The sequence below is a fragment of the Gadus macrocephalus genome, chromosome 16, assembly GCF_031168955.1.
Source record: "Gadus macrocephalus chromosome 16, ASM3116895v1".
Lineage (NCBI taxonomy): Eukaryota > Metazoa > Chordata > Actinopteri > Gadiformes > Gadidae > Gadus > Gadus macrocephalus.
The window spans coordinates 26580664-26652752 of NC_082397.1; the positions used below are offsets into that span (position 1 = coordinate 26580664).

Consider the following 72089-nt stretch of genomic DNA (forward strand, 5'->3'; position numbering starts at 1 on the left):
GATAGTTATGACGAAGAGTGAACGCTCCGTTCACTTGCATGGACAGAGTCTCTGGTTGCTAAGCAACCTCAACGTCTTGGCGGACTATTTCTCTGCCGATCAACACTACGAATGCTGGAAACACACCAGACACACCATGTGAAGTTATTTAACCCGATTATTGTTATTTATATCTGAGATTTATTTAATCTAACCCGATCCAAGCTCTATCATGCATCCACACGGCGGCGTTTGGGTTTCCTTCCTCGGACTCCTAAATCCAGCGCAGCCACAGGCGCGTAGCTGCGTACGTAGGACCATTTTTGACACAAAATGGTCAAGCAACATTTTAGCTGCGTATCGCGCGTACATGGTACGCGAGGTACGCGCTTGGTGTGTTCGCACCTTAACATGTATGCCGACAGACACATCTTTGGGCGGGGCCTACAGGCACAGCTGGATGAAAAACATCTGGAGCTATTTCTCTCTCTTTCTCTTTCTCTCTCTCTCTCTCCAACCTAGTCTCGAGCTGACTCCTGTTGTTGGGTGTGTATCTGTATAATATCGAGCCGTTCAATCCTCCAGTGATCGTATGGATCAGATGATAAGTGAACAGTAAGATGAGAAGAGGATCCGTGCTGCGCTTTCTGCTGACGCTCAGTAAGTACAAGTTGAGTACTAGTATAATTAGTACGAGTATGTGTATAACGATTCATCCTGGCTCTGGAGTGTATTAATCGTCTCCCATATCATGATGCATTGTTGTTGTTTCATTCCTCTCTCGTTGAAGCATCAAACAGGAGAGACTTTACGAAACCAACTCGATCTGAACGACGATCGAAAGGTTTGATGTGAAGTGAAGATACACACTGATATATGATACTGATCAGAATAACCAGACGCTGGGGTCCTATTGTCTTGCTTCAGTATACTCTGTATATGATCTGATCCTTCTTATAATAACTGTATTGTAGCCTTTACTTTACGACCTGCGATAATACTTGTGGTTGTACTTGGAAGCCACCAGTGTTCACCAGAAGAAGACCACTTTTGTACTGGGCAGCACCAAATATAACTGGTAGAACACTTTAGTTTTACTGGGCAGCTCCCCGTATAACCAGTAGAGGTCTGTTTGTAGCACAGAGTTTCATTACAACCAGAAGATTATAGAAGAGAGGGTGGAGGGAAGCGGGTAAGAGATGGAAAGATTGTGTGTGTGTGTGTGTGTGTGTGTGTGTGTGTGTGTGTGTGTGTGTGTGTGTGTGTGTGTGTGTGTGTGTGTGTGTGTGTGTGTGTGTGTGTGTGTGTATGTGTGTGCGCGTGTTTGTGTCTGTGAGCGAGAGAGAGAGAGTTTTTATTTAACTTTTGTGCGATGCTACTGTAAATGTACATCTTTTCATTTCAAGGCAACCCTTTGAATTTGAACGTGAATGAGAGAGAGAGGGAATGAGAGAGGAGGGAGGGAGGATAGATGCTAACTGATAAGTTACTCAACAGGAGTACAGTCAGGACAACAACTTAATTGAGAGCAGATATAGGCAGTATAACACACACACACACACACACACACACACACACACACACACACACACACACACACACACACACACACACACACACACACACACACACACACACACACACCCACACCCCCCCCCCCACACACACACACGCACACGCACACACACACACACACACACACACACACACACACACACACACACACACACACACACACACACACACACACACGACACAGTCAATCCTTTCTCAGTGCTTTGCGCCAATCTCTCTCCTCCCCATCTCCTTGGCAATGGTGAGACCAGTGGGGTTTCATGCTAATGCTGTCATACCTAATAAAGGCAGCATTTGTGCATAGCAATACCATGATATTAAAATGATATTTCAGGGCTCTGAAGTCTCACGCATTCGGCGTGAGACACACGCAATTCAACCCATGCACACGCTCACACGCCACACTTCTTATTTCTCACGCATAGAAATGACCAGGATAGCGCCCACCAACTTGCGCCGCTATTTAACAGTGGAACAGGTAGGAATCAAATTGGTTCCCCGTACGTAGGGTGACCAGACGTCCTCTTTTGCCCAGATATGCCCTCTTTTTGAATTTCAAAACCGATTTTATTAAAGCCTCACACATGTTCACATTCAATTTGCGTTGCGTTCCTCTGGGTCGGTCACGAACTAGTTAGGCTACGCCCTCCCCTACTCAATTCTGTTCGCTTTGCATTGATGGAAATGAGTAGGGGGAGTGGCTAAGTAGAGCCTTCAGATTGGACGGTTTGACTTTAGAGTTACCGTCATGTTTTGCATTTATTTTTTTACCATTATTGTTTTATGGGGACAAACATTAACACATTTCTCCTACAGGGGATTGATTAACTTCTATCTATTGAACAGAAAGAAACACTTGGTCATACTTTACACACTTTACCACAGCATTGGCCTACTGAATGCCACAGATATATTTTAAGCATTTCACTGAACGCCACATAAATATATAATTATGTTTTTGCACGTTTGCAACGTTTAAAAGTTCAGGGAAAAGTATGTGCCTCTACTGGTGTTGCTTAAGCCAATAGCCTTTTGAGGCAGTGTTGTTTCTGAATATTAGTGTTAAGGGCCAATAATGCTTACTATCATACATTAGTCACCATGTCTGTGGACACATTTGTGTGCAGTCACATATTAATATAATAGACAAAATCTCACTCTGAACTCAGTTCAAACTAATACAATTATATTATGCTAATGCTATAATGCCATGCTAGGGCTAACATAGTACTGACCTGCTAATGCCATAATTCTAATAAAATGCTAGGGCTATCATGCTAAAGGCAAGCTATTGCTATCCTGCTAATGCTATAATACAAATACTAGTGTTATGATTTAATGCCATGTTAATGCTACTATACTAATGCTAGTGCAACCATGCTAATACAACCTTATTTAACCTAAAGCGATGTATTGACTTTCAATGAAACACTGACAGAATCTTCTAGATTCTATTGGCAACAAATATTCCCTCACATAAGAGCTTCGTCTGCTGACGTTTACTTAGTTGTGTAAGGTGTCTTGTAAGGTGTCGTTGGGTTCTCAAAGAAAGTGCTATGTTAATCCGAAGCATGACTATTCCTTTTATAATTACTATTTTACTTTATTCACAGATACATTAAATCATACAAGCGTTCTAAGGTCATTTTCTTTTTCTAAAGCTAATTAGTGCTACTCTAGCTTAGAGCTGCCATTCTATTCTATTTGACTCGCATTAACACACATCAATAGACAGACACACACACATACGCACACACAACCACACACACACACACACACACACACACACACACACACACACACACACACACACACACACACACACACACACACACACACACACATAAACACATGTGTGTATGTGGTTTTGGAGGCAACTCATTACCAACTGTTTTCTGCTGTCAAACATCTGGAAAAACTTTACTGTTTGAGCTTGTGGCTGTTTTTGCACACACACACACACACACACACACACACACACACACACACACACACACACCCCACCACACCACACCACACACACACAGACAGACGCACACACGCACACACACACACACACACACACACACACACACACACACACACACACACACACACACACACACACACACACACACGCACACACAAATAAACACACATTCTTTCTCTCACCCACACACATACACCAAAACAAAAACAATAAATATTGTTATTGTTAAGAGCAGTTTAATTATTTTTGTACCATTAACTGACATATTAGAATTGAACTGAGATACTACTGTACTACTACTATATTTGACTGTGTACTCCAATACTACTGCTTTATACAGTAATAACACAATGCTTGTCCTCTGTATGTCAGGTGTGTGTGTTTGTGTAGGTGCGTTGAGTCACCTGAGGACCAACCTGTGTAAGTGGTGTGAGTCCTCCGTCCCGCTGTGTGAGGACAGCGTCTGCCTCTCCAACTGCAGCCTCACCTCCTTCTGCACTTCCGTACATGAGATCTGTGTTGCCATCTGGTGAGGAACCCCTATCGTACCCTAGTATAACATAGCCTAATCAATCATACCTAGTATATCATAGCCTAGCATAGTATAGTTTAACATAGCATTGTCTAGTATGCAATAAAATAGCCTTGCTGGCATAGCCTAGCCTGCACAGTGTACAATATATATATATATCGTGGCGAAAAGGTCCAAACCCCTAGGACAGTTGAACCCCCAAAATCCCTTGCGGCACAACCCGGTACCGGCGTCCACACCCGTGGTTGCTACACAGCCCCCACCTTAGGGGCCAGACGTCCTGACGACCCTCACACTCATCACACAGTCCAAAATGTTCTGTTCTGAGATACCCTCCTCTGCCGAACCCAAGAGTCGGCAGGAGCCCTCGGGATGTAGTCGGGGACCACTTCCATCAGGGCCCCCACCAGGTTCCGCCGTAGGGGGGCACTAGAGCGCTGTACGGGGACCCCATCCTCCGTCTTCCCCGTCGACTTGCCGGCAGCTGGGACAAGGATGGATTGGACGCTGCCCCGTTCACCCGCAGTCCTTGACCTCACCTGCCGACACTGCTGCAGCTGGTGGTTCGGTGGCCTGGGCTTCCGGACCCGGTCCTTGTCCTGCCCGGACTGGAATGCCACTGTCGTTGTGCCACGTGAGATGGCTGCCCGAGCCGCGTTCACCCGGGCAGAACAGCGACGGCATCGGTGCTTGGCCGGACCACACTGGTCCTGGCAATCCTCGTGACTTTACTTGGACTTGAGCACTGAATGACTCGAACTTAGACTGGGACCCATGCATTCCGACTTGCGAATTAAGACAAAGACTTTTCTTTTATATGTCATTAGTCTATAATTGTAATATGTCATTAGGCTATAATTTTGTATTTGATGTTAATATCTAGTGCAAGGGAATGTTACTGCTTCATGTCATACATCGCATGTAACGTCACGTCATGTTCACATGCAAACCAACATTAACTTTACGGCGCCAAAATGCCTGGAGACAATGCGCCGAAGATTGTCCGTTTTGCTTTTTAGGATTTCACCTGCAATGGGAAAAAATGGAAAGCAAAATGCTCCATGTGTCAAAATACAATTAAGGAGACAGCCGGGACTAACTCAAATTTCAACCTTTTTGTCAAGACTGCACCCAGAAAAGTAAGTGACATACTACGTTAACTGCTATGATGGTTGGCTAGTGCAGAGATCCCCAACCGCCGCGGAGCTCAGGCGGCGGAGCTAAGATCTGAATCTTAGCCCTGGCTTGATGATTCAGATCTTAGATTATGGGAGGTGATCCGCAAAAGCCTATAGGGTCGGAACAATGGGATATCGGAGCAGAGGGTTTATTTTTTAAATCTATCTCCAGAACGATTTGAGCTCAAACATTTTTCTTGCTAGCTTAGATGGAGCGGGGGACTCCTCTTCGCTGGCGTGGTGGAGTATAAGTAGACGAATATACTTAAGTCTTACGGCATATTTATTCAACGTTCAGAAGAGCATACAGAATACACGACTGGCTGCCGCTCAGTCATTCAACAACAACGTAGTAGCTTGACTAGTCTGGTAGAGCATAGTGACATAATCACGTTACCATAACATGTAACACATTGTCCACAGGATAATACTGGTAGCTTACTACCACAGAACATGGAGTAAGGGCGCAATCACTAGTAACGCCACCACAAATGTAGCACAAACGATTCCTCCTATTTTTCGAATAATTTGGGGGATAAGGGGGGGCCACTACTTTGCTACTTTTTTTTAACCCTTACTTTAGTGCTTCACTCTGACTCGACTTGATCAATAGGGACTCGACTCGGACTCGACGTGGATCCAGTGGCGGTTTTAGGCACGGGCGAACCAGGCAGCCGCCCGGGGCGGCATATTTGTGGGGGGCGCCAAATCACATGGGGGGCACCACGAGCAGTACAAAAAAAAAACGCGCTGCGTAGCGGTTATCAATGAAGTACGACATAACTGGCTGCAGGTACACCTGCTCGTTGAGTAGGTGCCGTGCACAGACGGAATGAAACCCCCACTGAAGTCCGTAGGTTCACGATACAACACCACCCCCCCCCCCCCCCCGCTTGTAGGAAGTCTTGCCCGGGGCGTAACTGGACGTAGAACTGCCACTGCGTGGATCAATAGGGTCTCGACTCGGACATGACTCGTATGAGTAGTGGACTCTACTTGGACTTGACTCTGACTTGAACACTGGAGACTCTAACCTGGACTTGGACTCGAGGCATAGTGACTTGACTACAACACTGGACTCCAGCAGCGTTGGCCTGGAAAACTTTGGCAGCTCCACATAGAACCAGCCTTGTTATAACTGGTCGGGCTTACGAGGAATTTACGTAGTTACCGCCCAGATGCGATTTCCTGATACGATTTGAAAAATCTATTGCAAAGCGTTTTGTGGATTGAAATGTCATTTAAATTTTGCAACACAGTGTGGAGAAGGGCATTGCAATCACGGGGGCGCTATAGCTTTTAAAGGCACTCAAATTTTTTTGACAAAATGTTAATTATATTTATATTGTTATAACTTTTTCAAATTTCATTGAGGATTTCATTGTCACTTTGCATATTCAAATACACTTTGAATAACGTATTTTCAAATTACATTATTAAATTGCAATATATAATAAGTCATATTGCAATGACTTATGGAATTTCAAATTACATTGCCTTTTGAATTTTGCTAGATATATGCTTCCATAACGTAACATAGTAAAGCCTTGTGTAGTATTATATTGTATAGCATAGCATAAAGCATATTAAAACATATATATAACATATATAATATATATAGTAAAACTCTCAACCAGGTATCAGAATCGCTCTTTCATTAATTTTCCTAAACATTTATTTTTTACACCGTGTATTCTTAAAATTCAGAAATTATATCAGAAAACAAGGTTACACACAATTTCAATATTCTATACCCTGTAAATATGATCTCGGTTGTAGCTGGTAGGCCTCAGTTTAGCTTTTCTCCGGCAAGCGTCGCCAAGGTGCACCTTACTCAAATCTATAGAAGACTAAACTAGTACTCAAATAATGCAATTGGGCCATCATAACACATTTAATTATGAAGTACAGTTTATAGAATAGGTTTATTTAAATGTAGGTACTTATTCCCAGTGATATGCATTCATCTCACAGACTTCCCCCAATATCCCTTTCCAGAATATAGGTCCCAATCTGGTATGCTGCATGGAAACCTGTAAACCTAAATTTGTATTACTATTTATAAATACAATAATACATTATAAATTATTAACCTGAAAACATTAACATGTGTATTAATGTCTTTAATATTAGGATATAAGACATCAGCAGAGCTGATACTGTTATTATAACTCAGCTAGAGTTATAATAACATAATTATCATTGAACTAGAGTTATAATAACATTACTATTAAAGAACTAGAGTAATAATAACATAACTATCGTTCTCGGGGCAGACTATCCCACACAATGAACAGTTCAAGTGGATTTCCAGTTGGTTACTGAGCCGCTCACACTATACTCAGAACCACTGTCTTTACGGGCCACTTGATGGACATCATAGCTGCAAGCCCATAGTTGAAAAGACTCAAAGTATGGCGACACATTAGTGCCATAAAGCACTCGTGTGATAAAACATGCATTCGGGCGTATTACATTATATCACACGCAGAGCATGTGAGCGGAGCGGAGCGTGGAGCGGGTGGTGGAGCGGAGCGGAAGAAATAGGTTGGAGCGGGTTGGAGCGCAGAGCGGTTTTAAATTCAAAGGCCGGAGCGGGGATTTCACTCCGCTCCAGTCCGCTCCGATTTTAACTGCTTCTAGCGGCTTACATGTAGGTGGTTCACGTAGAATAGAATGGGTTTCAATGGGAGCATCCAAGCAACCTGATTGGATAAAATGCGTCACGTGAGACCCTTCCACCCCCCCCCCGCAACACTGGCTCGTGTGCCCGCGAGAGTAGCAAGATGGAGTTTGGGAAGTACAAAAGTAACAATTTGAGCGGAGCGTGGAGCGATTTCGCCGGAGCGGCAGGAAATTTAAGATGAGCGCGGAGCGGTTTTGAGCGGAGCGCCCTGGCACAACGTTGAGCGGCAGAGCGAATGAGCGGACATCCTCCTGAGCGGGGAGCGGGAATTGCGCGGCGCTCCGCTCCGCTCACATGCTCTGATCACACACGATGATATTAATTGCGAGCGCTCCCCGAGCGAGGAAAACAGCTCCTCAAGAGCATTACCTTGTTGCAAGCGAGAGCGGGAAATAACTTCGGTCGCACAAAACAGCCTCAGCCTCTCGCGAATGATTTTCTGCTCTCGCGTGCGAATTTAGTTTTGGCACTATGGGGAGGGAACCAAGGCAGGGCGGGCTTTCCTATGATTGGCCGTTTCTGAAGCGTGATATTTGATTGACAGCCCTCCTCTCATTCAATTCTGAATTGTACAGTAAATGGCTGAAACGATAGTTACGTATTGTAACTCTAGATTCTATGAGTATAGGCGCAGCCTTTTAAGTGTCGGCCTCATTGTCCTTTAAATAGCTGAAGAAAAGCTGTTTATTGGGAGCAGAACGTCCGCCGGCGCCCGACTATGGGTGTGTTCGAAATTACTTACTAATTACTACTTACTACCTACTAAATACTTGGCTTACTACTCGAATCCTTAAATAATGATTGGGTAATCCATTTTGAGTAATCGACGTTCGGAAGACCGTTCTTACTTAACCACCTCAGATGACGTGAATCAAATGACGTGTCAATAACCTACCGGCCGGGCGCCGTTAATAAATATTATAAATAAATATATAAACGTCACATTTAACGTCACAGTACATCTTCAACCTAAGGATTTGCGGTGATATGTTAAAAACAATTATTAAACAATTACATCGGTATGGCTGTGGGCTCTGCTGCTGCGGCTCCCCGTTTAGCGCCATTGCTTCCATTGTTCTTTTGAATAGACGCAGTGCATTCTGGGGCAGTTGAGTTCGTCTAGTAAGCTAGCGATGCTTACACAAAATCTTTCCGGAAGTAGAAGACATTCGGATACTACTCGCTTACCTAAAACTCGCTTACTACGTTCTGCTTACTCAATTTGACGTCATAGTTAGGAAGAGTAGGAAGCAAGTAGGTGGTTTCGAACACACCCTATATCTGCGAAATGCGGACGTCGTTGAGGCACGCCGCACGCGAACGTAATTGAGCGCTGTTGGTGGGTGGGGATTACAAATTTTTCAGTGCTACGGCTCACGCCTAGGAATAACCCAATAGCGATAGCCTTAAAAGGCTGCGCCTATACTCATAGAATCTAGAGTTACAATACGTAACTATCGTTTCAGCCATTTACTGTACAATTCAGAATTGAATGAGAGGAGGGCTGTCAATCAAATATCGCGCTTCAGAAACGGCCAATCATAGGAAAGCCCTATTAGTTAGTAATGGGGTGTGGATAGCTGTATTCAATGAACATATCATGGTTTCTAGTCTCACTTGAAGCTAACAAAACAAACAAACAATAACAGGAATGGTAATTACAAGCTAGCTTAATGAACTTCAACTAAACTACACTAGAGGTTATTGTGGTTATGGTTAACATTAGCCGATAAGAACTTCGGAGTCTCACAAAAATTAAGCAGAATCCCTGACATTCCACCAGGGGATTATACCATCCTGGCCCCTATTGTTTGCGTCTTCCGGGTGTGAGAAGGAATAAATCTGTCCAACACATTCTAGGTTTACTTTACTCCTAATCCTTTACTCCTAAACCTTCCAACATCCCCGTCAATCCCCTCTCCTTTTTCTCTTCTCATGAAGCCACTGCGTGAACAGCGCACACTAGCTGAAGAACATCAGCTCAGCATGCTGATCACTAAACACATGGTGTAAACTAAGTGAAATTAAGAGTGTGTTAGTAAGTATGGGTTACTAAGTGTGGGTTAGTAAGTTTTAGTAAGTGTGGGTTAGTCATTGTTGTAATTTGTTGTTCTAGGAGGAAGAACAACGAGAGCCTCACGGTTCAAACTCTTTGTCATGACCCAGCACTTCCACTGGAGGGCGTGGCTGCCGGCCTGCGACTCAACTCCTCGTCCAGGGACTGTGTGATGAGATCATCAGGCCACGACGCCATACTCGTCTGCAGCTGCCAGGGAGAACAAGAGTGTAACGACAGACTCCTCTTCAATACAGGACCCCATGGTGAGTAGGGGGAAGGGAGAGACGGATGGATAATGGATGGACGAAGGGTTGTGGGGAGTTGGTTGGACTGGAACATGATCGGCAGATGGAAAGTGTTTCTATCCGAGGTCTATGGTGTGTTGATGGTGGTGTATCTGAGGTCTATGGTGGTGTATCTGAGGTCTATGGTTTGTTTATGGTGTATATCTGAGGTCTGTGGTGTGTTGATGGGGTGTAACTGAGGTCTATAGTGTGTTGATGGTGTGTATCTGAGGTCTATGGTGTGTTGATGATGGTGTATCTGAGGTCTATGTGTGTTGATGGTGTTGTATCTGAGGTCTATGGTGTTGATGGTGTGTATCTGAGGTCTATGGTGTGTTGATGCTTTGTATCTGAGGTCTATGGTGTGTTGATGGTGTGTATCTTAGGTCTCTGTGTATCTGAGGTCTATGGTGTGTTTTTGGTGTCTCCCCAGGCTTCTCTAAGCTCCAGAGTAAAGATGTAATCCCTGTGGTAGCCATAAGCTTGGTTCCTCCAGTCTTTGTTGCTCTGGTCGCCACAGCAACCTTCTACCTCTACCGCATGCGCCGGCCAGGGAAACCCAGTCCACCCACGCGCCCTGACTGGCCTACCAAACACCCCCAGAGTCAGTACCAGAGTCAGTACCAGGGTCACTACCAGGGTCAATACCAGGCGCTAGCACTCCCTACAGCCAGGCCTGAGGTGTCTCACACCAGGCTGCTCTCCCTGCCCGGGGACGTCCTCAGCAACCTGCTGGAGGGGTGGGGCCCGAGGCCACAGCAGCTGCCCATCACGCTCGAGGCCCTGGTGGGGAAGGGCCGCTTCGCCGAGCTGTGGCAGGGGAGGCTGCTGTTGCTGACTGGGGGGGGGGGCTCGTGTGGGGCCGCAGGGGTCGGGGAGGCGGTGGCGGTGAAGGTGTTCACGGGGGAGGAGTCAGCGTCGTGGAGCAGCGAGTGCTCCATCCTCTCCGACCCCCACCTCCGACACGACAACGTGGTGCGGTTCCTGGCGGCGGAGGCACGCGTGCCCCAAGGCAACGCACGCACCCAGTATTGGCTGGTCCTGGCCTACCACCACATGGGGAACCTGCAGGACTTCCTGTCTGACAACATCTTGTCCTGGGAGGAGCTGGTTGCCATGGCAGGCAGCATTGCTAGGGGGCTTGCGCATCTCCATAGCGACACCACTCCTACCGGGGTGCCCAAGGTTAGTGTCCTATAGTATGCTCTAGTTTCCTATATATCGCCCCTAAGCCCCTTTCAGACAGAAATGAAATGGACACATAAGGTTTTCCAGTGAAAGCAGACTCTGTTGTTCCAAGAGTACCAATTGTTGCTACTTGGGCTGACGTTGCAATTGAGTTCGGACAAAATGATGACTTGAAACAATTAAAGGACAATTCTGGTATTTTGAACATTGAGCCTCCTTTCTGGTTTGTCTAGGATTAAATAGAGTGGTCAACACAGCAATTTTGAATATTGGTCCTGTCTCGAGTATTTGGCTAATTTCCAATCGTCCCTGCCTGCTTCACAAATGGCTGGCTATGGGCATTCAAAAACACCCCTAAATGTTCGTTTTCAGAAATGGGAAACTCATCGAGTGGTAAGTGGTTTTCGTTGATGTTCTAAATCAAGTATCGTTTTATTTGGCATTTTGTAAACTGCATTTTGTAAATTAAACGGAAACTCGACCGGAACTGGAAACGGGAGTGTAGGTTGGTTGTAGTCTTTTCGCTCGGTTCTCCGTATCAACAGTAGGGCTAGAACGGAGCGAAAAGACTACAAGCATTCCGTTTCTGGTTTCGGTCTGGTTTCCGTTTCATTTACAAATTGCCAAATAAAACACGACAGAAACTGTATTTCGCTACAATACCTGTTTAGGAACATCAACAAACACCATTAACCGCTCGATGCATTTCACATTTCTGAAAACGAATGTTTAGGTTTTTTTTGAAGGCTCATAGCTAGCTATTGTGAAGCAGACAGGGGCGATTCAAAATTAGCCAAATACTCGAGACAGGACCATTAATCAAAATGTTGGTGCTAACCACTCCATTTCATCCTAGACAAACCAGAAAGGGGGCTCAATGCACAAAATAGCGGAATTGTCCTTTAATGAATAGTACATGAACAATATATAATTAAAATGAGTCATGCAATAAATAGAAAGTTGTGTATGAGAGAGAGATGGGAAGGGGAAGAGAGTATGAGAGAGATGGTAGAGAGCTTGTATCTTTATATTGTTGAGTGTTTGTAGGTGTTGGGCTTCTCCTCCAGTCCTAACAGAACTATGATGTCTGTGATTTGTAGGAGGGTATGATGACGATATGATATGATTCGATAATACTTTATTGCCAGAGCAAGTCTGAAATTTGTCTTGCATCCCAAGCAGCTCTATTTACAAGCATCATAAAAAAGACATCAGTGGGGTATACTACGAACCTCGCTGAACATACCCAGGCTTTCTTCTGAAAGCCTGGATCGACAGAGACGCAGCTCGCGATCAGAGTTAAATGGTACTTCGACGCCCACTGAAAATTAAATTAGTCGAGCCAGGTTTTACGCTTTAGGTTCATTGCGCGTTCACGTGAAGGGGGCGTTTATCGCGTCATTTTACTCACCTTTACAAACTGGATAGATCAAGAGCAGTCTATTTCACTCAAGAGGAACAGATAGGAGTTCAAAAATCAGATAACAGCTAGGGGAAACACAGTTGCACCTAATAAGGCTAGGGAGTAGGGATGGGCAAAATGATTATTTTCCGGGAACTAGTTCTTTCAATTCAGTTCTCTATAACGATTCGTTCGTTCGAATCGTTCGTTTTGATTCGTTCGTTACGTCAGATTACGTCATTTTTCAGGGAATCTCACAGGTGTCTGCCCCCTCCCCGCGAGACGTCCCTGAGCATAATTTAAGCGACTTCTAGGCTCTACCCCCCTGTGACAATCGACAAGATATACTACATAATACAACCAAACGTCCCACCAATATTTATACCACTTGCTTACTCTCTATATTTCATTCATGGTTTTATATTTATAATTTTATTTTACTTTACATTTAATTCTTCATTATTCAGGCATTACAGAACTTTCATGGTCATAAATAAAAAATACAAACTGCAGTTTAATTTCTTTGTTTGTTCTTGAATTGACGTAGAATGGGCTCCTGGGATTGGGAAATGCGTTTATCCAATAAACAGATGGAGGTCAAGTCTATTTTCGGAAATGTATATATGAGGGATATATGAGCCGGGGATATATGAGTATGCCCCTCGTCGAATGGTATGACCCAAGATACGTCAGACAGAGAAAGCGCGCAGATTCGACGGTACCACCTTGTCATTTGTTTACTCAGGTGCCATGGCAACACCATTGCTACCTCTCATTGCCTGAATCTTTGAGAACGTTGTAGACTCAATCGATATAAGGTCGCGGGGGGACGAAGCTCTGTTCGTTTGTATATTTTATTTACGTGACCATATTTTTGTTTTATGTTAAAAAAAAAGAATCAAAGAACCAGTTCTTCTTGTTTTGGGGAACTAGTTCTTGTCGTTCACGTTTGGATTCGGTCGCGACCGACTCATCCCTACTAGGGAGGCGTGCTGGCAAAAAAACAGCCGATAGTGTAATTTTGTATAAGTGAAAAGATTCAGGACATTGTCTTGTCTTTTTTAAAAAAATTTAAGTGCACCGCAGTCGTGCTATAGGGGGATTATTTGTTTATCAACACGGCGGATGTGCGAGCAGAATGATCGCAATAAGAAAATTTGTTTGACCGGTTGCCATGGTTATCTCCATGGTTTCATTTGCAGTTGCGGTGTTAATTAGGATGTTGTCAGCTTACTGTTTCATTAAACTGTAATCAGACAACGCGGTTATATGCTATATATGCTACATATGCTATATATGCCAACGCTTCCACGAATGGCGATTTGACTGCCGAGGCGCCGTGCAGACCCAAATTTCCCAACGCCTCCTGGACCGGGTGCTGATAGACAACACTGTCCGTCAACTCCCGGCCGACGCCCGGAGAACCCTCGCCACCAACCACTCCGACACGGTAGATGAGCTGGTCCGGCAGCTGGAAAACTGGCAGGTGGCTCAACAACTGAGTCTTAGCGTAAGGAACCCCCCGCGGACCACCGAGATCCACCGGGACCGCCGAGGACCGAACCCCGCACCCCGAACAACCCCACCGGGACCGCCGACCCTCTCCCAGGAATCCTGAGAGGACCGACGGTGTTTCAGCTTCGGGCGGACCGGACGCCTAGCCAGACAGTGTCCCGGGAGCCGGGATGTATCCATGCCGTCGGCATTCGCTGATCAGGGACGGGCAGGAGCGGGTCTCCTGACCACATGTTGGGCGCACCAGAAGCCCGGGGTCCCAACCCTCCCAGTGTGGGTGGGGAATCAGGACACACAGGCCCTCCTGGACACCGGCAGTGTCGTGACCCTCCTACGCCCGGACCTAGCTGGGGGACGGCGAGGGGAACACATAAAGGTCACCTGTGTGCACGGGGACACACGCACGTACGAAACCTGTCACGTGGTAGTGCGGACCCCCCGTGGAAAGTACACGGCACGGGCGGGGATTGTACCCAACCTCCCCGTACCCCTATTAATTGGGAGAGACTGCCCCGTATTCTCCAGACTATGGTACCCCGAACTGGGTCACCGACCACTGCGGGGCCCGCCACGACGACACGGTCGAACCAGCAGACCCGCCTACGGGGCTAGGGTGGCCCACTCAGCCCCGGCAGAATCGTCCACAGAGGACGTCGGCCCCGAGGAGGATGGCCCCACCCCTCCGGGCACCCCAGGCCACTCGAAGGGAGGAACCCCCCGAGTGGGAACCACGGAGCCCCCAACTGACAACCCACCGCCGACCAGACCGACCCACCAGGAGAGGCCGATAGCTCGCCTCTCGATGAATTTTCGGATTTTCTTCAGACGGGGGGGGACGGGGGGGACGGGGGGGGGGACGGACAGTTTGCCAGTTCCCAGCTGCAGGATGATGCCTTGAAGCACGCCTGGAGTCACGTCCTCGCCCACGACGGTCAAGCGAGGGAATCGGTGAGTTGCCTGCCACACCCTCACTTCAGCACAAGGGGAGGACTGCTGTATCGGGTAGGTGAGCGGGGGGGAGTGGTGGCTGAACAACTAGTGATACCTCGACCCTATGTTAGCAAAGTGCTGTTTATGGCCCACTCCCATCTATTAGGAGCCCACCTAGGAATGGACAAGACCAGAGATCGGATTTTAGACCGGTTCTATTGGCCCGGAGTGAAAAAAATACGTATTCCAATACTGTCAGGCCTGCCCCGACTGCCAGCGTACGGCCCCGAGACCCTCGGTCCGGAACCCGTTAATCCCCATGCCTATAATCGAGGTACCATTCGACCGGTTAGCCCTAGACATTGTCGGGCCTCTCCCGAAGACCAGGCGGGGACATAGGTATATCTTAGTGCTAGTAGACAATGCTACCCGGTATCCGGAAGCCCTACCACTCCGCGCCGCCACTGCCAAGGCGGTCGCTAAGGAGCGGATACTCCTGTTCAGTCGGGTAGGGATAGCCAGGGAGGTGCTCACAGACCAGGGGACTTGCTTTATGTCACGGGTAATGAAAGAACTGCTCAGCCTCCTCCAGGTCAAACAGCTCCGGACATCGGTGTGCCACCCCCAGACTGACGGGCTTGTGGAGCGCTTTAATAAAACCCTGAAGCAGATGCTTAAGAAAGCCATGGACACCGACGGGAAAAACTGGGACCAGCTCCTGCCCCATGTCCTGTTCGCAGTCCGTGAAGTGCCCCAAGCCTCCACGGGTTTCTCCCCCTTCGAGCTGTTATACGGGAGAAGACCAAGGGGACTCCTCGACCTCGCCAAGGAGGCGTGGGAGAGTCGGCCATCCCCCCATCACACCCTGCTGGACCACGTGGAGCAGGTGAGGGACCGCATTGCGCAGGTCTGGCCCATCGTCAGGAACCATCGACGACAGGCCCAGTTATCCCAAGCCCGGGTCTACAACCCAAGACAATATGCGTCATACCGAAGGCAGAGTGCAAGTTCTTAGCCAAGTGGCAGGGGCTCTACGAGATGGTCGACCGGGTCGGAGAGGTGAACTACAGGGTACGGCAACCCGGGAGGCGTAAACCCACCCAGCTCTACCACGTCAGAACTCCTGAAGCAGTGGCGAACTGGAGCTGACCCACCGGCACCGCTGCCCCTGGTCCTGGCCGCCCAACGCGACACAGTAGTGCGTTGCGTCCCCTTGGTCCTGCAACACCAGGACGTCTTCTCAGAGATTCCATGGAGGACCACGGTGGCCCAGCATGACATAAAGACGGCGCCAGGCGTCATGGTGCGCGTACCCCCCTACCGGGCACCGGAGGCCCGTAGGAAAGCGATCCGGGAGGAAGTCGCCAGGATGCTCCAGCTCCGGGTCATCGAGGAGTCAAGCAGCGCCTGGTCCAGCCCCATCGTCCTAGTCCCCAAACCCGACGGAACGTTTAGATTCTGTAATGATTTCCGGAGACTCAATGAGGTCTCGGACTTTGACGCCTATCCCATGCCCAGGGTCGACGACCTGATAGAGCGACTCGGTCCCGCCCGTTACCTCAACACCCTCGACCTCACCAAGGGGTACTGGCAGGTGCCGCTCAACCGAACCGCCCGGGAGAAAACGGCGTTTGCCACCCCGGGGACCGGGGGTCCAGGTGGACCACAGACCGGGCAGAGAACACGCCAAGTGCTTGGCAAGTGTGGCAACCCGGCCCAAAACCCTGAGGCCAATGAGGGAGAGGAGGTGGAGGGCGTATACCGCCGATATCCACCAGCCGGAGCCAAAGAGCATCCATTGCGTAACTCCAATCAGCGAAATGGAGTACACCTGCGACGGAGGGTGAGGTACCCTTTAAAAGGCAGTTTGTTTTCCCAGAGAGGGGAACCAGGAGACCAAGCGGAGGAGAGTAACTCCAGGACCCGATACGGCCAAGCAGACTCCTGGATATAACAGACTTCCCCAGCGGCCACGAGAGGACACGCACGCCAGGACGACGTGCGCCGACAACCAAAATCACATTCATGTTGACTTTATCATGGCCCGCTCCAGAGTGTCACCGACGAGACAGTTGTCAATGCCCCGACTCGAATTGAGTGCTGCCTTATTAGGGGCGCAGTTAGCCACCAGCTTGAGGTCTGAACTTACCTTCATTGGCCCGAACTATCCTTTGGAGTGACTCCACAACAGTGTTGACCTGGTTGTGACTTCCATGGGGCAGGGGAGTCCACAACAGATCTAAGCACTGGAATACTGCAGGGCAGATTCCCCGGGGGAGTGGCCATACTTTGGCATAAGAAATACGACCCACTGATCAGTGTGATTAGGCTTGAGGTTGACTTTGGTATTGCCATCAAAGTTGTACATAATGGCAAAGCTTTTGTTATTTTAAATGTTTATACTCCATATGAATGTTATTAAGGAAAATGCATATACATTTATATTTATTGTAGGCGACATGAATGCTGATATCTCCGACAAGAAATCCTTGTTTGGCCAACACTTTTGTGTTCAGTTTTGTGAAGACAGCAAGCTGGTTCTCTCCAGCAAAGTACTTTTGCCTGTAGATAGCTACACATATATAAGTGAACCATGCCATACAACAGGGATGGGCAACTGGCGGCCCGCGGTCTTACAGAAAACTCAGTCAAGAAAGATGAGAAGAATTCATAGAATTCAAAGGCAAACCCATGCGTCTAGTTTGCTTAGAAACAATATCAGTCATTAAAGATATCCACTTAAGTCGCCACTACAACTACTACAACTGCAATGAATATCATCCTTGTTGGGTTTGAGTTCATTGAGTTGTTGCACTTAATGTTTGGCCAAAGTTTTTCAGTTTTGTGACATCATTGAATGATGATGTATGTGAGCCCTTTGCACTGATAAAAATACTGACCATTCATGTGGCTGTTTGAGCATGGAAAACATGAAATGAATGTATGTTGGTCCAATTAACATACCGTACATAGGTTATGATTCTGGAATATTTTTTAGGTAGTGGCCATCCCCAAAATGCACCAGAATACAGGAAATCATATCTACCAAATTCAAAATTGTGTAGCTTCTCTCAGCTAACTATGGAATGCATCAATTAAATTCAGTCTAGAAGTGAGGAAATTATTCTAGTCACTAATGGTAGTTAGTTATTTGGAAAGAAACATGGGGATTCCAGGAGCATCTCAAAATAAAGTAGCCTAATCCTTCTGGCAAGAGAATAACCAGTTTAAAACGATAACCAGACTGTTAACCACCTCAAGTGAATTAAACGATCTTATCCCCAGTCAGTCCCCTTAGGGATAGGGTGAGAAGCTCAGCCATCCGTGAGGAACTCGGATTAGAGCCGCTGCTCCTTTACTTAGAAAGGAGTCAGCTGAGGTGGTTCGGGCATCTGGTAAGGATGCCCACTGGGCGCCTTCCTTGGGAGGTGTTTCAGGCACGTCCAGTGGGGAGGAGACCTCGGGGAAGACCCAGGACTAGGTGGGGAGATTATATCTCAACACTGGCCTGGGAACGCCTCGGGTCAATGTGGCCCGGGAAAGGGAAGTCTGGGGCCCCCTGCTTGAGCTGCTTCCCCCGCGACCTGACCCCGGATAAGCGTACGAAGATGAGAGATGATGAGAGATCCCCAGTCAGATCCGTATATATATATATATATTAAACAATAATTTCGAGTTAATAAAATAAAAAAAATTGTGCTGTCAGTTTAACGCGTTATTAACGGCGTTAACGCAAACCAATTTTAACGGCGTTAATTATTTTATTGCGCGATAAACGCTCTTTTGGCTTGGCAAACGTTGTAGTTTTTTCACCTGCTGTCTAGCAACAACTAGTCACGTTAGAAAAACTACAACACCATACCGGATCTAGCTACAGCGGAAACAAAACAACGAGCACGCCACACAAACTTGTTGGGGCCAGCAAGGATACGGAGCGGGTGAAAAACTCCTTAAAGGTTGGGTATGGGATTTGCGAAACGCCAGCAGATTTTGAAAATACACAACTCGATTGGTCCTACCCCCTCTCCTACAACGTTGATTCTGACTCCACCCATTCCAAGTACATGGACACGCAATCATGCACGAGCGCGAACACAGATGCGCGAGAGCGAGCCAGGCTAACTAGGTTGGAGTTTAGGGTTGTCTTCTAGTGCTAGTCCAAATGTGGATTAGCTAGTTAGCTAGCTCCAGTAGCTACCGCAGGATAACAACAAACAGATGCTTGCTCTGGGTCACGAGCTTTGAGTACGTGCACGAAGGGGTCACGCGCGGGGGGAGGGGGAGGGCAGTACGACGTTTGATTGACGTACTTACTGTCCAATGCCACCCGGTGGTTCTGGAAATCATTGGTTGGAGTTTTTCGAGCCTTGCCCGTTCCACAGATGATTGACTTGTTTAATTTCCATGTCAGTACTTCTAACTCAGTGGCTCTAGGTGGGTTATGATAAGGATTTCAAGTAATTTTGCAAAATTGCCAAAAAGGAGAATTTCATACCCAACCTTTAAAAGTGTGTGTATGTTTGTGTGTCACTCTGTTCGAGCCTGCGTCATTCTGACCAATCGCAGATCAAGGCCCACCTGGGCTGTATCATTTTGGGAGGGGCCGCTCAGTTACTCCCCTCTAGACAAAATCGTGTGTGTAGGCGTTATTCGATGCCTGGTAATGTGTATAGGCCTACGCACGGTAGGAATACTCAAACTGGTTTAAATAATAAATGTTGTAGTATTTCCCATCTTTGTTGAGCAAGAGTTTTGTTCGAAAGTTCAAGGGATAATTAGAATAGAAAAAAATGTGCGATTAATCGCGAGTTAAATATGACATTAAATATTTTAATCGCTTGACAGCACTAAAAAATATAAATATTATGATTATTATTTTGGGCCACATGCGGGCCGTGGGTGGCCGACCCCGGGGTTAGGTGAACATGTATGTTCAATGTTAGGTTAGGTTAGGTGAACATTATTTGTTCTACGTTATGTTAGGTGATGTTCAGGTGGGGTGAACATGTACGTTCTATGTTCAGGTGAGGTGAACATCCTATGTTCTCTGTTCAGGTTCCTGTGGCCCACCGTGACCTGAAGAGCAGTAACATCGTGCTGAAGAGCCGGGAGGAGTGTGTGATCTGTGACTTTGGTCTGGCCCTGAGACTAGACCTGTCTCGCACCGCAGATGACTTTGCATACAGTGGACAGGTAAGCACTGCTAGGATATTTTTAATTACATTTTTAAATTCTCAAACATTTTTAAATTCTCGAATTTGGACCCCACCTCCACCGACCTTTAAGGGAATTTAAAGGAGACATATTATACCACCAGGTGTGAGTTTGATTAGCCTTACAAGCCGTTTCGAAAATCTGCCCCATATGACATCAATAGTGGGCGTGTCCACCTAGATCTGTGCTGGATAGATCAGTCTACCAGCCTACCCAGTGGACTGAAGTAAACGTTGCTCATCTATCCAGCACAGATCTAGGTGGACACACCCACTAGTTATGTCATATGGGGCAGATTTTCGAAATGATTTCTCCTTTAAAATACATGTGCATGTTCAATTATTCACTTTTGGATCATTTGGGCTTCCCATTCCTGTTTCTCGTTGACTCATGTCGTTGTGTGTCCGACTCGTCGTGCTTTCGAATATTTCTTTACAACACCCGCCCAACTCTACCTCTGCCAATCGTTATAATTAATGCGATTGTCTGCGATTGAACCAAGGAAAAACAGTAAAGAGAGAGATCTAGATGGTCTAATGAAAAAAACTATTTCAATTATAGTAACACGCCACATTTTTTGGAAATAAAAGTAACAGTCTTATAATGATGGGAAGGGAAATCAATTAGATTACTCGTTACTACTTTTGACGACATCCAATTGCCTCCTGAGCTCAATTCCAGACCTAAATTCACACTTGCTCATCATGGGAGGAGATCTTAACCTGTGTTTGAACCCTATGTTGGATTGGTCATTGGCAAGCCTGGGTAACGTTGTGTCCAAATCAGCTTCTTTCATACAATAATTTATCTCGGAATTTGGCATTTCTGATATATGGCGTTTCTTACATCCAAATAGCAGGGTATATTCATTCACACTTAAAGCAGAATTTTTTACTGACAATAAATTGACTCCCTACATTCAATCATGTGAATATCAAACTATAGTTATATCTGACCACGCCCCACAAAACTGCAAGTTTGTCAGAGCAAATCCCCTTGTTCCTGGAGATGAATAGGACCCCCGATTTTTCTCTTTCACATGTTTGGGAGATACTTAAGGCATATTTAAGAGGTCAATATCCTATTCAGCTAAAAATAAAAATAACTCACAAGCAAAACAATTTAAACTAAGCAAACAAATAGCTGAACTAGATAAGAACTATGCACAATATCCTTCTCCTGACTTATATAAGAAGCCACTGAGAATTAAAGCAGACTATGATCTTGTTGCCTCATATTACATAGAAAACGTACTGATAAGAAACAGAAGTTATTGTTATGAACATGAAACATTTTGGCCAGTCAACCTAAAGGCGCTAGAGCTAGACAAACATTATTGGCAAAGAAGAATAAAGATTCAACCGTTGGTCCTACCAGCCAATCTCTTTGATAATAATAAACATCTGTCGGTTGTTAAAGGTCCCACGGCATGAAAATGTCACTTCATGAGGTTTTCTAACAACAATATGAGTACCCCTAGCCTGCCTATGGTCCCCCATTGGCTAGAAATCGCGTCAGGTGTAAAACGAGCACTAGGTATCCTGCTCTGCCTTTGAAAAAACAAAGCTCAGACGGGCTGATTTGGAATTTGGCCTCATATGTCGTCATAAGGGTCCAGACTGCCACCCCTTTCTCTGCTTTGTCCGTCCAGAGAATTTGGCCCGCCAATGAGAAAATGAGCTACGACCGTGCGAGCGACACATTTGTGTGTGTGTGAAAGCACACACTCTGTAACAAGTGTTGTACACTTCTTTGATATTTGGATAACCGTTTTGCTGTTGGTGTTATGGTGCAAAACACGCAACACAATAACGCAAGCTTATGTAAAGCTCCCATTTGGTGAAAAGAGTAGACTGCGTTGGGTTCTCTGACGTCTCTTTGTAGCCTACTTCCACAACGAGACTCGTAGTGGGGGTTATCTCAGCAATGGTTGAGAAGGAATTGGGGGAGAGGAACTTTGGCTTTGACTCCCTAATTGAAGTCCAGATTGAACTGCGACATGGAGGAGAAAGGGATTGTTGCCCGGGATTGTTGCCCGGGATTGTCTCCCTGCTGCCGGGCACCACCGCCGTGGGACACCAGCGACGCTGGGCACCACCACCGCTGGGCACCACCACCGCTGGGCACCACCGCCGCGGGGGCACCACCGCTGCGGGGCACCACCGCTGCGGGGCACCACCGCTGCGGGGCACCACCGCTGCCGAGGAGCCAAGGAGGAGCCAATCCCAGCCAACAATCCCTTTCTCTTCCATGTCGCAGTTCAATCTGGACTTCAGGGAGTGAAAGCCAAAATTCCTTTCCCCCAATTCCTGCTCAACCATGGCCGAGATAACCCGCACAACAAGTCTTGTTATGGAAGCACCAGGAGAATCCCTTTCTCCTCCATGGCGCGGTTCAGTCTGTACTTGAGATTGATGTGTAAGTGGAAGAACCAGGGACGTTTGAGAGCCCGACGCAGTCGTTTGAGATTCATAATATCATCCAGAGACACACACAGCTTTTGGCCGTGATAATATATATTATATCATATAGATATCTATATATAATATATTATTTAGATATAGAGCTCCAGGACACTCGCCAGAGCACCCGGAGTGTTCTAGAATATTTACAGAACACGGCCAAAAGCTGTGTGCGCCTCCAGATGATATTATGAATCCCAGCCATTGCGATACATCCACTGTAAAAACAAGTGCATGGTACCGTGGCCACACCCCCACCCTCCACCTTGACCCGCCTCTAAAAAAATGGCACGTTTGTGCAAAGCTCATTAGGGACTGGCTCTTAATGGCTGCAATCTCTCCATGGATGCTGAGAAGGCATTCGTTAGAGTTGAATGGGGCTGCCTATTTGAGACCTTATGAAGATTTGGATCTGGGGAAACGTTCATATCATAAATAAAACTATTATATTCCAGTCCCTCAAATATGGTCCTGACTAACAACTGGTACTCCAAAACTTTTGATTTGCACCTTGGAACTTGCCAGGGATGTCCCCTGAGTCCTCTTATTTTTGTTTTGGCCATTGAGCCCTTGGCCTTAATCATACGATCGAATAATTCCATGCCAAGTATAGTAAGGGGGAACATAGAACACAGGTTATCTCTCTTTGCCGATGACAACCTCCTCCCATGCTGAGACTGCGATTCCTGCAATCCTTAAAATGTAGGATTCCTGCAATCCTTAAACAGTGGGGGTATCTCAGCCTATAAATACAAAAATAAAAAATCTGCAAAAAAGTTCATTAATTCCATTAAATCTGGACACCAGACATCAGGACCACAAGGATCCCCTATTACATTTTCTATGGACAGCTTTACTTATCTCGCAATAACTGTAACAAAGAAATTCTCAGATCTCTTTAAACAAAACTACGGGAAGCTGATGACACAAACCAAACAAGATTTGTCAAACTGGTCTCGAAACGTACTGTATTACTGCCTGATGAACGTTAATGTGAACTCCTTCATTCTGGTGTCCGTCAACGGCATGCTCACTAACTCGGTTTAACTTCGTTCAATAGGGGGAATGTTTGTTTATCAACAGGGCGGATGTTCACACAGAATGAGAACATTTGTTTGACCAGTTGCCATGGTTATCTCTGTGTGGTTAATTTGCAGTTTCGGTGTTGTCAGCTTACTGTTACATTAAACTGTAATCAGAAAATTCGGTCATATGTTATAGACCCTATAGTATCTGTGGTATAAAGGCTTTGACGAATTTCAAATTATAAACATGTGCACTTTATGTTGAAAGTATAGATCGTCCCGATACCCATTGAAACGAATGGCTCGTGATTATTCTTCAAAACGAGAGATGTTAAATTGTGAAAAAATAATTAAACTGTAATCAGACGATTATATGCAATAGACCCTAGGGCCTAGAGTATCTGTGGTATAAAGGCTGAGACGAATTTCGAATTATAAATATGTACAATCCACAACGTTAGTTCTCTGGCTCATAGCTCAGTGGACTAGAATACCTCCTAGAATCATTGCTTGTTGGTCGGAAACGGAAAGGGGGGCTGTTTACGTTTGGTTGTAGTCTTTTCGCTCGGTTCTCCGAATCAACAGTAGGGCTAGAACCGAACGAAAAGCCTACAACCAAATGTGAACACCCCCCCTTTCCGTTTCCGGCCAACGAGCAATGAGTCTTCCAACAGAAATCAATGGGATTTACAAAATGCTCTAAATGTGCAATAAAACACAATATAAACTGTATTTCGATTACGATGCTTGATTCAACCACTCTATTTATCCTAGACAAACCACAAAGTGGGCTCAGTTGGTGTTACGATGACAAGTTTGGGGATAATTCATCTATACAAAGTATTTTCATTAAAAAACTAATTGACATATTCATAATAAAACAACATGCATGGCTACACCATCATAAGTCAATCGGAACATTTGTTTTTTTATATTTACATGTGACTGGATACAAATGTGTCCACACAGACATGGTAACTAACGTATGATAGTAAGCATTATATGCCCTTAACACTAATATTCAGAAAAAAACACTGCCTCAGAAGGCTATTGGCTTAAGCAATACAAGTAGAGGCATATACTTGAACTTTATACTCTGAACTTTTAAACGTTGCAAACGTGCAAAAACAAAATTTTATATTTATGTGGCATTCAGTCCAATGCTGAAAATATATCTGTGGCATTCAGTAGGCCAATGCTGTGGTAAAGTGTGTAAAGCATGACCAAGTGTTTCTTTCTGTTCAATAGATAGAACTTTATCAATCCCCTGTAGGAGAAATTTGTTATAAAACAATAATGGTAAAATAATAAATACAAAACACGACGGTAACTGAGTAAGTCAAACCGTCCAATCTGAAGGCTCTACTTAACCACTCCCCCTACTCACTTCCACCAATGCAAAGCGAACAGAACTGAGTAGGGAAGAGCCTAGCCTAACTAGTTTGTGAACGACCAAGAGAAATGCAACGCAAATTCAATGTGAACATATATGAGGCTTTAATAAAATCCCAGACGATTTTGAAATTCCGCTACACATTTTTTAAAAGTGTGTCAAAAAGAGGGCATGTCCGGGCAAAAGAGGACGGCTGGTTACCCTACGTACGGGAAACCCATTTGATTCCTACCTGTAACACTGTTAAATAGCGGCCCAAATTGGTGTGCGCTATCCTGGTCATTTCTCTGCGTGAGAAATGCGAAGTGTGGCGTGTGAGCGTGTGCAATGTGCATGGGTTGAATTGCGTGTGTCTCACGCCGAATGCGTGAGACTTGAGAGCCCTGTTACCGATATTATCCCGGATATTGACAGTCGCAGTTCAGCAAAAGAGGCGTAGAAGAAGAAGGGGGCCGGATCTTGACAGTAATGGTTGTGGAACTGTGCAGCGCCGTATAACGAATGTATTAAATATGCAAATTTGATCGGACCTGACTGGAAAGTATTACCCGACACAGTGGCGGGTGAAGTGACACAATTCCATCCCTGCAACACACCCACCCGCACTCTCCTGTCCTCCTCTTCCATTCAACTCCCTGTACCACCCGCCCGCCTGGTCACCATGGGGTCCAGGGCATTCGGCCGATCTGCCCCCCACCTCTGGAACACCCTCCCACCTGACATCCGTAACTCTGACACTCTCTCCACTTTTAAGTCCCGTCTAAAAACACATCTTTTTAAATTGACATTTTCAATCTAATTCATTGTCTCCCACCCATTTCACCCCACTTGTGTAAATTTGTTTCAATGTATCTTGTTCTTGTGTTTTTTATGATCGTTGATTTTATTTTATTTTTTTAAACACTGCCCTTTAAGGTGACCTTGAGTGCTATCAAAGGCGCCTTCAAATAAAATGTATTATTATTATTATTAAAAAAACTATGACCTAGTTAATTTTTTGGAACTGGTTCAAAACTAGTTCAAAATTTTGAATTATGAACGTTTAACTGAACTAGTTCATTTAAAAATTTTGTGAACTGAACTTTGAACTAGTTCACGTAGAAAGTGAATTTTCCTAACACTGCGAATGACTAACCATTGAATGATAGCAAGGGGGAAGGGATTAATTCTGTAGGGTGGGAATTATGTTTGGTTTGTTTAAATATTTGTAAAAGTCATTGATGTAACTTTGAAAGAAAGATAATCAACTTTATTGAGATGTAATAGTTCAGCAATCACACTGGATAATACAGAAAGTATTACCACAAGAACTATGAATAAACTTGCATAACCACTAATACTACTGCTACTATGATTGCTTCTACTCGCACTCTGTAGTGTAACTTTAACTCACATGGAACTCGTTCTACATTGATCAAATCCAGATCCTTCTTTAAAGCCCTATTTTGTCTTGCTAGTTGTGTTAATGATGTTGTGTGTAATCTGATGTGTGACCTTCTTGGGCTTTAGGTGGGGACGGCCCGCTACATGGCCCCAGAGGTGCTGGAGTCCAGGGTCAATCTGGAGGACCTGGAGGCCTTCAAGCAGATGGATGTGTACTCTATGGCCCTGGTGCTATGGGAGATGATCTCCCGCTGCTCCGCCGTCGGAGGTAAAACTATGGGATAAGAATACTGTCATAATTCAAACCATCCTTTATTTTTTTCGAACGCCTGTAAATCTGCGTATGAAAACTCGACACCTTGTAAAAAAGGTTTTGCAACATTTAAAAAAGAGATTATAGCCTGAAAAATACATCAATATATATCTTCAAACATGATTTTGTGTTCTTATTTTCCTTCTCCATAACTTTCACCAACCGATTCTGTCGTGGCAATTTCCTTTAACAGATATTGCGTCTAGGAAAGATGAGATTTCTAAATGCAAAAAGCACACAACAAATATAACCTAGGTTTAATGCATGAATACATTAGACTCCTCTCTAGCAGAGTGAGTCCAGAATACAGGTTGACAGGGCTTTTTATGGAGTTTCAGATCCCCCCCACTTTGCAATCAAATCAGGTAATGTTTACCCAAGACGCAGAGTTGCCTGTGTTCTCAACGAGCAGAAGAGTGCACAAGAGGATGTCCTATCACTTGTGACCGTTTTACTCAAGTACGAAGGTTAACATCACGATTGATTCTGAGGAGGGCAGCCCGCTTTCCAATAGAAAAGGGTTTACATTTAGATGCCACTGAGGAAGGTGGGCCAGCTGACCAGAGCACAAAGACTAACATTTTGATTGATTCTGGGGAAGGTAGGACAGATGACCAGAGCACAAGGGTTAACATTTTGACGAAATCGCACACTCCAACGGTGAGGTGGCTGACCCAAGCACAAAGGTCAATACGTAGATGGCACTGAGGAAAAGCAGGGTGACAAGACAATACACGGAATGGAAAACAAATCCTATATGACTGAAAGGCAGCAACATATACATTTTTCCATCACAATTTTCAAGTTAAAAAATGTTCACCAGCACATTTGCAGAGTTTCAAATCTGACATTGTTCTCCAAGTGTATTATTTTTGTTACCCGGTTTTGAAACCTTGTGAATAGGGCTCTGCAAACAGATGTTCATGCATTGATAAAAAATTATCGAAAGTGTGAATATTTATTTTGAAAAATGTGTAATGTGTACATTTACACGATTATATTTTATTCAGAACTGAGTTTTCAGCACTGACTTTTAAGAGATTTGGCCACACAGTGGCAAGTTTACGAGTCATGTGATTATTGACAGTGTTCTGGTGCAGAGCCCCCTTTCCCGAAAGCATCGTTAGCCTAAGTGGTTCGTGAAGTGTGTCATACAAGCATCGTACAGTTTTCCAACCGTTTCCCGCAAGCATCGTTGGTAGCGAACGTCGTGAAAACACTCGTAGCTAATGAGGACTCCAGGGCCCCGTTTCCCAAAAGCATCATTAGCCTTAATGGATTGGGAAGTGCGTCGTACAAGCATCATGCAGTTTTCATACCGTTTCCCGAAAGAATCGTTGGTAACGAACGTCGTGAAAACGCTCGTAGCTAACGAGGACTCCAGGGGTACTCGTAGGATGCTAAGAGCTTTGTTAGCCTACCATAGCCTCAGTGGCGTCACCAGCGGACATTCCGTGTATTGGATGCGTTTTATTAAAACACATCCAATACCATGAAATGTCCAGCTGGCCTAATTTCGCAATACCCCCAAAACAGTGGTTACCGATGATATATTACTCATAGAATACTGTTAGATTTAAACAGCAAAGACGGAGACATGTTAGAAGTCAACAACAACATAATTTTTTGCAGCAAAACCAAAAATACATGCGCAGCCGAAATGTACGATCAAACGCGACGTCACATGGCAACCCTCTCACATATAATAAAAATAAACAAATGATTCCATTGCTCTTGTGTGGGAGGTCGCTTTCGAGCTGCACTTGCTGTCTCCCCTCTGATTTTAATTCAACCATCGTGGTTAAAATGTCCTCACATTGATCAATAACAGAAGACATACTGTACACGAATCATGCTGAGACCAGCGGGTGTCGCAGAATTTCTGCAGGCGTTTCTTGTTGCGATTGTTTGCCATAAAGCACTGTAGGCGCTTTCTTGAGGCTGTGATGAAGTTCATTATTTATTGGACCGTGTCTAGACAGTTAGTGTCGTTGCTGCCAGCCAGCCGACACCTGCCGGGCGTTGCACCCTGTTATAGAGTGGCAAAGTCACGCCCCTTCCGGTAGAGCCCATGGGACATATGAGATCGAAAAATATGAATGGGTTTCAATGGAGAGAAAGTAATTATTTTCTGGTCCCAGTCTTTATATGCCCTGGATTACACATATGTTGTTTGTGGATTTAAATGACAATTTTTCATGCAAAGAAAACGGAGAGAAGAGAAGTTTGAAAATGTTAGATTTTGTGTGAGGCCGCTTTGTGAACTACAGCTCATCGCTGCTTTCGACGCGAATGATATACGTCACCACCCGCACTTGGAAATCATGTCAATATCTCTGCTCCACTTCACGGCTTTTTTCCAAGGGGAGTGTAAAAGCATCGAAAGAGGTGAAAAATATTATAAGTCGGGCATGTGGAGAGTTTCTGTTATGCCGTTGGGGAGAATGGCCCATTCCCAAAGTGAGCCCTGAGGACTAAGGATTAAGGAAACACAGACTTAATTGATCTCAGGTGCTAAATGAGTGAGTGTGTGAGGCCACATGGGCTCAGATAGGTATATATGGGATTGGGACAGCACTTCACGAGAGCACATGTTACCGTGGCAACGTTTAATGACAAAGATGCTGCTGACACTTGCCGGTTTGGGAATTCTCTTTTTTTTTTCTTTCTTTTTTTTTTTGTAAATGCAATGAAAACAATCGGCTACAGCAATTTATTGATACTAGAAAATTTATTTTTTACTTTTGAATACTTCAGTTTAAAGGATGTATTGAATTAGTTGATTATTGGCCTACATATACTAATCATAAGTCAGAACGAGCTACATTTGGCTGAATTCTAAAAGGTATAATTAGTAACATGAAGAGCTCTTTGGGAGCCTCTTGTTGGTGAGATTCTCTAGTGTCTATAGCAGTGGTTTTCAAACTGTGCGCCTCCTCTGGGGGGTTCTTCAGGGGGGGCGCGTCGTGAGAAAAAAATAAACCAGAAAAAGTAACATAAAAAAAGTAAAAACACAAAGACAAAGACGCGCTGTGTTCAAAATCGTTCCCTATTCACTCACTCACTATTCCCTATAAAGTGTTTAGGATATAGTGCACTATATAGGGAACGAACAAACGAGAATTCGGACACTACGCTGAACATTTCTAAACGTAATTTGCGTCAGTAAATGCGCCGGGTATTTGTGTGACGCAGACAGATGCGCTCAGCCGCCCACATCATGTAAACAAACCGGGCACCAACGAGGAAAGCTGGAGGTTGTATTGATGTTGAATTGACGTTGATCAAGGTTTTTTTTATTAATTTTGAATGTTACATTTACATGTTAAATCCCAAATAAATTGTTGGCATCTCCAAACGAAAGCTGGAGACTCCATCATTAAATGTATTCGTTTTCATTATTATTCAGCTTCTTCTCCTCCGGAAAAACACGACCACATTGCATTGCGGTATACGGGAGTAACATGTAGGGAACATCGTAAATTCACTCAAATTTTAGGTATTTTAATTCCAAATTCCAAAATGTACCACTGAGAATTCGAACACTACTACAAAATGGCGAGCACCCTATATAGTGCACTATATCCGTGATAGGGAACTATTTCGAACACAGCTACGCAAACTCATTGCTCCCACTAAAGTTGAGGTGAGCTAAAAAGGAGGCAGATCGACCACAGATTAAGATGTTCAAATGTATTTCAAAAACGTTAAGCAAAGATAAAGATGTTCAAATGTGTTAAGAAATGTGTTTAAAAACGCACAAAGATGTTTAAAATGTTTAAAGAATGTTTCAAATGTTTCAAAAAAATATGATCTGAGATGTTTAAAATATGTGTAAAATAATTAAAAGATCTTTCAAAACACGGATTTAGAAAAAAGAATTGGGGGGGGGGGCTCATCTGAAATTTGTGCTCTGAGGGGGGGCTCACTCGCTCATACTTTGAAAACCCCTGGTCTATAGCATATAACCTGATTACAGTTGAATTCATTTATCACAACCTATCAGCTCTTGTTGTGAAGACTAGTCACCGCGCCATTCGTTTCAATGGAAATCGCAACGGCCTATACTTTCAACATAAAGTGTACACATTTGTAATTTGAAATTCGTACCAGCCTTTATACCACAGATACTATAGGGTCTAGAGCATAAAACCGCATTTTCTGATTACAGTTTAATGCATTTTTCACAATTTACCAGCACTCGTTTTGAAGGCAGTGTTAATTTTGGCAGCTATTTTAGATTTAGTCCTGGGCTGCACAGGGTTCTGTTTATGAGAGCCTAAAACACCCATGCTAAATCAAGCCTATTATCTTGCTGATAGTTTAAACATCCAATAATCGCCTACACTCCCCATCCCGCTGCGTTTGGTTAAAGTTGTAATGTTGACGTTTGAGAACGAGAACGAGAGCGGAGCTGAGTCTGAGAACTGTGCATTCCATGATTCGATTCACCGCTACCAGAAACCAGACTGAACGAACGAACGAGGAGCTGAGTCTGACTGACTCAGCTGAGAACCTTGCATTCCATGATTCGATTCACTGCTACCGGAAACTCGACTGAACGAACAAACGATTCGCGAACGAGTGATCTTGGCGAACTGACCGACACGAACTGAATCATGGAAACTAATCAATAAATCCACCACTAGTCGCAACGCACGTTATTGGTCACTCACGGAGCTTGGCCTTCCTCGCCGCTTGTTATTTTTGTCATTGGCCGAGCACTGTCAAGAGTTTCAGAGTATCAGAATGAATCAGCGACAGAACACCGGCAATAATCACGTGACTCGTAAACTTGCCCCTGAGTGGCCAAATCTCTGAAAAGTCAGTGCTGAAAACTCAGTTCTGAATAAATACAATTTAATGCTGCAAATTTTCACCTTACACGTTTTTCAAAATAAATATTCACCCTTTTAAAACTTTTTTTTGATTTTTTTTTAAGCACCTGTTTACAGAACCCTATTTACAAGGTTTCAGTACGGGAAACAAAATAGTACGCTGAGAGAACATGGTAAGATTTGAAACTGCAAATGTGCTGGTGAACATTTTGAACTTTGAAAATCTGTTTTTGAAAATTATGAAGAAGGAAAAACAGAACACAAAATAATGTTTGCAGATGTTTGAAACATCTGCATCAGGCTATGGTCTCTTTGATCTCTTTTTTCAATGTTGAAAAAACTTTTTCACAAGGTGTCAAGTTTTCAAGCACAGATTTCTAGGCAAAAAAAATAAACTTTTCTTTCTGAACTATCAGTAGAATGTACCTCCAACATGTAAACTACCTCTACAGAGTGCTGTATGATATAACCTATTTACATGTTATAACCTGAGGGACTGTGTGGACTGGGGCTGTATGAGGTCTGTCCAGACCTCCTTATAACCTGAGGGTCTGAGTGAGTGGACCTGTACTGTCCAGACGTCCTTATAACCTGAGGGTCTGAGTGAGTGGACCTGTACTGTCCAGACGTCCTTATAACCTGTGGGTCTGTCTGTGTGGACCGGGGGTGTATGAGGTTTGTCCAGACCTCATTATAACCTGAGGGTCTGACTGTGTGGACCTGTGAGGTCCATCCAGACCTCCTTAAAACCTGACGTTCTGACTGTTTTGACTCTCCAGAGGTGGGGGTCTACCAGCCAGCGTTCGGCTCTAGGGTGTGTGAGCAGCCCTGCATCGACAGCATGAGAGACCTGGTGCTGCGGGACCGAGGACGGCCGGATATTCCCCCAGCATGGACACAACACCAGGTGCTGTCCATCTCTATGAGCGTCTTCTGTACTCAATGGTCTGGGCTGTGTGGCCACAAATGTAAAACCTACTGCTAGAAGCTTCCAGTCCGGCGACTCAGCTCCGGGAGTACAATCCCTTTCTCCTCCATGTCTCATCCTCCGGACTGCCGCCGAAGCTTGGGCGGCAGTCCGGCAGCTCCGGCGGGGGGAGCTCGGCAGCAGTCCGGCAGAGAAAGGGATTGTACTCCTGGGGCTGAGCTGCCGCGCTGCCACCGAGGTCCCGCCGGAGCTGCTCGTCCGCTGGTACACAAAATCTATGCTCTGATTGGAGGGGAGTGAGGAAGTGGGAGGCAATATTCAACGTAGGAGGAGGCGCCCAAACTGACTCGGTCGTTTGGTAACTGTAGGCGGGGTACTTTCAGAAATGCATATCTCACTCAAATGATGTAGACTTTTTTCAAAGTTTGTATGCGTGTGGGAGCACCAGAGACCCAAAACAACACCCCAAATCCCAGGAAAAGTTTTATATAAGTGTTAAAATATGTCCCCTTTAAGATTTGGAGGTCCGTTTTTTGCACTCAAGTGGTCGGCTGTTTTAATAATAATAATAATAATAAATGAAATTTATATAGCACTTAATATGGTACTCTAAGACGCTTTACATATTGCCCTATCTAAACTATGTAACAGACTATGTAACAAACAGATATATTAAGACAGACTACGATTAAAAGAAAAACAGAGGTTAAACATGAAGAATAAGTTGGGAGTTAGGTGGTGAAGGCCAGTGTAAAAAGGTATGTTTTGAGTGCAGATTTGAAAGAAGAGAGGGTTGGAGAGACTGATGTGGGAGGGGAGTGAATTCCAAAGAGTGGGGTCGGCAACTGAGAAGGCCCGATCACCCCAAGTCAGGCGCTTAGTCCGGGGGACTTGTAGCAGGTTGGCAGAGATGGACCTGAGGAATCAGGAGGGGGCGTGGTTATGGAAGAGGTCGGCAAGGTAGGGGGGGGGCTAGGCTGTTGAGGGCCTTGTAGGTGATGAGTACGATTTTGAAGTTGATTCAGTGTTTAATTGGAAGCCAATGGAGTTCACGGAGGACAGGTGTGATGTGTTCTCTGGAGCGGGTACCAGTGAGGAGGCGTGCAGCTGAGTTCTGGACATGTTGAAGTTTATTGAGGACTATGGTGGTGGTGCCGTAGAGAAGACCATTGCAGTAGTCAAGCCTGGATGAAATTAAAGCATGGAGTTTCTCAGCAGCGGTAGTTGACAGGTTGGGGCGGAGGCGGGCGATGTTTCGGAGGTGGAAAAAGGCAGTTTTGGTAATATGGTTAACATGGGGGAGGAAGGAGAGAGTGGGGTCCAGGATAACTCCAAGGTCACGGATTTGGGTGGAGGGGTCAATGTTAAGGGTGAAGTTCTGAGTGGAGTGAGTGAAGGTGTCAGGACCAATGATGAGGATTTCTGATTTGTTGGAGTTGAGTTTGAGAAAGCTGCTTTGCATCCAGGTCTTGATGTCAGTCAAACAGTTGTAGAGGGTTGACAGGATGGAAGGACTGATGGTTTTGGAGGGGAGGTAAAGCAGTGTGTCTTCGGCGTAACAGTGGAACCGGAGTCCATGGTGACGAAGGATCTGACCAAGTGGAAGCATGTACAGAATGAAGAGGAGTGGACCAAGCACAGAACCCTGGGGGACAGCGTGGATGAGAGGATTAGTGGCTGATTGACAGTTGTTGATGGCGATGAATTGATGTCTGTCGGAGAAATAGGATCCGAGCCAGGAGAGGGCGGTGCCAGTGATGCCAAGGCGGGAGGTGAGAATGGAGTGATTGATCGTGTCAAAGGCAGCACTGAGGTCAAGGAGGATGAGGATATTGAGGGAGCCAGCGTCAGAGTATAGCAGAAGGTCATTGGCCACTTTGAGGAGGGCAGTTTCTGTACTGTGTTTGGAGCGGAAACCGGATTGGAAGATTTCAAAGAGTGATGAGTTGTTTGGCAACAACACGTTCCAGGATTTTAGACAGAAAAGGTAGATTGGAGATGGGGCGGTAGTTGTTAGGGGAATCGGGATCCAGGCCAGGTTTCATTAGTACAGGGGTGACTGATGCAAGCTTTAGGGAGGAGGGGACATGGCCGGAGGATATAGAGGAGTTTACAGTGTTAGTGATGTGGGTGGAGAGAATGGGGAGACAGGCCTTTAGAAGTGTGGTGGGGAGCGGGTCCAGGTTGCAGGTTGTTGATTTCATGGTTGAGACTATGGAGGAAAGATCAGAGGAGGTGATGGTAGCAAATGTGGAGAAGGATTGACCGGTCGTTAGGGGGGGATCCGGTTTGGGAGGTGGGGCGGGGTCGATGGTCAACTGGCTGTAGATTGTGCTGATTTTATCGTTGAAAAAGGATAGGAAGTTATTGCATTTTTCAACTGAGAAGGAGTGTGAGATGGTGTCCATTGGCTTGAGGGGTGTGTTAATGGTGTTGAAGAGGGTCCTTGGATTGCTGCTGCCAGACTGGATGATTCCTGAGTAGTAAGAGGAGCGGGCTGAGTTCAGGGTGTCGTTGTATAGCTGGAGGTGTTGTTTGTAAATTTCCTGGTGGACGGTAAGACCTGTTTTGTGGGCAAGCCTTTCCATTTGGCGTCGTTTGGATTTGAGATGGTGGAGTTTGTCAGTGTACCATGGGGCAGAGTGGGAGAATGAGACCAATTTAGACTGAACAGGTGCAAGCTGGTCAAGGCAGGATGAGAGGGATGAGTTATAGCAGTTAACCAGGTTGTCAGGGGAGTTATTGTGGGTGATGGTGAGTTTAGCGATGGACTCAGAAAGACATGTGGAAAGAGAGGATGGGTTGATGGACTTGAGGTTGTGGAAAGTGATGGTGCGTTTTTGCTTCTCGTGGGGGGAGGGAGTGCGAGTTTGAAAAGTAATGGCCAGATGGTCGGAGATGTGGAGGTTGTTACTGGCCAGGTGACTGATTGTGATGCCAGTGGAATAGACCAGATCCAGGGTGTGGCCTTTGTTATGAGTTGGAAAATCGATGTGTTGGGTGATGTTGAAGAATGAGAGGATTTCCAGAAGTTTGGTTGCGGGTTTGCAGACAGAGGAGTCCACATGAATGCAGGGCTCTCAAGTCTCACACATTCGGCGTGAGACACACGCAATTCAACCCATGCACACACTTACATGCCAAACTTAGAAATTACCAGGATAGCGCCCACCAACTTGCGCCGCTATTTAACAGTGGAACAGGTAGGAATCAAATTGGTTCCCCGTACGTAGGGTGACCAGACGTCCTCTTTTGCCCAGATATGCCCTCTTTTTGAATTTCAAAACCGTCCGGGATTTTATTAAAGCCTCACACATGTTCACATTCAATTTGCGTTGCGTTCCTCTGGGTCGGTCACACACTAGTTAGGCTACTCCCTCCCCTACTGAATACTGTTCGCTTTGCATTGGTGGAAATGAGTAGGGGGAGTGGTTAAGTAGAGCCTTCAGATTGGACGGTTTGACTTTAGAGTTACCGTCATGTTTTGCATTTATTTTTTTACCATTATTGTTTTATAGGGACAAACATTAACACATTTCTCCTACAGGGGATTGATAAACTTCTATCTATTGAACAGAAAGAAACACTTGGTCATACTTTACACACTTTGCCACAGCATTGGCCTACTGAATGCCACAGATATATTTTAAGCATTTGACTGAATGCCACATAAATATATAATTATGTTTTTGCACGTTTGCAACGTTTAAAAGTTCAGGGAAAAGTATATGCCTCTACTGGTGTTGCTTAAGCCAATAGCCTTTTGAGGCAGTGTTTTTTCTGAATATTAGTGTTAAGGGCCAATAATGCTTACTATCATACATTAGTCACCATGTCTTGCATATGTGTGGAGTGCATATGAGTGGATATGTGTGGAGTGCATATGGAGTGCATATGTTTTGGTCAGAATGCCTGATGTAGATTGGATGGAATGCGTGTTGTGAATTGAGAACAGCCAGCTCATGATGTGCTACAGCGTTCAGCTGTGCAACAAATATTTTATGCTTTTTCAATCTTGGCGACTTTTGTAGTGCTGTGTGTAGCCACACATTTGCCCCTTCTGAACTTAAACACATAGTTTATTTCCTTTCCTAGCTCCTCGTTGTTTATGTTCGTAGCTCACGTTTTCAACATTAGGTGCATGGAGCAGAACATAGTGGGTCATATGTCCAGTGCTTTTTGAAAACGCTTTCTTCATTTTATTCATTAGTAATTATCTACAAGGGTATGCCGTCTCCCAGATTATTACCTGCACTAAAGAGAATAAAAGAGTGCATCCTCATTGTACCCAGCACTTCTGAAAATGCACTTCCGAATGCGTCTCTGTCCCCAGCACATTTCTAACCAAACTCTAACGATGCCTATCTTATCCACAGTCAGATCCATGTATACATGTGTATATATATATATATATATATATATATATATATATATATATATATATGTAAGGTTTGTCTCACATATATTCATTTTACTAAGAAATCACTTAAATTGAATTGTATATGTTTGGGGATAAGCAGCACAGCAGTCAGGTAGCTATTTAAAGCTAAAATAAACTGGGCATTTTGTTTATTTAGGTAAGGCATTTTATTTTTATAAAGCGTTATAAAAATGTGAATGCACAATAAAGCATTAAAAAAAATTGACGCGGGCATTTTCTATTCCCTCTGGGCCACTAGCGGCGCCATGATTTTGATTGTGGGTGGGCCTCCAGAAAACTGGATGGGCCAGTTAAAATAAGCCAAAGAAAAAAACGGGTTTCCCTTCATTTCCGTTTCAGCGCTTCTCTGCGGCACTGAGGAAAGCGAATCAGTAGCTTACCTGTGCGGCTCTTGTGTCGCTGTCCTAAGCTCAGTGCTGAAGCGGACAAAGACATACACCTTGGCAGTAAGCCTAACTTAATTTAACTCTTTTGAACGTTCAATACACAAAAAGACTGAAACAGAATTATATCTTTGGAGGGTCTGTTTCTCTCTTGATTTATTTATCCAGCACGGCGGGCAGGGAACTGTCCAAAATTATTTAACACTTTCTTAGCATTGAATCTGACACAGCTGCTAAACACAAACAGCAGGAAAACGATCCAAAATTATTTCTCCTGTAGCTTATTTCTTAAGAATGTCGTGTTCCTTAGAAAAGGTACTCGAATCTGGCTCGCTTATGACTCACTTTATTTGTTCAAGTTTTGGTAGGGTAACTATGAAGCAATATGAGGGGAATTGTATATTCACGTGCGGAGATCCAACCGGCCGACCAATACAGGGGCTACCGTGTATTTCTGACATCTCTGGAGCGCGCGCCGGCTCCTATGCCGAGTAGGCGTGGCCTATATGACGTAGTACATGCTCTGGTGGATATGATCTGAGAGCCTGCCTCAGGCTTCCTCATATGTGGGATGATGCTGCCATCTTGTGGCCATGAGCAGTTATTACAACTTATATGTTTGGTCCTGCTCCCCTTGTGGCTATGTGCAGTTATTACAGCTTATATGTTTGGTCCTGCTCCCTTGTGGCTATGTGCGGATATTAAAGCTTACACAGTAAATTTGCCTGAGTCAAATTTACTCAAATTGAAGAAAGTTCTACTCTGCCGTGGATAACATTTGGTCCCTCTCTAAAAAGAGAAAAATGTACTCTTTTAGTTGAGCAGTTTTCCCGGAGTAAAATTTCCTCAATCCAGAGGTAATGTTTGACTCTTTGTGGTGGTAATTGACTCTTTTCAGTGGGTTTGAAATTAACTCAATTAACTAACACTATTCTACTCAGTTCAGAGCTTCATCAACTATATTGTGAGAAACTCTAAAATGCCCCATTTTCCTCAGCTTTCAGAGTTGTTTATCCTCATATAAGAGTAATTTATCAACTCTTTTCAGTTTTTTTTTATAATTATGCATTTCTTCTGTTTTACGACTAACAATTAACTGAAATAATTTACAAAACAAGATGTATAGCCATGTTGCACTTTATTTCTCAGGCACTCCTGAGAAATAAAGTGAATAAAAATACAATAGAAATAATAAAATATAATAAAAATAAAAAAGAGGAAGACAGAGATGAGAAGATGAAGACTGAGAGAAGAGATGAATAGACCTCTGAAGAATAAGTCCCGCCTCCGAGGCTTCCCGTTCCCTCGGTCAAATGTCCATGGGAAATAACATGGTGAATAATCGTGCATAACAAACTCTGTAGGTGGCGAAGAAGTAAACGCTGAAGAAGGAACTAGATGGAAAAAGTGTGCACTTCAAAACGTGAGCAGCTTTTACTTCTTCGCCACCTACAGAGTAGACATAGACATTTGACCGAGGGAACCGGGAGCCTCGGAGGCGGAACTTATTCTTCAGAGGTCTGTTAGAGTAGTGAAGAGAAGAAATATAAGAAGAGGGAGAAATTACATGAAACAGTAAGGCACAATAAACAAATCTGTATCACCGCCATAAGACATCAGTATATAAAATATTCTGTGGTAAAAAAATACCTTTTATGTCCAAGACAAAGGGTGCCTCTGATGTACGCAATACCTTGTACGCATGGACATGTTAATTTAAGCATATGGATTCTAAAGCAGTTGTAATAAAAAGAACCTGCTCATCTTTGATTACAGTTTTCTGGATGACAGCGAAAACTGGTAACTCATTTTCGACTTTCAAACATATGGCCAAACCAGGCCGAAATACATTTCCATTGCATTTCACCCATTTAACATCAAGAACCTTAGTCCAAACAGGCATTTTAAGGTTTTCTGGAACTTTAGTCCCAACTTCCATCTCATTCAAGGGTTTCATTTTGCCTGGACCCATTTTCATGTCATTTGGATCAAATGTTTGCCAAGTAAGCCATGTAACACTGGTGTTTTTTTGCTAATGTCTTTTTAATGTTCTTGAAGCTTTTTAGCTGCCTTTTAAAGATGTTGTGTTTTGCCTCTTATCTCATACACCAACTATGAATCAGTGGTCCAATTTTCCGCATACATCGTGGATAATGCACCATATGGTGATGCTTTGGCAGTAATCTATTGCTTGGATACAAATGCTTGAATAAGCTATGGTGCTCAGAAATTAGATGTTTCAGGTAGATGGTGATACCCGAGGAGACAACTGAAGAAAACACTATGCTGACAATCTGCAGCAATAAAATGAACAAATACCAGTGCTGATCATTAGGATGCACAAGATCTCCAAACATAATGGGTAGATGACGTAGTAAACACCAGCTCTGAATGGCATTTAAGCCAAAGTCATTCGAACCCTCCACTAATTTTACACCAGGTGGTTTGTTGTTTTGTTTCATGAAGCGATAGTTGAAACTCTGAATTCTCCTTTGCACTTCTGCTGATGTAGTGTCATTTCTAATCAGGTGCTGAATGAGTAATTTCATTTCGTACTGTGCAACACCCTCCAAAATATCGTGCATTATATCAACTGAGAAGTTTGCTGTTGTGTGAAAATATTGCAATGAATTCAAAGGGCAATATTTTTTTACTCCCATCACATAAGGTAAAGTGGGATTGCTCTGCATTGTCTGGCAGTGTTCAACATGAAGCTCTTTACTTCGAAATGACATCTTTGAACTATCTTCAGTGAATTCAGTCTGATAGTCCTACTTCTCTAATAGGCAAAAGCGGCTACAGTATCTAGCACTAAAGGATTCCACAAAACCAAATAAAGAATGAATACCATGGTTGTCTCCAGTAACTTGTATTATGGTTCCATAAACGGTATGATCAAATAGAGGAATCTGAATTCCATTTGTTTCAAGAGCTGAGACATCTTGGACAAGTGGCGCTAGTATTTTCTCAAACCCATATGTTTTGATATCTTATGCATGAAACAAAGCAGCCAAATGGATATCTAGCAAACTTGAATTGTATTTAGGTGAAACATTTCTGAGGGTAAAATGGAAGGCTCATGAATTATGGATTCCTCTTTTCGATCCAAGGGGGTTACAACACTCAAATTCGTCAAAAACAAGGTGGATCTGTATAGCATGCTCTTGTTTTGAGAAGAGCGCATGATCCTTAAAGAATTCTCCATCCTGTATGTCATATAGTAAATGATGACTTTGTTTAGGATCTCTAATCAACATATCTTTGATATTTGGGTGATTGTAAATGGACTTCAGCGTTTCAAGAATTGGTATGTATATAAATTTAATTTATCTTTGACAGTGGTTTGTAGAAAAGTTCTAGTTGTTCTTTTAAGTCGTGTAGCAAATCTTGTTCCAAGAACAAGTTCAACTGGATCTATCTTCCTCCATTTCTCAGAAAAATAGACCATTCTCTTGCTCTCACTGTTTAATGTAACAAAAGGATTAATCACCTTCTCAAAACACTCATATTTTTTAGAGCTTCTTGAGTGTGACTATGTATGTCTCTGAGCACTTCTTGTACGGCGCTTACAACATAGTTAATAGTTACCTCTGTAACCCCAGCAACTTTAAGTTTTGCGAGCATTGTTGCACAACTGTTTACTATGTTTCTTTCTTGCAGAACAGTGTCACATGGCAAACTCTGAGTGGGCAAAACATCTGTATCCCCTAATGAAATGGAATTGTTGGTTGTGGAACATTCACCATCATCAAAACATAAATTGTCATTTGCACAACACTTGATTAGATGCTTTCGTAATCCAGAAAAACTTTGATAAACGTGAGAAAAAACCTCTATGAGCACATTTTAACTTGAGACCCTTTCCTGAGCAAAGACTTTAAAGTTTTTTAACTTTTTTAACACTTTAACATTTAAAGTGTCTAATATGTGCATTGGCATTGGCATGCCACCTTTTACACATAAAGCATATAATCTTGCTCACTGTAGCATTCTGGCCCTCAGCTCAGCCACTCTTGGATTTACTTCTGTGGTTACAGCATCTATGTCAAACACAGTTGTTTGCAGGAAAGTGTACAGGTTTGTCAACTCCTGACAGTATTTAGTGCCAAAAACGTAGTGAGCTTTAAAAAGCTCATCAACAGCAGCCAGGGAATTTGAGGCTTTACAGGGCAAAGCGTGTTGGTCAATGACTATGAAGTTAGACTGGATCCTACTTTTCTTTGGCCCAACTGCTAGCAGATATGGTTCGAGACTTCGTACAATGACATCCAGGTGTCCCTGAATGCTGGTACCAGTCTGAGAGAGACAAAGAGAAACGTCAATCGTCTAACAGCAACGTAACCTAACGTAGTTAGCAGCCTGGATATGGACAGGTTTATCACATTACAACCTTGATTCAAATACATATGGGACTCAGGCATGATGAGAACAACAAACAAAAGTATCTTTACTTCTAAGGACGTGTGTTTAATCTGCTTTAATGGTTCCCCTTGATGAATTTCATGCATGCTTGTCTGGCTGAAATCTTTCCCGGTCGCTTGCGGCCTTGACTGGAGGGCGGCAAAACCAGCATCAGTGAACCAGCAGGAGAAGGGAAGACATGTCACTGTCCCAACCTGGCGGCACAGACAACAAAATAAAATAGGCATTTTTAGGTTTCAGTTTGATAAGTTTGAAGACCTCTTCCTACTTACTTTAACCTACCAATTATGGATGAATAACCAGTATAATGCATTAAACATCTGCAGTACCCTTAATTTCTCAGTAATTAATCAATTCCATTGAAATAACTATGTGCCAATATAGTTACCTTCTTCAACTTCAGTGGCAACGGCATTCTGGATGAGATATTTTACCTCCTCAGTCTGTGTGAGGTCACGGCTCTGTGCGATGACCTTTGGTTTTATGTTGGTAGACCACTTCTCCAATAGCTTTGCAGAGGTTGAACCTCCAAAAAGAAGTCTAAAATCTTGATCGATCTACACAAAATCACAAAGTATAGAGGATGTATTTTACCCAACACATATTAACCTCAACACAAAATCACCTTCAGATTTCACATTATTATGTAAAAAAAATAAGGGTCCATGAACCGTGGGAAATGGCTAGCATATCATCATATCTTGGTCCACCTAGAATGATTGCAGATAATATGAGTGTTACATGTGCACAAAGTATGCACAAAACTACAGGCCAGGATGACCATACACGATCATAAGTATGTACAGAGTGATAAACATTTAAGGATATTACAACAATTTGCATTTTGGAAAAATTTAACAAGAAAACAGGTCAAATTCTAATAAATAAAACACAACACCATACTGTGTGTTCATTTGAGCCCAAAATTATACAGGGGTCAAGCTAATACAAGCAGAGACCAACATCAAAAACTGCACCTGTTTGTGATTGCCGTGAGCGCTTAGGTCGTCCCTCCGATGCTTCCTTCTGAAGTGTTTTTATTCTCCAGGCCAGGTATCCACTTCCATCTTCTGCATTGTAATAATGCTCCTATGGACGTATCACAGACACAGATAAGTTATATATTGCTGGACTAATGTTATGCATGCAACACTCATGGAACATGCAACACTCGTCTGAATCAAGACACTTGAGATAACAGCCACATACATAACCCAGTTTGCTCATGGGATCTGCCAGGTATGGGAAAAGGGAGATGATCCCTTCGGCATAGTCTTATTTTATCCGTCGAGGAGGGCTTGTTCCACACACACACACACACACACACACACACACACACACACACACACACACACACACACACACACACACACACACACACACACACACACACACACACACACACACACACACACGCATCACTTCTTTTAGGGCTTCGGCCTCCTAATTGATCATTGTAGTAGAATTGAATGCCCTCTTTCATATATATGATACCACCACCACTGGGACGTGGCAACAAATTCTCCAAATCCATATGGGGAGGGGCGGGGGGGGATGCTTGTGGACAGTAGGGGTGTACACTAGACATAATAGGAAGCAAACTCAGAAGGAGGACTGACCTCTCACACATATTTAATTAATTGTTTCAAATAACCCTGCCTCGTTAAATCAATGAGCTTGGTGTTTTGCTTTAAAAAATAGGTGATAGGCGAAGTCTAAACTGCAGAAAATAAAAACATCCAACGTGCCTTTTAAGGATACCTTGGAATATCCGTCTATCTTTTAACCATCAGACCCTAGTGTACGACAAAAACAACACAATTGACGGCAGCTCCTTTGCCCCGTGGTTTTTAGAGCCATGTAAGGATTAGAGGGGGCGGTCGATAGCAACCACCATAGCAACCATGACAGTCAAGTGACGTGAACGCAGCCCCATTGGAAAAAAATAGAATACATACCCTACACACTCAGGAGATTAATTATATTTAAATTATTATGACCATGGAGCCTTTATTTGTATGGGTTTACATTTCGTTCTGTGTAGCATGGATATATCGGAGAAACACTCCCATTCAGAATGCATTGGTTTACATTTCGATATTTGGAGCAGTGTTATTTTTATTCATTTATTTTAGTTCATTTATTTTATTCAGTTTTTGAGGAGGTGCTTCAAGAATCCAAAATTGTCTGCAATCATCCAAAATTCAATGGAAAAACCCGTTGGTTTGTTGTTAAGGGAACCCAGGGCGACGCTCACTTCTGGGTTGGCCAACATACGTCATCCCTCCGCCACTCTGTACTGTAAAAAAACATGTTCAAGTTGAATGATAATGCATGAATTTATTCTTTATTCTTCCATAGTAACACAGTAAATAAATGGCAAAAAATAGGCTGAGAACGAATTCGTATTTGCGATATGTTCAATAAAACGTAATCACGGACAAAATAAGTTTTTCAGACAATCGTAATTGAGAATGCCGAATAGTTCTCTGGGAACATAATTTTAATGAGATAGGGTTGCTCTGTCAGTTGTCAAAAAAGAGGACGGACGTGGTCTCTATAGCAACGACCTCAGCTACCCAACACTGATCAAAAAAATGATTGTTTCTCTCAATCAAAGCACAAAACAGGACAAGTGATGTCCATAGCCTTAACCCATACATGTTGTGTAATTAACAAGGACACGTTGGTTTAGTTGTGTTGAGTAATGTCACAGATTTCACTGTAAAATCGCCGTTAATGTGCAGCCATCGGGTCTTCCGTTAGCCAATGGCAGGAGCGGACTGGGGGAAAAAAGTGGCCCGGGAGTTTCTGTCAGACCGGCCCACTCAATACACGGCGCGCGGCCCACTAAGTACACGCCGCGTTGCCCACTCAATGGATCGCGCGTATCGAACAGTCAGTGGCCTTCTGGGAAAAATACCCATACACTTAACATTATTTTGGATGATTACAAAGAAATTACATCATATATGTATGTTTGTTTTTTAATAACATTTGGATCCACCAATTTGCCTGGATGGACACATGGAATAAAATGATTATTGGCTATTGTAACACTCCAAGGTAGGTATAGTTTGCTAGATGAATATGCTTAACTCTTGGCTAGTATCAGATGGTTATACAAGTATAACTACAAAGCCTTAAGGAATGAATGTCAGCAGAGAAAGACCACACAATAAACAATATATTAGAAATGAACAGAACAGAACATACGATGGGGTGTGAACATCAGTGGTATCAGTCGTGTTGCATGCTGGGTGTGTGATTGTTTGTGTGTGTAGGGGTGCTGAAGGTGCATAACAAAACAGTAAGTTACATAACGACGTTCCCGAAATCCAGCCGTGGTGCAGAGTTATAGCCACTCCGAGCCAGTCGCACATTGAGCTTCCCCCAAATGCGCTGTTTTGGTGGCTGTAGCTATAATGCCAATGAGAAGGAGCGAGGCGGGTCAAGGAGGAGGGTGGGGGTGTGGCCCTGAGCAGCTTGCAGCCACGGTACCATTCGCTCTGTTTACAGTGGATGTATCGCAATGGCGAGGCTCACACAGCCTTTAGCCGTGTTCTGTAAATATTCTAGAACACACGGGAGTCCTGGAGCTCTATATCAAAATATTATCATATAGCCTACATAGATATCTATATCATATAATATTATAACGGCCAAAAGATGTGTGAGCCGATATTATGAATCTCAAACGACCGCGTTGGGTTCTCCGACGTTCCTGGTTCTTCAACGTCCTCATCAATGTGAAGTAGACTGAACCACGACAAGGAGGAGAAAGGGATCGTTGCCGGGCAGCGCTTAGGCACCTCCGCCTCCGGCGGTGGTCCCTCAGCGGGTCTCAAGCTGGAGACATTCGCCGCAAACAATCCCTTTCTCCTCATGGGTTGAGCGCATGCGTAGAACTGGGTGCCGCGTTGCGTGTATGTATGCAAATCCAAATTCTCTACCTCAATCCGCACAGCTGAGAACACTTCGGCTGTGTAAGAACCAATTTAGAGGTGTTTATTAATAAGGTGGAGATCTTTTCTTACTTTGGACTTCCGAAGTCTGTAAAACACATATTAGAAGACACTTAAAAAAAAATCGAAAAATAGTCACCATGAGTGTGAAGACCGATTGCGAGTAGCAGTATAAAAGTCAGTCAGTGCGATTGTGATTAGATAGGTATAGCTCTTGGAGAAAATTACGCTTGTGCCGCTGTAATAACCATTGTAGGGCTGATGCGCTGATGCGATGATGGGCGTGGGCCGGTACATAATAGTATTTTGGGCCATCGGCCCACCGGGGATGTCCCCGGTATTCCCGATGGCCAGTCCGCCCCTGGCCAATGGGATGAATGCTCATAGCTTCATATAATGCAGTGGAGGGATTACATTGAAATGAGTGGAAAACCCCCTGCGTCGAAAAAAGATGTACAAGGTCCTCCATTAGCAAATGAGATGAATGCTCATAGCGTCTCTATGTGCAGCCATCTGGTCCCCCATTAGCCAATGGGATGAATGCTCATAGCTTCATATATTGCCGTGGAGGGAGGCCTACATTGTAACGAGTTGAAAACCCCATGCGTCGAAAAAAGAAGCACAGGGGTACCCTTTTGCGGCAGAAGCTGAAGCCGAAGTCACTGACCGTTCGTCAAAGATTGACGCGCTCTGAGTGAGAATGTGTTGGTGTTGGTGTGCAGGAGTTCACAGATGTATGGAGGGGCGAGGTTGTGGAGGGCCTTGAAGGTGAGGAGCAGAATCTTGAAATGGATGCAGGTTTTGACCGGGAGCCAGTGAAGCTGCTGAAGGACAAGAGTGATGTGATTAATGGAGGGGGTTCTGGTGATGATGCAAGCGGTCGAGTTCTGGACCAGTTGAAGCTTACGGATGGACTTGAGGGGGATACCAAAGAGGAGGGAGTTACAGTAATCGATGCGGGAAGTGACCAGGGTGTGAACAAGGATGGCTGTGCTATGGGGTGTGAGGGATGGGCAGAGGCGGTTGATGTTGCGTAGATGGTAATAGGCAGACCTGGTGATGTTATTGATGTGTGCTTGGAATGATATTGTGCTGTCGAGGATGACACCCAGACTCTTAACCTGAGGGGAGGGGGAAACTGAGGTGTTATTGATAGTGATGGAAAAGCTGTCAGGTTTTGTCTAGGTTGATTTGGTGCCAATGAGGAGAACTTCTGTTTTATTGCTGTTGAGTTTGAGAAAGTTGCAGGTGAACCAGTTTTTTAGTTCATAGATGCAATCAGTAAGGGAAGTGGGCGGGGGAGTGGACGAGGGCTTGGTAGAGAGGTAGAGCTGGGTGTCATCAGCATAACAGTGGAAATTAATGTCAAATTTGCGGAAGATATTGCAGAGGAGAAGGAGGCAAATGATGAAGAGTAGGGGCCCCAGGACAGAACCCTGGGGAACGCCTGAGGTGACGGGGGAGGGGAAGGATTTAAAAGACTGTAGTTGGACAAATTGAGTACGGCCAGAAAGATAAGATTTGAACCAGTCAAACGGAATGTCGGTGATGCCAATAGAGGATAGTCTGTTGAGGAGCGTGGTGCGACAGATAGTATCAAAGGCTGCACTCAGGTCCAGGAGGATGAGGATGGTGAGTAGTCCAGAATCAGCTGCCATAAGCAGGTCGTTGGTGATTTTGATGAGTGCTGTTTCAGTGCTATGGAGTAGGCGGAATCCGGACTTGAACTGTTCGTAAAGGTATATAGGATATAGGATGAAATTTGTTGAAGTTGGAGGTTTTAATGGTATCTCATCACTTACTGCGTTACTTGATTCCATATATATATTCCATGTATATATTCATATTCCATTCCATGTAGAGGATGCCATCCTCTACATGCTACACCGAGTCCACTCCCATCTGGATAAGGGAAGCGGCACAGTGAGGATTCTCTTCTTGGACTTCTCCAGTGCCATTAACCCATTTAGGCCTAAAGCGCCTGGAAAAAATGCCTGTAAAACCTATAGGCGATTTCAGAAAAGCCCCCAAAACCTGAAGTTTTTCTAGAAATTCAGCAATTGTGTCAACGCCTACTAAATTACTGATTTCTCAGCCCCTGTAACAGATAGGAACACAATTCAAAAAGTATTTGAGAGCTGACACCTGTGGCTTACATGGGAAATTTGAGTTTTTATTTACAAATATTTACAATATTTACATACAGGTAGAAAAGTAAATAAAAAAGTAAAAAAATATGTAAAAGTGCAGGAACAGCACAAAACAGTAAAAAAAATAAAGTATAATAAAGTGAAATAAGTATATAAGAAAGTAATAAAGTATATAATAACAAACATGGGAAGGGGAACAGACTGGGACTAAAACTGTAAACAGTCTGCGTTTTAAATTACATGCACTTGTATGTGATGACTACTGAATAAAAGTATTATGCATAATACAAATACAATTGCATTCCATCCTAAGAAGTAGCGTAATTAAAAGATACAGGCTATAATTTGGGAATGTATAGTAGCCTAGGCATTATTGTTCTGGAGATCGCAGTTAGGTGTGAAATTCCAAAGAAGCTCTATTCTTTGGAAGAGATGTATTGCTAGTCTGGAGATCGCACTTAGGTGTGACATTCCAGAGAAGCTTATCTGGTTTTACGGGTGCTTTACGCATCTCCGGGACAGTAATACATCTCTTACATATAAACTGTCGTAATTTCTTATTAAAGCATCATCACAATCAATAAGTATTACTATTGATAAGTATAAGTGACATTCCAGAGAAGCTTATCTGGTTTTACGGGTGCTTTACGCATCTCCGGGACAGTAATACATCTCTTACATATAAACTGTCGTAATTTCTTATTACAGCATCATCACAATCAATAAGTATTACTATTGATAAGTATAAGTGACATTCCAGAGAAGCTTATCTGGTCTTACGCACCCGGGTGCTTTGCGCATCTCCGGGACAGTAATACATCTCTTACATATAAACTGTCGTAATTTCTTATTACAGCATCATCACAATCAATAAGTATTACTATTGTCCTTGCCTCCAGATGGCCGCAAATCTGTCCCGGGACATATTTCTGGCGAATTGCGTCCGAAAGAGATTCTTACTCTGTCGCCAGTAATCTCTTCGCACCGGCAACACAAGCAGCCCCATTCCCATAGCCCCATTCCATACTTCTTCTTCCTCGTCGTCATTCACGAACATGTGCCTTAACCATAATTCCCGGTCAATCGGTTCGTATTCGTCATCAAAGAACTCGGCCTCATCAACATCTTCGAAGCCGAGAAACTCCTCGAAATCGCTACCGTCAGAAAAGTCTTCAGTCTCAAATTCCGCCATACTTGCTTGAAGAAATTTCTGAACTAAACTCACGAGGAACAAGTTGACACCTATATGTGTCTATTATGATGCATTTCAGTGGCCCAGAGGCCGACACTTTGGGCAAAAACCCCCCTTATACAGAAAAACGACGCAAACGCTTTCCCGTCCTTAAAGGTAGAATGACGCAACAGCGCCCCCGGCTTTAAAGGTAGAACAGCGGCAATGCTTTCCCGGCTTAAATGGGTTAACACCATCCAGCCCCCTATGCTTCACGACAAACTGAACAGGATGGGAGTGGAACCCTATTTGGTGGACTGGATTGATGATTACCTCACTGACACTGCCACAGTACGTCAGGCTGAAGGACATCACGTCTGACACTGTGGTCAGCAGTACTGGAGCCCCCCAGGGTACAGTGCTGGCCCCTGTTCTCTTCACCCTGTACACCTCAGACTTTTGCTACAACTCTGAGCTATGTCATCTACAGAAGTACGCTGATGACACAGCCATTGTTGGGTGTATTAGGGGTGACAGAGAGGAGGAGTATCGGAGTCTGGTGGGGGACTTTGCTCTCTGGTGCCACACTAACCGGCTACAGCTCAACACCTCTAAGACAAAGGAGCTGGTCATTGACTTCGGAAGATCCAGACCAAGTCCGAGACCAGTCCTGCTAGACGGAGCTGAGGTGGAGGCTGTGAATTCCTACAAATACCTCGGGGTCTGGCTGGATAATAAACTGGACTGGAAAACACACACCAGCTACCTGTATGGGAAGACACAAAGCAGGTTGTACTTCCTGAGGAGATTGCGGTCATTCAACATCTGCAGCAAATTGCTGTGGATGTTTTACCAGTCCGTGGTTGCCAGCGTCCTCTTCTACACTGTGGTGTGCTGGGGAGGCAGCATAAACAAGAGGGACACCTCCAGACTGGATAAACTGATCAGGCGGGCTGGCTCTGTGGTCGGAATGAAGCTGGACCCACTGGTGACGGTGGCAGAGAGGAGGACACTGGACGAACTGCTGGACATTATTGACAATGCCAGCCACCCCTTGCACACCGTCATCAGCAACCAGAGGAGCCTGTTCAGTGGAAGGCTGCTCCTTCCCAAAGTTAGGACCAACAGACTAAAGAACTCCTTTGTCCCTCACGCCATCACACTATACAACTCCTCACTCGGAGGGAAGTAGGAGGAAATAGAATAGAAGTAATAGAATAGTAATAGAATAGAAGTAATAGAGTAAAGAGGACAGATATAACCTATTCCACTGCTTAATTTGAACTGCTAATTTATTTAATTTAACTGTCAGCCACCCCTTGCTCACCGTCATTTCATTTTATTTATCCACTATATTATATGATATTTATCCACAAAGTGTATGTGTGTATGTATGTGTATGTATGTATATATATGTGTATGTATATGTATATATTTATATATATGTATGTGTGTATGTGTATATGTGTGTGCATGTGTATATGTATATATTTATTTATGTTTACATTTATTTATATTTATTTATATTTATATTAATCCTCTATACAGTTCTCTACATTTATCTTATTTTATTTTACTTGAATCCTGTTTTACTTCTATTATTATCTCTACTTTCTATATTAGCTAAGAGTTTATTGTTTACTGTTTACTGTTTTTGTTTACTTTTTATAGTTAGTTAGTTAGTTAAGAGTTTATTGTTTATCTTATATTATTATTATTATTATAATTATTGTTTACTGTTTACTTTTTGTTTTACTTTTTATAGTTATCTAAGAGTGTATTGTTTATCTTATATTGTATATAATTTAATATTGTGTTGTGTTTCTTCTGTAAACTACTGGACAATCAATTTCCTTGAGGGAGTCATCCCAAAAGGATCAATAAAGCCTAATCTAATCTAATCTAATCAAATCTACTTAAAATGGCAGGAGTGTCCTCCTCCTGCTCCTCGCAGCGTTTTTTGCTGAATTTAAATGAAAACAAGCTGCTTTGTTTTGCGTTTCACATTAGCTAATAGCTAGCTACCATCTGCGTCTGTCTCATTAAGCTTGCTTGAAAAGCTTGCGCGCCAACATCATTCATTTCATTGGATCACTTGCAGCCTGTGGGCAGGCAGTCCACACGTGGGGTAGAAGCTGCTGATTGGCTGAGAAGCTTTTACTCAAAGCTTTCCTAACCCTAACCCTTATTGGATGAACAGCTAAAATGAAAATCACTCACTACTCACTATAGGCCTGGGTCAAAATGGGCGGGCCCGGACCTAAAATGGCTCGGACCAATAGCTCTGGGCTAAGCCCCTGATGTTTCAGAAACCTAGAAACGCCCCTGCCCTAGCCAATAATATGGAAGCCATTTGGGCTATTAGGGTTGCTCCGGGAAAGCGCTATACTCGATGGTCAATGAAAAAAAGTTTCTGGAGGGCTTATTTTATGGGTTTTCATGCCGAAAAAGACCATGGGTTAAATTTTTGCCGGAAGTACACTTTAGGTTGTTTGGCTCAATGTCTGCCTCAACTCCACAAGGATAGAAACAGAGGAAATTGAACAACCCCTTTTGAAACTAAATGTGTTCCCACTTAGTAAAGCTTTGTTTTGGCCATGTCAGTATCCACACGTTACACATTTTTTATTTTGACAGCATGAGATCCGGAAGGGGTGGAAACATGACAATAGAAGGCAATTTTACACTGCCAAGCCGGTACGGTCCCGGTTTTGCACACCCTGCAATTTCATGCCTTTAAAAACCGAGGGGTAAAATCCCGTCGTCACAGAGCTGGCTTTCTTGGTTCACTGGAGAAGGCGAGGCTGTGCATGGAGAGTAGACCTCTATAGAATAATTTGCACAATACAAATGTTTTTCTTTTTTTTTATGATTCAAGACACTCGCATGCAAGAATGAGTGTACAGAGTTCAGGCTACAAATGCGATTAACTATTTATAAGGGCAAAAACACCAAAATATTATTTATTTTGCTGACCACTTGTTTTTCTATCCAGACAAAAGCATTGTAAGGAAAGTTCCTCTGCGTCTTTCTCGTAGATCGCATCATCTTTCTCTTTGTTAAATGTGACTGCATCACCTTCTCTCAAATGATCAGCAGCTCGCGGATTTCACCGTCTCTACTGTTAGAACAACTCATGTTGATATTGCTGCTTTGCCTCTGTTGTAGAGACAACGCAGCAACACCTACCCAACTCCCGCCCCTGGAACCGCAGAGCCGTCTAATCACAAGGGTCTGAGAGGGTAAATTGGGGTGCAAACTCAGGCCGGTATATTACCTCGGTCAATGTAAACGTGTGGACCATGCCGGGAAAAAAAAGGCGTGCATCAGACTGGTATATTTGGCAGTGTGAAAACTTTTAAAGACAAAAGATACCGTAGAAACGAGGAAACCATAGCAAGCAGGTCTCTCAATAAATCACTTTTCCAGTCAGTTAATTTCATTCCTATCCATATATATATATATACACATCAGTCGGCTAGTATTCCATTGAAATAAATCATAAATGAACAGTACATTAAATAAATAATATACTTAAAGCAATTAGAAGCATACATTTAGGCTAGGTTTAACATCAATGCTTTCTGAAAACATGTAAACTATAAAAACACCTTTCCCAAAACCTGCCATTATGATGTTAATTAAAAACGGTACAGCATAATGATTTCAATAATGGCTCTTACACTTTCTCAACAAACGATAAAGGAACACTGACCATACTTAGCTCACAGAATTTAGTCAAGCTATCAAGTGTCTGTGAATTGCACAAAACTATAATTCTAAACATTCCATTGTTGATTTTGATGAGATTCAATCAAGACAAAACTCTGAAAATGTTTAAAGTAAATTAAAGGTTATTTTGACAAGTCAATCTTGATGTGTGTGGCGTTGAAGCACGAGTTAATGCCCTTATTAAATTCAACTGTGCTTTCACCTCACTTGTGTGAGTTGTCCTAATTGCGCCATTATTAGGCAAAATAATGAAATAGATATTGTAAAGGAAACTTTGTTTTGAAACTAAAATAATTATCTCTTCCGTCAATTCAAAGGATAGGATAAGACACATTTAAATTCACTTTAAGAACCCTTTTACTAACCCTTCAAGGAACGTGATGGCCCTCAAGACATCAGATCTCCTCATTATTGTGGTAGCATGTAACATTTTAACTAGTTTGTAGCTTCAAATGATCTGGAAATATTGTCGCCGTAAAGCATTATGGGTTGCAAAAATCTCCTTTCCTTTCGTAAAGGTTGCTCAGGAGTAACCTATGCTTAAGATGGGTTAACGGTTGCATCGTGGCACATTTCCTAAGCATTTTTATAATTTGAACAACCTTTCCTCCAAGTATTTCCAAGTATTTTTCATTTCGTTAAGGAAAGGAAATTTCTGAAGAAAAAAACAGAACCGTAGAGGCCCTGGGTGTCGGGTGTTCAATACAATATGGATGTGAAAGGGTTTTTTCACAGAGATCGCGGGTGGAGCCCTGTGTTCAGTTTGTAATGAATGTATCGCTGTATGTAAGGATTTTAACTTCATTCGTCACTTTCAGACTTAACGGGGGAAAATAAAAAACCCTATCGGAAGAGGAAGACCGCAAGACATCTAACCATTCAGCAGCGTGGCCCTCTTGCTCCTTAAACCCATCAGCCATTTCAGAGACATGGTCCTTACCGAACTGTTGGGATGGGAATTGATAAGAATTTCACGATTCCGATTCCGATTCTGCTTATCGATCCGATTAAAAAATAAGTACAAATGTGTATGTTTGTATTAAATCTCTTTAATATCTGATCAGAAGTGCGTCTAGTATTGGGAAATTGTACATTTTCAAATCAATTGGTCTAGACAAAACAAAATATGTTTGGCTTTTCAAGCCCAAATGCCATCATTATGTGCCATAAAACTATGGCGCACAGAGCTGTTGGCCTTGATATTATATATACAATTATATTATATTATATACTATTATATATAGAGCTCCGGGAGTCACAAACTGCGACTCCATGCTGCAGTTCACCCCGGACTGCACTGCACTGAGTTTGATGGTTGAACGCTGATTGGCTGTTACATTACACATGTCACTCAGTTGTCACGCTGTTGAACGCTGATTGGCTGTCATCACGCGAAATTCGCGTAGAAATCTCCATATAGGAACAGGAAACAGGACGTAACCCTTTCGGCTTCTGCTTTCCAGCCTGAGCTCTGTGTCGTCTCTCTCCCCAAAAGATCTGCCATTAAATTGTTGAATCTCCTCTTCTCTAAAACCAGTCTGCTCTAAAGCAACTCTACCATAAAAGTACTCCAATGTACTGTAAGACTACTCTAAATTACCTTAATCAACCCTACTCCTTCAGCTCTTACTCTCTTCTCTGCTCCTCTAACTCTTGTGTCCTGCGGTCCGCAGGGTATGGGGGTCCTGTGCTCCACTATCATCGAGTGTTGGGACCACGACCCAGAGGCCCGGCTCACAGCCCACTGTGTGGTGGAGCGCTTCAAATTCCTGGATGAGGAGGGGAGAGGAGGAGAGGAGGAGCAGATACCAGAGGAGAGGAGGAGAGAGGAGAGGAGACCGACTCTGCTCTCTGCTCCTCTCCGTCTATTCCCAAAGGAGCCTGCACGGTTCCTCTTTCCGCACCCTGAACCTGTGCCCTGTACCTCGACCCGAGACCCTCCCTGACCCCATCCCCAACTAATGGGACCACAGATCCCATGAACCTCTGGGGGAACAAGACAGACATCGTGTCAACTAGGTCATTAATCTGACGAAAGAGCAAAAGACAAAACAACTATAAATACTTGTACAACAATCTTCCCTATAAACATAGTTTATATACTTGTCCAACAGTAGAACATGACTGAGATGTAAGGAGTACATGACTGAGTTTTTCCTGTTTATGAATCCATGAATCAATGTAAATGTTTATGCGTCCATCATTTACCTAAATGTTTCTGAATCCATAACTAGTCCAAATGTTTGTCAATGATATCCAGCCGTGTTGGACTGTCCACACACTTGAATGGATCATCGGGGTGACCATAAGTCCTATTTTAGTAAGTGGAAGGAGCTGGTCTCCGCCACGCAGCCATCGCCTGTGTGTACTGCTTTTTTTTGTCCTTTAACACAAACAATATGATGGATCAATCTCAATCAATCTAATCTTTAGCATGGATTCTGAAAGCCACAAGAGGTCAACATTGTTTGGTTGTTGTTATTTTAGTCAAAAACTAAAACAAGACAACTCCATCAGAACCATATAGTCATTGTACAGTTTTAGTTTCTCATACGAAAGAGCCATAGAGACTATATTGTGTACATGTAGTGCACGAGTAGCTGCTCTACGATTAATGATGTATTTTATACGAAATAAAAGTTTTTAATTCTGGATTTAGTTTATATAAGAGGAGGGAAGACGCCCCAAACTGCCTTTTTAACCATTGCCGTGTTCCAATATCCATACTATCCATACTTACTAGCCTAAGTTTGAGGACGTAGGGCGTTCTGATTCAGATCGGGCGAAAATAAGTGTAATGAAAGGACCCGGATGGTGTACTAAAAACGTTCAAATCCCGAAGTGTGTGGTCGATGTACACTTTTCGTACTCAACGGCAGCCATCTTAGCTACGTAGTGGAAGAGGGTGGAGCCAGGCTGAGCCAAAGTCGGCGCATTTTCCACATAGCCTACATTCCTACATTAATAGAGTCATTTTTTAGTTTTTATAGCTTTTTATAGCTGCTAGGCTTAAAGTGTTCACCGTTCAAATCGGGATGTTTATTGCGGGGGAGGAAGCGCAGCAGCAGTCGTGATCTTAATTTCCGGTTAGTGCACCACGTAGTATTCGATTTGGAACAACACTGACATCTGAAAAGTAGTGCACTCTTTACGCCTAGCAGCATTTAAAATCTATAAAAGCTTTAAAAACTACAAAATGACTCCATTAATGCAGGCTACGTGGAAAATGCACCAACGTTGGCTCAGCCTGCCTCCGCCCTCTTCCGCTACGTAGCTAAGATGGCTGGTGTTGAGTACGGAAACTGTACATTGATCCACACTCAGCGGTTTGCCTGTTTTGAGTACAACATCCGGGTTCTATCAGTACACTTCTTTTCGCCCCGATCCTAATTGGAACGCCATACGTACTCAAACTAAGTATAGTAAGTATGGATAGTATGGATATTGGAACACAGCACATGTCTATCTAACCTAATTAACAGTGCCAAATAATGAAATACAATAGTCCTCATCCTCATCGTCAAACCGCTTATCCGGGATTGGGTCGCGGGAGCAGCAGCTCAAGCAGGGGGCCCCAGACTTCCCTTTCCCGTGCCACATTGACCAGCTCTGACGGGGGGGACCCGAGGCATTCCCAGGCCAGTGTTGAGATATAAGCCATTCCTCAATTTGCGTTCTTTTCTGTACTTGTGCACTTGCGTTCTTGTGAAACGTCATCAGTCGTAGCCCAAGTACTGTTCCAATTCAAAATATGAATCAAGTCAAATGCTATCGTAAAACCCAGAAGTGTTCTTGATGTGTTCTTAAACAGGCCATTTCATCGAGGATGCATCGGAGGTGACTTGTGTGGACTTGGGACCGTCAAATATCCCAGGATGCATTTCACAGCATTGCGTACTATGGCGGAGCCTACTGAAACCTTGGAGAAGACCCACAGCTGTAAGCATAATTACTATTTTCTAGTGCTGTCAGTTTAACGCGTTATCAACGGCGTTAACACAAACCAATTTTAACAGCGTTAATTTTTTTATCGCACGATTAACGCTCTTTTGGCTTGGCAAACGTTGTCGGTTTTCACCTGCTGTCTAGCAATACGTGACGTTAGCAAAACTACAACACCATACTGGATCTAGCTACACCGGAAACAAAACAACAAGGACGCGGCACAAACTTGTTGGGGCAAGCAACTCCTTAAAAGTGTGTGTGTGTGTTCTATGTCGTATAGCGCTATTGGGTTTTCCCTAGGCGCGAGCCGTAGCACTGAAAAATTTGTAATCCCCTCAATTACGTCCGCAGTCCGCACATATAACCGTGCGCCGGCGGATGTTCTGCTCCCATTTTTTTCAGGATGATTCTGTAGCATACTGAAGTAGATAAATAGATATTATGGACTCAAAGACGATCCGCGTCTGCAAGACATGTAACACGGGTTACATCTTGCCGTATGACGGCCATGAGGTGTGCGAGGGCTGCCTTGGGCATGAACATGCCGTCTTGGCGCTTTGTCGCTCTGCCTGTGTCGGCATTGTGTGGCGCTGCCGGTGGACGACAGACAGTGCAGAGCCGACACTGCCGCTGTCATTGCTGAATGGGCCGACGACTTTTCTGTCCTGCTCGACAATGCCCTCTCTCTCCTTGTGAGCTCGGAGTCGGACGACTCCGACCGCGACGAGGAGGGGGCGTCTCCCCCGGCTTCCCCTCTCCGAATGGAGAGGGGAAGCCGCATTGCCCGTCTCTGCAGCCACCTCACTTCCAGTGGTTGGAACTTTGGTGGCAAAGCTACCGGGCATTATCGCCAGGGCAGCCGCAAACCTGGCGTTGCGGTGCCCTTGCCTCAGGCCTCCAAACGCCCGGACCAGCTTCATGGCTTCTGGGTGCTCGAGGCCGCGACATGCCCCAACCGTCTCGACCCGATCTGGCCGATGTTTCCCGCCATCAGACCGTACTTCAGTGGGGCTGCGGCGGAGCCCGGGAAGCTCGGGGCCCCGGTGAAAACATTTATCCAGGACACGAAGACGGAGGGTCTGACAGACCGGGGTTACAGGGCGGTACTGCCGCTGGATCCCGCTCTGTGTGCTGTCTTTGGAGTGAAGCCGGGGCTCAGCGACCGCTGCCCCACTCCCAAAGACCAGCTGACGGCCAAGCTTACAGACGCATCGGTGTGTGATGCAGCAAGAGGCTGTTATGAATAACATCGCCCTGCTGGCACATAACATCTCCACCATGGCGGCTGACCCTCGTCGTCTGGCCGAACAGGCAGTCGACGTGGCAAAAACCGCCAGTGTCATCCTCTGCCTCTGCTCCACCGGCGCGGTGGCAGCGGCCCGGACGGCGGCATGGCAGCACCTCATACAGAGGAACCTGTGGCTGCAGCAGTCCCTGAGCCGATGAGGCGACAGTTACTGGAGTGCTCCATCAGCCTGAACAGGCTGTTCGGGCTCATCTATGGTGGATGAAATGCAGGATGCTTCCGAGGAGGCAGAGAAATTCCGGAGACACGTCTCCCGCCCTCCACCTCCACCCGGGCAGCAGCGCTCCGCTTCAGGCTCCCGTCGCCGCCATAGGCCCCCGACAGCCACTGTCACGGCGCTGCCGGCAGCTCCTCCTCCTGGCCCCCAGGCTTACCAGCCCCGCCCGCCTCCATCGCAGGCTGCGGCGAGCGGCCACCGAAGGCCCCGTGCAGCGGGCTCATGGGGTTATGTCCCTCCCCACAAGCGCCGGCGAAGGCAATTACGGGGCGAGGGAGAAGCGTGTGACAGCGAGAAACACCTCTTTACTAAAGACGGCTGTTTTCTCCCCACACCCCAGTTAACGCCGGAGCCTATTGGCTCGGCCATAACTATTTCACACGCATCTCCCGCTACATATAGGCATGCCGTCAATAAAACTTGTATTATTGATCGAGCCAGCCCTTTCTTTACTTTTAAAAAGGCAACCTCGCCGGGCTTACCAGCCCCACGCGCCTCCATCGCAGGCTGCGGCGAGCGGCCAGCAAAGGCCTCGGGCAGCGGGTGCATGGGCCGATGTCCCGCCCCACAAGCGCCGGCAAAGGCACTAATGGGGGAGGGAGAAGCGTGTGACAGAGAGAAACACATCTTTACTAAAGACGGCTGTTTTCTCCCCACACCCCAGTTAACGCCGGAGCCTATCGGCTCGGCCATAACTGTTTCACACGCATCTTAAACCACATCCAGGCAGGCCGTCAATAAACCTTGTATTATTGATCGAGCCAGCCCTACATTACTTTCCCCTCACCACATCATGCCTGGCATGACATGTGGCGAGACGGCCGCTAAAGCGAGCTCTCTGTCTGCGAATGACACGCAGCTCGTTCACAGTGTCAGCAGTCTGCTGCCCAGTCACAGTGTTATTCCTCCTCGCGTCCCAACGCTCAGGAGAGAGGAAGCTACACTCCTGTCACAAGCTGAGCAGGCAGGGCATGCCTCTGCTAATGACACACACACCCGGCCCTTTCGGGAAGAGCTCCCCATGGGCTACGAGAAGGACTCCTCCCCTCGCAGCGGCGGCAGGGGCTCAAGCGTGGCTTGTTTCCATGACAGCCGCATCAAAACAAGAGGCGGCACAGCCGCTTTCAGAGCATTACTCAGAATGGCTGAACGTGTGTACCCTGGCCAAATTGATGGACAGGCTAATCAGCAAGGGTCATACCCTATAGTTCACCTCCGTCCCGCCATGATTCAACGGGATTGTGGAAACAATGCTGTCATCCAAGGATCAACAGATGTCACTTTTGGTGGAGCTCCAGCAGCTTCTAGCGAAAAAAGTGATTTCCACAGTCCCGAAGGGAGAGGAAACGCAGGGATTCTATTCCCGTTATCTCCTGGTACCCAAGAAAACAGGAGGGCTGAGACCGATTCTCGATCTAGCCCTATTCAACAAATGCATCGCGGAGAGGCTGTTTCACATGTTAACAATCAGACGAGGGTTACAGTGTGTAAAACCAGGCGGCTGGTTCACCTCAATAGATTTGAAGGACGCATACTTCCACGTCAAAGTGATCCCCAAACAAAGGAAATTCCTGCGTTTCTCATTCCAAGGGTGACACTACCAGTACAACCGTCTCCCGTTCGGCTATTCTCTAGCCCCAGGAACGTTTTCCAAGTATGTGGAGACGGCTCTCCGGCCGCTGCACGCAACAGGAATGAGAATACTGTTCTACTTGGACGATCTGCTTTTGATGGCTCGCTCCAAGGAGGAAGCAGCTATTCAGACAAAAAAGCTGGTAATTCACCTGCTGAAAAGCTCCCCCCTCCCCTCACAGAGTGTGATGTATTTGGGTGTAGAGCTGGATTCAGCTGTAATGAGAGCATTGCTCTCACGGCAGAGGATGGAGACGCTGTGGTCTCTCCTACGCCGCTGTTCCCCGGGCAGCGTCGTGACAGCCCTCTCTGTCATGAGGCTGCTGTGCATGATGTCAGCCTCTCACACAGTGGTGCCGCTGGGGCTGCTTCACATGAGGCGGCTGAAGAGATGGTTTTCTCGCCTGTGCATCGACCCAGTGCGCCAACGGCGGCTCAACGTGACCATTCCCCTATCAGTGGGCCCCGATTTTACCCAGTGGAGGGATCCCCGAACTCTCACGAGAGGGGTGCCGTTGGGCAGAGCAACGTCACACACGCTTCTCTGTCGGGCTGGGGAGAAACATGCGAGTTTCACTTCGCCCCAATGGTAACGAATCAACACGTAATGATTCGCACGGACAACAAGGCGACAGCAGCATACATAAATCGCCAAGGGGTCGTGTGCTCGGCACAGCTGCTGAGACAGCTGTTATGCTGGGCGCACACACACTTGTTGGGGGGTCCCCAACCAGGAGACTGGACTCTGCACCACTATCTGATCAATCAGATATGGAGCGAGTTTGGGAATGCGGAGGTCGACCTATTCGCTACACAGGGGGATCACACAGTGCGAGCTGTGGTTCTCTCTCAGCACGAAGGACAATCCCTCACTCGGGGTGAATGCGTTCGCTCACAGACCGTGGCCGAACACACTCCTGTACGCTTTCCCACCCCCCCCTCTGATTCCCCAAGTCTTGGACCGAGTTCAAGAGGAGCGGCTGTCTATGATTCTCATAGCACCACAACGCACGAGTGCACCGTGGTTTCCCTGCCTCCAGCGTCTGCTCTCGGGGCCGCCGAGGGAACTCCCTTGGCGGCGAGACACTCTCTCACAGGCAGGGGGAGCAATCATAGATTACCCAGAGATCGGCCAGCGCTTGTGGGCCTGGCCACTGAACGAGAGCGCCTAGAGGCTCTCGGCCTCTCCCAGGAGGTCGTACAGACCATCCAGGGGGCCAGAGCTGACTCCAACCGAGCGTGTTACTCTGCTAAATGGGCGGCTTTCCAGAAATGGTGCACGGAGAGGGGTTGTGATCCCATCACCTGCCCTTTGCCGCGTGTACTCTCTTTCCTCCAGACACTGATGGAAAGAGGGCTGGCTTTTAGCACGGTTAAAACGTACGCGGCTGCTGTTTCATCATGCCACGAAGGCTTCGGGGATAAAACAGTTTTTAGTCACCCCTTAATGAAGCGGTTCCTAAAAGGTGTGAGGAGAGAGACCCGTGACGCGCTCGCTCACTCTACAATGGGATTTAACACTGGTGCTGCGCACACTGGTTAAAGCCCCATTTGAGCCTCTTGACCGGGTGCCCCTCAAGTTTGTGTCAGCCAAGACAGCTTTGCTGCTGGCCCTGACGTCAGCTAAGAGAGTGAGCGACCAGTCTGCACTCTCTGTAGCCCCTTCTTGTCTTAGAATACAAGGAGACGGCAGTTCGGCCATATTACGCCCGAACCCGGCTTTTACACCAAAGAGTATTCAATTCAATTCAATTCAAAGTGTTTATTGTCATATGCACAAATGAGACGTTCTCAGTTGTGCAATGAAATTCTTCTTTTGTTTCCACAGACTGAATGCCAAGATTTTTTACAAGATAGATAGAAGAAATAATACATTTAAGTTAAAATAAATAAATAAATAAATAAAACGGAATGGTGCAAATCCAAGAAAGCCAAAGTGCGTGAGCAAAATGTAAACAGCTGCGGCAGTCCTGAGGTAGAATACTCCTTAACAACAGACTCCTATCTGTTGTTAAGGAGTCTGAGGGCAGTGGGGAAGAAGGAGTTCTTTAGTCTTAATGTTTTGGACTTCATACTTCTATACCTCCGTCCTAAGGGTAGAAGTGTAAACAGTCCATGCTGGGGGTGGGTGGGGTCCTTGAGTATGGAGGCAGCTCTCCTGTGGACTCTGCGGTGGTAGATGCTCTGCAGAGAGGGCAGTGGGGTTCTGATGATCTTCTCTGCAGTCTTTACCACTCTCTGCAGTCGTCTGCGGTCCAAAGCGGAAGTGCTGCCGTACCAGACGGTGATACAGCCGGTCAAGATGCTCTCAACAATGCAGCTGTAGAACTTTCTGAGGATCTCAGGCGACATGCCAAACTTCCTCAGCCTCCTCAGGAAGTACAGCCGCTGTTGGGATTTCTTAACCAGCTGTGTGGTGTTGTGTGTGAGTGTCCAAGTGAGGTCGTCGCTGATGTGGACGCCGAGGTACTTGAAGCTGCTCACCCTCTCTACTTCAAGCTCCCCGATGAACAGTGGCCGATGAGGACTCCTTTTCTTCCTCAAGTCCACTATCATCTCCTTGGTCTTGTCCTTGTTGAGGGTGAGGTTATTGTCCTCACACCATGACACCAGACTGGCCACCTCCCTCCTGTAGGCCGCTTCGTCCCCGCCCGTGATGCGTCCTATCACTGCGGTGTCGTCCGCAAACTTCAGGATGGTACGCAGCCCTGTGGCGTGCCAATGTTTGTGATGATGCTGGCTGAAGTCCTATTTCCAATCCTGACAGATTGGGGCCTGCCAGTCAGAAAGTCACAGATGGTGGGGTGCAGACCTAGTGTATGAGTTTGTGGGGGATGACTGTATTGAAGGCGGAGCTGTAATCCACAAAGAGCGTCCTGATCTAGGAGTCTTTATTTTCCAGATGGGAGAGGGAATAGTGGAGAACAGCAGCGACAGCATCAGAGGTGGACCTGTTGGGCCGGTAGGCATATTGCAGGGGGTCCAGGGTGTCTGGTAGGCTGCTCTGAATGTGGGTCAGCACCACTCTCTCAAAGCACTTCATAATGATTGGAGTGAGTGCTATTGGTCTGTAGTCATTCAGGCAGCTTGGTGGGCTCTTCTTTGGAACAGGGATGATGGTTGTGGTCTTGAAACAGGAGGGAACTGTGCAATGGCTGATGGAAAGGTTGAAGATGGATGTGAGAACATCAGCCAGCTCGTTGGCGCATGCTCTGAGAGCTCACCCAGGGATGTTATCTGGTCCGGCTGCCTTGCGAGGGTTGATGTTCTTCAGGACTCTGTGTACCTGTCCTGATGAGACGGTTGGTGGGGGGGAGAGGGAGAGGGTGCTCCTGGTGTGTGAGGGCCTCCTCTCTGTGGTGGGGCTGGAGGTCTCGAAGCGGGTGTAGAAGGTGTTGAGCTCATCTGGCAAGCTGTCTGTGGAGCTGATGGTGCTGGTGGTGGTCCTGTAGTCAGTGATGTGCTGTGCAGGCCTTGCCACATCCGCCCGGAGTCAGCAGTGGAGCAGTGGAGCCATCCAGCTTCACTCTGTACTGCCTTTTGGCTGCTCTGATGGCTTTTTCCAGAGCATACTTCGCAGCTTTGTACTCCGTCTCATTGCCTGATTTAAATGCAATAGAGCGAGCACGCAGCATGTGGCGTACCTGACTGTTAATCCAGGGCTTCTGGTTGGGAAACCTCTTGACTTGTATGGTGGGCAAGATGTTGTCAACACAAGTGCTAATATACCCAGTCACATACTCAGCATAGTCCTGTATGCTGACAGAAGAGTCCTCCAGTGTGGCTGCAGCTTTAAACACATCCCAGTCTGTCTGAGCAAAACAGTCCTGCAGGATGCTCTCAGTGTCTGGTGTCCAGAGTTTGTCTGTTTCAGCCTTTGGCTGTATGCAGGATACAGGAACAAAGAGATGTGGTCTGAGTGCCCGAAGTGGGGGCGGGGTGCGGCCCTGTAGGCACCACGTATTCTGCTGTAAACATGATCCAGTGTGTTCTTATCACGGGTGGGAATATCCACATGTTGGAAAAATTTGGTAAACTTAAAAGTCTTTAAGTTGCAGTGGTTAAAGTCGCCAGCGGCGATGAACGCAGCGTCAGGATGAGCTGTCTCGCACGCGCTGATGACGTCATAGAGTTCGCTGAGCGCTGCAGTGGAGTTGGCGCGTGGGGGGATGTAAATAGCAGCCAAAAACACAGCAGTAAATTCCCTTGGTAGATAGAAGGGACGGCATCTCAGCAGTAAAAACTCCACATCTGGCAAACAATGCTTATGCACAGTCCGTACATCTCCACACCACGAGTTGTTGATAAACACACACTCCTCCCCCTTTGACTTTGCCGGAGGCTGCAGTCCGGTCTGCTCGGTGTACGGAGTGAGTCTGTAGCTGAAAGGCGCAGTCTGTGACTTTGTCTGAGAGCCAGGTCTCGCTGAAGATTAGAGCGCAACACTCTCTTACTTCCCGATGAGTTGTAATCCTGGCCCTTCGCTCGTCCAGCTTGTTTTCCAGAGACCGCACGTTAGCTAGCAGGAGGCTGGGTAGCGGTGGTCGGCTAGCGCGGGCTTTTAGCCTAACATGAAGCGCCCCCCTCTTGCCCCGCTTGTGTCAGCGTCTCCGACGCGCTATCCTGGGGTCAGCTAGCTCACTTGAGCCTGGTGATTCAGGGTCTTCCCGGGATTGATGGAGGTTGTGATGGTGGTTGCCGCGGTAACGGATAATGTTTTGTAGCTCCGGTGGTATGGAGCCACTAAAATCCGAAAGGCTGTGTGTGCTGTCGATTTCCAGCAATGCCTGTCTGCTGTATGTTAGCAGTGCATGGCATGCAGAGAAAGTAAAAGTAGAAAAGTAGGCATATTGAACCGTCGGCCTAATGCGCCTCCTTTTTGAAAAGTCGGACAAACGGACCTTCGGACCAATGGGTTCAGTTTTCGGAACATTGAACCGTCGGCATAGTGGCAATTCGATCTAATGGGAAATATTTTGGACCATTGAGACGTCGGAACAATGAGGTGTCGGAATTACGGGCAGGCCCCAAGCGCACGGAGGCTCTGCGCAAATCTCAACAGTTATTTGTGCATTCCCAGGGCCTCCCCCTGACGAAACACCGGCTGTCACATTGGCTGTGTGATGCTATCACACAGGCTTATGTGTCAGCGGGGGCAGAGCCACCTGAGACTATCAGAGCTCACTCGACCAGAGGAATGTCGTCCTCTGTCGCTCTGCAAAGAGGGATGCCTATGGAGGATATCTGCACAGCAGCCTCCTGGGCTTCCCCATGCTCTTTTATTAGGTTTTACCTAAGAGACATGTCGCGCCACTATATGACACACTCAGTTCTAGTTGCTTTGTCAGAGTGAGTGTGATTGTGCAACACATTCTCACTCCGAACGCGTTGATTTTTGACGAACGGTCAGTGACCCTTTTGCGTCAGTTTCTGACGCAAAAGGGTACCCTTGCGCTTCTTTTTTAGACGCATGGGGTTTTCAACTCCTTACAATGTAACCCCTTCACGGGGGACCCGATGGCTGCACATAGAGACGCTATGAGCATTCATCCCATTGGCTAACGGAGGACCTTGCGCTTCTTTTTTCGACGCAGGGGGTTTTCCACTCGTTTCAATGTAATCCCTCCACGGCAATCAACCCAGTCGCCAAGAAAAAACGTTGACGTGTACGTTTCCATTGTTAGATTTCAGCTTATTTCTAAACTGTTCGGACAGACTCTGCGTTGTGTATTTTCAGTCGTAGTAGTAATTCTTGAAGTCGAAATCAAAGCAGCTTGACAGGTTGGATCAGAGGGTTGAATAGATGGTTTATTCCAGGAATACAGCGAGATACAGACTTAGGTTGAATAATCTATAGTGGACCCGGTGGTCGATGACTTGTTCCTTGGCTGTCGAACCCTCTTCTCGTCGAACCAAAGGGTTGGGGCGAGTATTATACAAAAAGGGTGTCATGGTCTGTCGTGTTTTGGTGTGTTTCCCTCCTGTGTTGATTACTAATCCCTCCCCTAATGTGTCTCAGCTGTTCCTCGTTGTGTTTGTTACTTAAGCCCTTGTCTTTCCTTTGTTCCTTGTGCTTTCATTGTGGTTGTTCGTCCTGCGTGTTCCCTGTTCCCTGTTGTCACCTGAGTTCCCTGGTTCCTTGCCTTAGCCTTTAGGCATAAATAAAGTGCTGTTCTCGCTAAACCGTCTGCATCTGGGTCCTACCTTCCTGCCTGCACCCTCAACCCCTAACAAAGGGGATACATGAATAACACGTGAACAGACGCACTCTCAGCATTGATAAGGTATCTGGCCCTGGCTATGTCCCGGAGGACTAGGTCGGTTCAACCTTGTTGAAACATAACAATGGCAGAATGTTGGAGATAACACCTTGTATCAGTATGAGAGGCCCTGGCCTGTTCCTAGACTAGAAATGTGAACAAAAGAGAGACACTAAAATACACCAATATTCTACACCATGAACACTGGATACGTAGCATTTCAACGTAAAAAATAGCGTGTTATACCTACAGTATCCACGCGTGCCGCTGTGGAGGCGGGTTTCGGGGTTTGGGTTTCACGGCTTTCGCGGCAAATTGTGGACACGATTGTTTAGGGGGGGGGGGGGAGGTAGACTGTTGTTGACCGGGGAGGGGGGGGGGGGGGAGACACGTTTGTTGAGAGGGGGGGACACGATTGTAGGGGGGGAGGGGAACACGTTAGTTGAAGGGGGGGGGACACGTTTGTAGGGGGGGGGCACGCTCGACAACGAGAGTTGGTTTTTATTGAACGCTCGACAACGAGAGTTGGTTTTTATTGAACGAGACTTCAACACTGAACAGCTGCACGAAACGATGGTCACGTCACTCTCGGTGACGGTGTCGACAACAATGAACACACGAACAATGTTAATAGAACAACACACAACCACATAACATCCCGAACCCATTAACCCCACTTAATCAAACAAAACAAGTCAACAAAAGCCCCTTTTGTCAACTGACAACCCCAATTCCCAGAATCCCCCGCGGCTCCGGAACGCGGCGTAGCCTATATTAATCTTTATTATCTGAATGGGAAATGCAATATTTTAGGACCGATTCACCGTTAAACGTGTTTCTAATAACATTTCTAGCGAGAAATATACTTTTTACTTGCATAATCTTCAGTCAGTAATTGTGTCTGATCTTTAGTTTTATAGTTATTAGGATTTGATCGGCTCGCTCGCATGTTTCAACGACGTCAGGTTGTTAGGGACGCTGCTTTCGCTAAACTAGCAGCTCACGTGCTTCCTGCGTTTGTGTTATTAAACTGTTACTTTATGTAACTTTTAATGATATCATCTTGTTAGAAACACGTATATCTGAGAGCCAACCCAGTCGCCAAAAGCATACGTTGACACTGTACGTTTCGTGAACACTGGATTACGTCGCATTTCAACATAAAATAGCGTGTTATACACACAAACACATGCACGCACACACACACAAGCACACACACGCACACGCACGCACAGACACACACAGACAGACACACACAAACACACACACACACACACACACACACGCACACGGTGCATTTCGCTGCTAAAACAACAACAAAAAAATATTCCCTCAAATATTATTACTTTCAAAAGTTGGCCAAAATGGCCAATAATATCATTTTTTATTTGGGATGCTTCTAGGACATTTTGGGTGGATTTTCAACGGTATGTGGGCAGCACGTTTTTTGCAGTGCCTGGCAACCCTGCGCTGTTGCCCGAGATCTGGATCCACCCCCCACCCCCCCCCCCCCCTAAATAAATACTATGGCAGAATAAAGAATAAATTCATGCATTATCATTAAACTTGAACATTTGTTTTTACAGTAGATTGGTGGAGGGATGACGTATGTTGGCCAACCCGGAAGTTAGCGTCGCCCTGGGTTCCCTTGACAAAAAGCCAACTGGTTTTTCCATTGGATTTTGGATTATTGCAGAAAAATTAGCATCTTTGAAGCACCTCCTCAAAAACTGAAAATAAATAAATAAATAAAAAGAACCGTTTTCCAAAGAACGAAATGTAAACCATTGCATTCTGAATGGGAGTGTTTCTCAGATTTTTCCATGCTACACAGAACGAAATGTAAACCCATGCAAATAAAGACTTCATGGTCATAATAATTTAAATATCATTAATCTCCTGAGTGTGTTGGGTGGTATTCTATTTTTTTCAACGGGGCTGCATCCAGTCACTTGACCGTCATGGTTGCTATGGTGGTTGCTATCGACCGCCCCCTCTAATCCTTACATGGCTCTAAAAACCACGCGGCAAAGGAGCTGCCGTAAATTGTGTTGTTTTTGTCGTAAACTGGGGTCCGACGGTTAAAAAATAGACAGATATTCCGAGGTAGGCAGCTTGGATGTTTTTATTTTCTGCAGTTTAGACTTCTTCTGTAACCTATTTTTGAAAGCAAAACACCAAGTTCATTGATTGACAAGGCAGGGTTATTTGAAACAATTTATTCAATAAATATTTGTGAGAGGTCATTCCTTCTTCTGAGTTTGCTTCCTATTTGTGTCTAGTGTACACCCCTACTGTCCAAAAGCATCCCCCCCCCCCTCCCCATATGGATTTGGAGAGTTGTTGCCACGTCCCAGTGGTGGAAGTATCATATAATATGAAAGAGGGCATTCAATTATGCTACAATGATCAATTAGGAGGCCGAAGCCCTAAAGGAAGTGATGCAATAGGTGACTGAGGCGAGAACATTTAAGTAAACTGTACCTTGGGGTCTCTTATATATCAAAGGGGGTTTCAAAGGAAGCATACGCTTCAACCTGTGGCTCCAGCCCTACAGGAAATGACTCAGCAAGTGCTCCATCTCGTTGCACCTGCACCCAGCGGCTCGCTTGCAAGATTTTGGCCCGACAAAATGTTATGAGAGAAATACAGATGAACTTTTTGTTATCTCATAAGCGGCGTGGTGCCGGCTCCTTTTGACCTTTTGACCCCAGACTTCAAAGACGTGGCCACAGGCCAGCTGTGTCTACACACATTAAGCCACAAATGTACACCTCCATCCCGCAAAAAATGGGGCCTAGAAACAAACCTCTGTCTTATGTACATTGACTGTACTGTTGGAGGTCACGCCCCTTTTCCGGCCTTTTCGAGATAGCTAGGGATGCTAAAATGTTTACACACATTTCCCGGGGCCCCGAGAACGACATATCCAAGATTTGTAGTTCTAGCCCATAGAGAAAAAAAGTTTTCCCAAATGGACTGTCATTTGGACAAAGCCCCTTCAGAAGCGTTGCCTGCAAGACCTAATGGTTCAGAATGTGGTGGGAAAACAGTTTTTGAGATAGGAAGGTCCTACCGCCCTGAAATTTGAATACCATATTCTAGGGCCTAACTGGGACCCCCGCACCGAAACTTCGCCCGGTCGGACCCCGAGTGCAGGAAGGGGGGGCCTGGACTTTCATAATCTTCGCTCGGTGAATGTAAATGTCGTGAATGTTGGATGTTATGACGAAGAATCATAATGTGAATGGGAATATTCTATAAATGTCTTGATATCATCTTTCGTCTCAACACTTGCAGCCGCTTAAAGTCTCACTCCGAGAACCTTAAAATATGAATCAATCCATTAGAAGTATGAAAATATCTTCCCGGTGGTGTAACAGGACAAACAAGGTGTCCTTTGACATCTACGTTTCGAGACGATTGCAACAGTGCCACACATCATATTTGAATATGTCTCGGGGTAGTAATTAGCTGTCGATTTTGGAGGCCTTTATCAATAATGACCAGCTATAGATTTGCTTCAATGAGATCAAGCTCGCCCTCTTGCTACACCGAAATCATGTCCTAGACCTAGGTGTACCATGTAAAATACATGTTACCATTAGCTAGAGTGTCATGCTTGGTGTCATTGGACTCAGCTCAACGTGTAGATGCTAAATAACATGTCATTTGTCACAAATTTTTATCGGGAAGCAAATCAATAGCTGCTCATTATTGATTAAGGCCTCCAATTTCGACAGCTAATTACTACCATTAAACATGTTCGAATGTGCTCATGTGTGGCACCGTTGCAATCGCCTGGAAGCGTAGATGTTGAAGGACACCTTGTTCGTCCTCTTACGCCACCGGGAAGATATTTACATGCTTCTGATTGACTAATGAATTGATTCAGCTATTCCCCCAGAAGTCTGGGGTCAAAAGGTCAAAAGGAGCCGGCACCACGCCGCTTATGAGGCAAAAGTTAATGTGTATTTCTCTCATAACTTTTTGTCATTATTAAAGAGAGGCCTGATTCTCAGATATGCAGGTTGGATGGCTAGGGTGTAGGTCTGGGAAGAACTTCAGGCCAAAATCTTGCAAGCGAGCCGCTGGGTGCAGGTGCAACGAGATGGAGCACTTGCTGAGTCATTTCCTGTAGGGCTGGAGCCACAGGTTGAAGCGTATGCGTCCTTTGAAACCCCCTTTGATATATAAGAGACCCCAAGGTACAGTTTACTAAAATGTTCTCGCCTCAGTCATCTATTGCATCACTTCCTTTAGGGCTTCGGCCTCCTAATTGATCATTGTAGTATAATTGATTGCCCTCTTTCATATTATATGATACTTCCACCACTGGGACGTGGCAACAACTCTCCAAATCCATATGGGGAGGGGGGGGGGATGCTTTTGGACAGTAGGGGTGTACACTACTGGTGGTGGTTAGTGAGGTCCCCCCTTCACTTTAGGCGTCTTTGAGTGTTATTAATTATTATTATTATTCATGTTTAACCTCTGTTTTCCTTTTATTCCTAGTCTGTTTTACATAGTTTTGAATGATGACTATCTGTAAGGTGACCTTGGGTGTCTTGAAAGGCGCCTCTAAATTAAATGTATTATTATTATTATTACACTAGACATAAATAGGAAGCAAACTCAGGAGAAGGAATGACCTCTCACAAATATTTATTGAATAAATTGTTTCAAATAACCCTGCCTTGTTAAATCAATGAACTTGGTGTTTTGCTTTCAAAAATAGGTTATAGAAGAAGTCTAAACTGCAGAAAATAAAAACATCCAAGCTGCCTTTTAAGGATACCTCGGAATATCTGTCTATTTTTTAACCGTCGGACGCCAGTTTATGACAAAAACAACACAATTTACGGCAGCTCCTTTGCCGCGTGGTTTTTAGAGCCATGTAAGGATTAGAGGGGGCGGTCGATAGCAACCACCATAGCAACCATGACGGTCAAGTGACTGGATGCAGCCCCGTTGAAAAAAATGGAATACCACCCAACACACTCAGGAGATTAATGATATTTAAATTATTATGACCATGAAGTCTTTATTTGCATGGGTTTACATTTCGTTCTGTGTAGCATGGAAAAATCGGAGAAACACTCCCATTCAGAATGCATTGGTTTACATTTCGTTCTTTGGAAAACGGTTCTTTTTATTTATTTATTTATTTTCAGTTTTTGAGGAGGTGCTTCAAAGATGCTAATTTTTCTGCAATAATCCAAAATCCAATGGAAAAACCCGTTGGCTTTTTGTCAAGGGAACCCAGGGCGACGCTAACTTCCGGGTGGGCCAACATACGTCATCCCTCCACCAATCTACTGTAAAAACAAATGTTCAAGTTGAATGATAATGCATGAATTTATTCTTTATGGTGGATCCAGATCTCGGGCAACAGCGCAGGGTTGCCAGGTACTGCAAAAAACGTGCTGCCCACATACCGTTCAAAATCCACCCAAAATGTCCTAGAAGCATCCCAAATAAAAAATGATATTATTGGCCATTTTGGCCAATGTTTTGAAAGTAATAATATTTGAGGGAATATTTTTTTGTTGTTGTTTTAGCAGCGAAATGCACCGTGTGCGTGTGTGTGTGTGTGTCTGTGTGTCTGTGTG

At 45.0% G+C, this 72089-nt stretch overlaps 1 protein-coding gene across 3 annotated transcripts; it reads left to right on the top strand.

Annotated features, from left to right (window-relative positions):
- Positions 1-413: 413 nt before the first annotated feature.
- tgfbr2l (transforming growth factor beta receptor-like) lies at positions 414-55347 on the top strand. Of its 3 annotated transcripts, XM_060074874.1 has the most exons (8): positions 415-639; positions 3896-4052; positions 10036-10241; positions 10696-11447; positions 20353-20490; positions 26901-27042; positions 32705-32832; positions 54791-55347. In XM_060074874.1, the coding sequence occupies exons 1-8, from the start codon at positions 600-602 to the stop codon at positions 55061-55063; spliced, it is 1836 nt and encodes a 611-aa protein (XP_059930857.1). In that variant the 5' UTR covers positions 415-599; the 3' UTR covers positions 55064-55347. The 3 variants fall into 3 exon arrangements, with proteins under 3 accessions (XP_059930859.1, XP_059930857.1, XP_059930858.1); XM_060074876.1 differs by lacking the exon at positions 3896-4052 and having other exon boundaries at positions 414-639; XM_060074875.1 differs by lacking the exon at positions 415-639 and having other exon boundaries at positions 3902-4052; positions 10086-10241.
- The last annotated feature ends 16742 nt before the right edge of the window (positions 55348-72089 follow it).

Bases quoted from the DNA above. Each gene is read 5' to 3' on its own strand.
- tgfbr2l (XM_060074874.1), top strand. From the start codon at position 600: ATGAGAAGAGGATCCGTGCTGCGCTTTCTGCTGACGCTCA. The intron at 10,242-10,695 runs GTGAGTAGGGGG...GTGTCTCCCCAG, and splicing joins CTTCAATACAGGACCCCATG to GCTTCTCTAAGCTCCAGAGT. The intron at 20,491-26,900 runs GTAAGCACTGCT...CTTGGGCTTTAG, and splicing joins ACTTTGCATACAGTGGACAG to GTGGGGACGGCCCGCTACAT.